At 49.9% G+C, this 68625-nt stretch overlaps 8 protein-coding genes across 8 annotated transcripts; all 8 read left to right on the top strand.

The window, feature by feature from the left end:
* Window positions 1-26078: 26078 nt before the first annotated feature.
* LOC134803146 (histone H2B) lies at window positions 26079-26456 on the top strand. Its single transcript, XM_063775853.1, has one exon. The coding sequence runs from the start codon at window positions 26079-26081 to the stop codon at window positions 26454-26456; it is 378 nt and encodes a 125-aa protein (XP_063631923.1).
* Window positions 26457-33538: 7082 nt separating this feature from the next.
* LOC134803496 (histone H1C-like) lies at window positions 33539-34496 on the top strand. The gene has a single exon (XM_063776294.1). The coding sequence runs from the start codon at window positions 33630-33632 to the stop codon at window positions 34305-34307; it is 678 nt and encodes a 225-aa protein (XP_063632364.1). The 5' UTR covers window positions 33539-33629; the 3' UTR covers window positions 34308-34496.
* A 6601-nt stretch (window positions 34497-41097) lies between these two features.
* On the top strand, window positions 41098-41570 carry LOC134803499 (histone H2A). Its single transcript, XM_063776298.1, has one exon. It carries the CDS (start codon window positions 41157-41159, stop codon window positions 41529-41531), a length of 375 nt encoding a protein of 124 aa, XP_063632368.1. The 5' UTR covers window positions 41098-41156; the 3' UTR covers window positions 41532-41570.
* A 2984-nt stretch (window positions 41571-44554) lies between these two features.
* LOC134803497 (histone H3) lies at window positions 44555-49810 on the top strand. Its single transcript, XM_063776295.1, has 2 exons — window positions 44555-44563; window positions 49397-49810. The coding sequence occupies exon 2, from the start codon at window positions 49400-49402 to the stop codon at window positions 49808-49810; it is 411 nt and encodes a 136-aa protein (XP_063632365.1). The 5' UTR covers window positions 44555-44563; window positions 49397-49399.
* Window positions 47851-48346, top strand: LOC134803498 (histone H2B). The gene has a single exon (XM_063776297.1). The coding sequence runs from the start codon at window positions 47851-47853 to the stop codon at window positions 48226-48228; it is 378 nt and encodes a 125-aa protein (XP_063632367.1). The 3' UTR covers window positions 48229-48346.
* Window positions 49811-50694: 884 nt separating the features above from the next.
* On the top strand, window positions 50695-51176 carry LOC134803500 (histone H4). Its single transcript, XM_063776299.1, has one exon. The coding sequence runs from the start codon at window positions 50734-50736 to the stop codon at window positions 51043-51045; it is 312 nt and encodes a 103-aa protein (XP_063632369.1). The 5' UTR covers window positions 50695-50733; the 3' UTR covers window positions 51046-51176.
* A 7613-nt stretch (window positions 51177-58789) lies between these two features.
* On the top strand, window positions 58790-59747 carry LOC134803126 (histone H1C-like). The gene has a single exon (XM_063775834.1). It carries the CDS (start codon window positions 58881-58883, stop codon window positions 59556-59558), a length of 678 nt encoding a protein of 225 aa, XP_063631904.1. The 5' UTR covers window positions 58790-58880; the 3' UTR covers window positions 59559-59747.
* Window positions 59748-60392: 645 nt separating this feature from the next.
* On the top strand, window positions 60393-60865 carry LOC134803121 (histone H2A). The gene has a single exon (XM_063775830.1). It carries the CDS (start codon window positions 60452-60454, stop codon window positions 60824-60826), a length of 375 nt encoding a protein of 124 aa, XP_063631900.1. The 5' UTR covers window positions 60393-60451; the 3' UTR covers window positions 60827-60865.
* Window positions 60866-68625: the final 7760 nt, after the last annotated feature.

Genomic DNA, 68625 nt, shown 5'->3' with positions numbered 1-68625 from the left:
ATGGTGATTTCTTGGTGGCCATGGGGGGAAATTCTGCAAATCGAGGCTTGTATGTTTTGGAGGGGGGGGGGGGGGGGGGGGTCGAGAGGGATGTAGTGTAGGTTACGTTTATAATAGATCATCGTGCCTCCAAGGTTGCGGTCCGTTCTGTCATTACGGGACAATGCGTAACCTGGAAGCACGAATGATCTATTAGCGGGTTTATGAACGATTCTTGGATGAGTATGATGTCTATGTCGTGTTTGGCGAGGAATGTTTCTATTTCGTCCTTGCCCTTAATGCCGTTAGCGTTAAAGGTGGCTATGCATAACAATTTTGGTATAATTTTTAAATTTGTACTGTCCAATAAGGGCAAGAGGGACGTTGGCCGTTGAATGCTGCCATCTCTCTCTCATACTCCTCCAGTGTGAGTAGTGTCTGCTGGCTGTCAGCGACAGCGAGCCTGGCCTCGATCTCAACTATGCGCGCGCGGAATGCGCGCGCTCTGTCGAGCATCGGGCTGCTGCTGCCACTGCCGACCGGCATTTGGTGGTGGGTTTTGGGGGTCGTGGGGCTTGGTAAGGGTGCCCAGACTGGTTGATGCCGGGGCGTTAGGGTGGAGTGGGTCGTTGGGGTAGGCAGGAGTGTGGTCCTTGCTGCCGCCTGAGAATTTTCTTTCTTTCTTGCTGTCATTTATTTTTTCAGTGCCCCCGTCACTGTCACTGAGGGTCCTAATAGGTGAACGGGTACAACTTATCTCCCTTGTTGCTCGGTCCTTGTTTCTACGGGGTCCAATCGTCACCGGGGTCCTCTTTGAGGGCGGGTCTACCCGCGCCACCGCGCCCGCCGCCAATCCTGACTCAGGCAAGATGGCGGTTTGCGCGGCGGACCCGGGCACACTCACTGTGGGCGGGGGTTTTTGTTGGTTATTGAGATACCATTGCGGGAGGAGGTGCCTGGAAAAGAACCCTGGTTCTTTGGATTTTTTGGGCAGCGTGGTTTACTCTGATCGAGGAGACAAGGTAGGCAGCATTGTCCGCATAGAGCGCTAGAGTTACGTCTTCTTCCACTGGTATGTCATCTGTGTATTTAGAATATAGGATTAGCGAAATGCAGCTACCTTGTGGCACCCCCGCCTCTATTTGCCTTAGGGTGGAAATTTTTTGGTCCACTCGGACCTGGATACCTACTTCTTTTAGAGAGGAAGGAGGCTATGGTTTTGACTGCACGTCTAGCACCGTTATCCAATCCACGACCCCTACCCTGGTTTGAGCGGGGCCAGGCGGCTTAGCACGGTCGCGTTTTTATCCCTTGTCACCATGCCTGTCACGTTCTAACAAGTACGTAAGTGCGAAAGGGACGCGCATAGTGATAGACGATAAAAATGGAACCGTGCTGCGCCCACAGGTTTCGGGGCAGTGAAGACAACTGGCAGCTTAAGCTGGCGTGTTCGTCGTGCCTATATTGGCGTCATCCAAGTGTGTGTTTGCGGTGAACATGTGTACTGCGACGCGATCCCTCATGATGGTCGTGGCTGCAGTTGTCCGCGCGGTCATACATGACCCGCGCGAGACTCTCGAGGAACTCCTCCAAGCCGCGGCACTTCAGGTGCTCGGCGATGGCTGCGTTGTTGACGAACCGGATTGCTGCGACGATGTTCGGATCCGTACCGAGAGGGTCTCCTGACACCTCATCTTCTTATTGTTCCTGCAACAGAAAGAATACCAGGCTGGTGAAGCGTAAGTTAGTCGCGAGCGGACGTACGCTTTGTACCTACAGACCGAGTTTGCGTACAGGGAGCTTACTGTGTCTGTGACGTGTTTCTGCATGTTGAGCCTCCTGTCTATTAGTTATGAATGCGACGCCGAATTAAAATCGTTTGCTTGTCAGGACCAGTTTTTTGAGGAAGGCAGAAACCTGCCCAACTCTGTTGATGTTTCTCTTCCTATGCCTATGTGATTCAATTATTTTATTTACTGTAACAACTATGTACTTAAGTAGGTACCATGGTTCTCAATAAACAATTTCTGATTTCTTAGTAATACTGTAAATTAGTGATCCAAAAGACTCGAGCCTTTTAGCTCTTTTTTTAGCGCTCGCCTCATCTCTTGACGCCTAAAAGGCTAAAAGCCTATTTCGATTTAATTAGTAAAATGTGCTGTAAATATAGCTTAGCTTAGCGTTTGGAGTGCTAGCAAACGTTGTATATTTATTTAATTAGGAAGGAAACATTGTAAATATAGTATAGATTTACTTTAGGAGTGCTGGCACAATTTGTATACCTACTAGGGTAAAGAGTAATAGGGCCGGATTTGTCCTGTCGACTCTGATTTCCATGTTAAAAAAAACTAAAATATCCTAATGATTGACTAGCACTACACACAGAAATTAACAAAATGAGTAAAAGTTAAGACATGATTAGACCGCAAAATAGAAGTCTTAACTATATACATACGTGATTAGATTTATATGCCACAAATAGTCTTTAAGTTTTGTTTTCAAAGTCTTTAACTTAAATGCGATGGTTATTTTGTCTCTGAATTTGTAGGAATTGTGAACCTATTTTTGTATAAAATTACATATCAAGTTAGCGTTTCGATTTGTTACTATAGCCAGCACTATCCTATAAGCAACCATCCGACAAACATACTAATAGTTTTCAATCTTTAATGAATTTTACTAACTTCTGTAATAAATCTCCACATTCTTGTAATAAAAATGTAATATAATATTAAATGTATTGCAATTCAGCGAGGTAATGCTGCCCTTTGGTCCGTTTTCATAACTATGGTTTTCGTAACTGGCTGCCAAAGAAGATGAATTTTTCCTATTTCATAATTAATTATCAAACAAGAATTTACTTTCTGGTTTCATAACTGGTTATGAAATAAGATTTTTTTATTACTCCTTTAGTAATCGAGACTCCTTTAGTAAACAAGAATTTATTACTCCTTTAGTAATCGAGTTTCGTTATTAACTTCGATATATTTTTTGGAAGTTAAGTTCCCCTTTTGTTGCCAATTTACCCTGTGAGTGACTGACTGGGTAAATTGACTACAAAAGAGAAGAGAGCAACATCAGCTCTTTCTGTACCAATTTTGATTAAAAAAAAACTTAGATACAATAAAAGTACCTACCTACATAGATATCCCTACAGTAAATTAGAGAAAATAAAAATACGAATATTGTAAATCATCTACTTTAATTTTCTAGATTTGTATAGATACAAAAGCTTGTTAAAACAGAGTACCCTAAGTAACAGTAAAATAAAAGAAAAATATGACCTAACTTCCTTTAACAAAAAATATAATTTTCACTTCGTAATCATTCTTCTTAGTCTAATCTAATACATAAATGGAGCAATAATCTCAACGCAGTGCCCGGTAGTTATTTTGTGTCGTTTTACACGAAAATGTCCAATTATGAAAAAAGAAAAAGTAATAAGTTTTGATAATTAATTACGAACGAAGAAAAAATACTCGATTACGAAAGCAGAAAGTGAATTCTTGTTTGATAATTAATTATGAAACAGGAAAAATAAATCTTCTTTGGCAGCCAGTTACGAAAACCATAGTTATGAAAACGGACCAAAGGAATGCTGCCAGCGTTTACGGGACCTTGCCGAGGGGTGATTTTTTATTGTAGTTTTGGTTTAGGGATGTTTTATTTTTATTAATTTAGAATAGTTAGATACTTTTAGTTTATAAGTTTTTATACAATATTTATATTTATCTGTTTAGTGTTTTAATAAAGATTTAAATATAATAATAAAATAAAAATGTAAGTAACTACCTATAGTGATTACAAACAGTGAAAAAAAAACCTTGTTCGTGTTCATCAGTCATATTAAAAAAAATTGATGTTACTCATGTTTTGTTTGCAATCATTAATCCACCTAGTTAATCTAAAACTGTATACAAGATACAAGTGAATATATTTCGGAAATAAACGATTTTTTTTACTAAACATTAACCCTTTGACTGCCACATAATTGCACTGCAAAATAAACCATAATACGTTCTTATAAAGTTTACTATTGCATTTATATAAAAAAAAAAAAATAGTCATTGTGATCAAAAGGTTGCAATTTATAAACTTGTTAAATAGTGGGTTTAGGGATGTCTGTAATAAATAAAATTAACTCAAAGTATCAAAGTAAAATTATTATTTATTCTCAAAAATTTGCGTGCATACAAAGAGATCAATGAGTTTAACTCAACAGTTTAAAGTTTTATTTATTATAAAAAGTTACAAACTATTCAAGGCAACAAAGAAATGTCTTATGAATTGGTGCATTCATTTATAATTACTTAATTACTTTCATACAATTGTAGGCAGATTCTCCAAAGCGTTCATGGTACCAGCAGTTGCAACCTTCATAATAATAGTCCTTGGCTGTGTACTCAGACCCCTCTATTGGTGTACAGAAAATTGTGCAGCTATCTATGGACTCGGATGGATTATTTTTATAATAAGTTCTGTACATGAAGTCACTGTACTTCATCCCAAATGCAATCTTCTGTTGAAATGAATTGGCAGAATGCAGCTCCGTCTTGAATGCTAGAGTATCAACCTCCTTGTTGTTAAGTTTTGTAGCTGGCAAGTTTCCGAGTACAGAAGAGAAGGGCTTATCAGTGCCTGCGCCGCTGTCCGCCACCAGAGCCAAGGCCTCAATATCTAAATCCTGCAATGTTTCTCGAGAAGTAGTCCACAACTGAAACAGTACAGTTTGTGTCTTCATAGGCAGCAGCATTATCCAGAATGTCCTTATTAAGAGCTGGGATATAACTCTGTTAGATTTAAAAGCCATATCATTTAACAATTTAAACAAAGGATATGGTGTTAACATTGTAACACGGAAGACAAAGCTGTAGACTTCATCATTTTTTATAACATCAAATGTTTTGATAATTCTTTCCTTCAAGTTGGCATACTTGATTTTTCTTGGCTGGTTTGGCAAATCAGTTAAAAACAAGGCTGCAGTCAGAAGCTCATCTGACTGCAGCAAGTCCATAGTATATTCAAACTTGAGTTGATCTTCTCTGACACCATTTGCAGAAAAGGCTTCATCCAACGAATAAAACCAGCGCTCTGGATCGTTGGGTATAAAACCAGGTAATCTTATCTTACGTTTGTTTGTTTTTGGGTGAGAATGGTATTTCTCGTAAGCTACTATGGCGTCGGCGACGGCCGCCAGGTCTTCTAGTGTTCTGTCTTCTAAAGGCCGTGGGTCCAAGAGAATCGCTGCAAATAATACCTTCTGGACATTCCGCGGTAGCCGAGCCAACCAAAATGTTCGCCTTAGATACATAGGACCTCTAAATACCGTATCCAAGGTCTCAAGGAAAGCTGAAGGCCTCAATTCTCTAGAACTGAGGAGTCCTACGTGTTTAATCCGGTTTTCCAATTTATAATCTTCAACATCATCACACGTATCGGCTAAGAAATGTTTTTTTAGACCAAGATATTTTCGTCCCGGCGGGAACTCGGGTATCGGGTCAAGGACAAACTCTCCAATATTGTCATCCCAAGTCTTCGATAATAATTCTTTATCCAACAGATAATTCTTAAGACAATCGTGCATCTCATCATCGGTGTATGATGCGGCGGTAAGTATCAGCTCCACAGATTTAAACCAGAAGTCCACATTCCAACAAAACTTCGGCAACTCACAAGTCTTGCGTGCCTGTTTAGACATTGTCACTATATTTTATATCGTTTATATCACAAAGTTCACAAAAACTCGTCAAACTAAGTAGATTAGATTAGTTTACAACTATTCGGTTACCTATTTTCAAACAGCGCTGGCGCGTGAATTGTTTTTATTGTCAAAGCTGTAAAGTAAAGCCTCCTCCACACGCCAAACATAAACCTGCGTTCAGAAACTATAGTTGGTCAAGCAGATCTTGTCAGTAGAAAAAGGCGGCAAATTTGAGGCGCGAAGGGTTACGTTTCATAGAGAATTCGAATTTCGCGCCTTTTTGTTACTGACAAGATTTGCTTGACCGCACCGCAGTTAGTTAAGACTCTAGAGCGAGAGAGATATTTTGACCGCACCAAGGTCACAAGGTCAAGGTACGGCGGCTCCGATCAGCGGACTCCTGTGCCCTGTTTATCAAAAGCTAAAAGCTTGTAAACTTGTAATACAAGCAGAAGTCCCTCTTTGACAGCTTTTGTTAGAAAGGGACTTCCACTTGTATTACAAGTTACTTAAGCTTTTGATACACATGGCACTGACCTCTTCATTTCTGCTGGTTGCTGAAATGGAGGACGCTGCCAGCGTACCGGCGCAGGTACACTCACCTGCAATAATATGTTACATAACGAAAGCCGCAAAATTATCTGACACAGTCGCAAGCCCCCTCCAGACTATGCGCGTGAATCGCGGGCGAAGCCGCGAACGTGAGTGTGGAGTCGATTTCGCTGTCTGCGAAAATCGTCGCCACACTCGCGTTCGCGGCTTCGCGCCGCGATTCGCGCATGAGTGAGGAGGGGGCTTTATTCGTAGAGCCAAAAAGCGTGTCACTCACTCACTGTCACATATTTTGCGGCCTTCGAAGAGTAATACATTATTGCAGGCTGTACATTTTAATAAAATTTTACTATTGAGCCCCCTCCACGCTCGTGCGCGAATCGCGACGCGAAACCGCGAACGCGAGTGTGGAGTCGATTTCGCAGATCTGCTACATATTTCGAGCAACACCGGCTTCCGACACGAAGACTACATAGCAAAGAATATAATACTACATAGGCCCGCTCCTCACTAGTGCGCGATTCGCGGCGCGAAGCCGCGAACGCGAGTGTGGATTCGAGTTCGCAGCAGATCTGCGAAATAGACTATAGCAGCCATACTCTAAGTGTGTTCCGCGGAACCCTAGGGTTCCGCGACACCACTGCAGGGGTTCCGCAAGAATTTAGAACACTATGCTTTAGTCGCCTCGAAAAATTTGACTATGCAAAAAACACACTTCCAAAAACTATTCTTTTATTGTAGGGTTCCATCAAGTATTTCGCTTTCCAAAAGGGTTCCGTCAAAAAAAAGATTGAGAACCGCTGGACTATAGCTATAGACTCCACACTCGCGGTCGCGGCTTCGCACCACGATTCGCGCACAAGCGTGGAGGGGGCTTAATATAAAATACTTGCGGCGGTTAAAAGGTTGCCATTACAAACCTGATAAAAATAGGTACTTATAGGGAAGTTTGTAATCAATAAAATAAACTCAAAGTATATCATGATTATCAACAATTATCAATTAGCAAAAACTACAAGGATGGAAATACAGAAACCAAGGAGTACAACTCAAATCTAAACTTTAATTAATTAAAAAAAAAACACAAACTATTCAAGCAAACAAAGAATTGTGTTATTCTTATGATATAGCTGGTCAAGCAAATCTTGTCAGTAAAAAAAGGCGCGAAATTCAAATTTTCTATGGGACGATATCCCTTCGCACCTACATTTTTCAAATTTGCCGCCTTTTTCTACTGACAAGATCTGCTTGACCAAGTATATGATTTAGTAAGTTATAATTATTTATACAATTCCACTTCCATACAATTATTGGCAGATTCTCCAAAGCGATCATGGTACCAGCAGTCGCAACCTTCATAATAAAAGTCCTTGGCCGTGAACTTGGACTTCTCTAAAGGCACACGGAAAGTTGTGCATTTCTCTATGGACTCGGATGGATTATTTTTGTAATAAGTTATGTACATGAAGTCACAGTACTTCATCCCAAATTCAATCTTTTTTTGAAATGAAATAGCAGAATGCAGCTCCGTCTTGAACACTAGATTATCTACCTCCTCATCATCAAGTTTTTTTGCTGATATGCTTCCACGAATAGTAACGAAGGGCTCATCAGTGCCTGCATCACTGTTAGCCACCAGAGCCAAGGCTTCAATATCTAAATCTTGCAATGTTTCCCGAGATGCAGTCCACAGTTGAAACAGTACAGTTTGTGTCTTCATAGGTAGCAGCATTATCCAGAATGTCCTTATTAAGAGCTGGGATATAACTCTGTTAGATTTAGCTGCCACATCATTTAACAATTTAAACAAAGCATATGGTGTTAACATCGTAACGCGAAAGACAAAGCTGTAGACTTCATCATTTTTTATAAGATCGAATGTTTTTATAATTCGTTCCTTCAAGTTGGCGTATTTGTTTTTTCTTGGCTGGTTTGGCAAATCAGTTAAAAACAAGGCTGCGGTCAGCAGCTCCTCTGACTGCAGCAAGTCCATAGTATATTCAAACTTGAGTTGATCGTCTCTGACACCATTTGCAGAAAAGGCATCACCCAAGGAATAAAACCAGAGCTCTGGATCATTAGCGATAAAACCAGGTAGTTTTATCTTCTGTTTGTTTGTTCTTGGGTGAGAGTGGTATTTCTCGTAAGCTCCTATGGCGTCGGCAACGGTTGCCAGGTCTTCTAGAGATCTATCTTCTAAAGGTTTTGGGTCCAAGAGGATCGCTGCAAACAATACTTTCTGGACATTCCGCGGTAGCCGTGCTAACCAAAACGTTCGCCGTATATACTTAGGAACACAACTGTTCAATACTGTATTCAATACCTCAAGAAAAGCTGAAGGTCTTATTTCTCTAGAACATAAGAACCCTACATTTTTTATCGCGTATTCCAAACTATTTAAACAATCATTGTCTTCATGATTCCTATCGGCTAAGTAATGATTTTTTAAGCCGAGATACCTTTGTCCCGGTAGGAACTCAGGAATCGGCGATTGAAGAACAAACTCTTTGTCATTCCAAGTCCTCGTTAATAATTCGTTGTCCAGTAGATACTTCTTCAGACAATCGTGCATCTCATCATCGCTGTATGATGCGGCGGTAAGTATCAGCTCCAGAGATTTAAACCAAAAGTCAACATTACTCGGCGAAAACTCCGGCAATTCACAAATCTTGGCCGATTGTTCAGACATTGTCACGAATTATATCACAGAATCTCGTCACAAAAAGTAAATACTTTAGATTACAAGGTTTAGGTTATTTTCATTGAATTTATTTATTTGTACTGGAATATTTTATTTGACATGAAGACTGATGACTACTGATCGACTACCCACACTTTTAAGACGGTTCAAAACATTCAAAAACATAAACTTGCGTTCAGAAAGTTGCGAAATTTATAAACAGCCTGCCGTCGGGCGATCGTTTTCGCCAACCTGATTAAATTGTCCGATAGAATCAGGCCGTCCGATAGAATCAGGACGCAAACGCCAATTTGGCTCGCCGATTATGACCGATATTAACAAAATCTATACAAATTTGATACAAATCTTCCGATCAAGATCAATTTGTCAATTTGATTATCCCTCTCGTCTGGTCCGACCTTAATATGTATAGACCATAGTTGTAAAAAAATTGTAACTGTCAAATAAATACTCAATACCCGCAATTCCCGATTTCCCGCCAACCGCCAAGTGCACCAGCATCAGTCAGTTTAATCTACGCGTACCATGCCACAAAACCCACAATTTGACCATAGAATCCATAACTACAACAGGAAAATCGAACAGCCGCAGTTGCATAAAGAGTGATAATGTCGTCGAAACATTTGAAAACGTGGTTTGAACTGCCGACGATAAAGATTTGTGATTTCGAATTTTGGCTAAACTCGGTGGAACTAATACTGTCTACGGGACTCTACTGTGATAACCATAAGTACGATTATGTGAAGCATTATCTAGAGGAAGTTAATTATGGGTTTTTAGTTAAAGATTTACCGGAAAGTGCGGATGGAGAGAAATATGAAGGATTACGAGAGCATGTTTTAAGTGAGATTAACGACAAATTCGCTTTTGATCCTACTATTAAAGGAATAGCGTTTTTTCGTTGTCGTGATCTTAAACCTTCGGCTTTTCTTGACGTACTGATCAGTATATACTCTTGTAGTCATGCTATTCCTAAGTTTATCACACGAACGTTCTTTCTGGCCCGACTGCCTCGTCACATCCAGAAAGTTATGTTTACTGCCATCTTGTTGGATTCTAAGCCACTGGACGACAAAAGCCCCAAAGAGCTAGCCGCTACAGCTGATGGGATTTCTGCATATGTGAAGTATCACTCTCACCCAAGAACTAATAAACCAAAGATAACTTTACCCAAGTTTGTTGCAAGTGACCCAGAACTGTGGTTTTATTCATTAGAGGCAGCTTTCTCAGAGAACTTTGTCAGAGATGATCAACTCAAGTTCGAATACACCATAGACGCCCTGCAGTCTGAGGAGACCTTAACAACAGCCTTGTTTTTGACTGACTTACCGAACCAACCAACTGAAAACAAGTATGCTAATTTAAAGGAAAGAATTGTTAGAACATTTACGCTGATACAAAATGATAAAACTTACAGCTTCATCTTCCGTAACATGAAAGGCCTAAGACCGAAGTCTCTGCTGCAGTTTATCAACAACTTGGTAGCTAAAACTGACAAAATTGTTCCCCAGGCCTTGATTAGAACATTCTGGATAATGCTGCTGCCGATACAGACTCAAGCTGTCTTATTTCAACTGTTAATAAAGTCCCGGGAACCGTTGCAAGATTTGGACATGAATGCCATGGTTTTAGTTGCAGAAGGAAGGTGGAGAGAGGAAGAATCTAATGAGACCATGACCTGTCTTTTGAGAAGTCAGTCAACTCCCAACCTTGATGATAACTGTATTGATGAACAGGCATTTGAATCTGAATTACAAGCTGCAAATACATTGCAAGAGAAAATTGCCCTAGGGATGAAATACTGTGATTTCATGTACAGGACTCATTACAAGAACAATCATTTGGAGTCCATAAAGAAGTGTACAGTGTTCAAGCCTCAGGCAAATGAGGTGACAGAGGCTGAGCACCACTGGTTTGAGGGGTGCTCCTGCCGGTACCATGAGAGCTACGGGAAACTTGCCAGGAATTGTATGCGCATAATAAATAGTTATAATGAAGATGAATGAAGTGATGAAAACAATGAACAAACTGACTAAGTGCCATGTTGATTAAGAAATACTATACCTAATTACTATGTAAACATTTATTTTTCTTTTATACCTACTTGGAATAAAACAAGCAAATTTTGTTTAATTTTTATGAATTTCAACTACTTCCTACCTTGGATTATAATAATTTTTCACATAGCATGGGTATGGTGACAGCTGTCATACAATTGATAACCTTAAAACTCGACTCGAAATTGTATTAACCCATTCATGGCCACGAACCGCTGAGCGTACACAATACGCCGGGCCACCATACAAACCGTTTTTAGCTAAAACGTATGACTCAGCTTATGGGTCTCGAGCCTGGCGCGTACGGTAAATAAATCGCCGCTTATGAAGCCGGCCAGTTGAACAGCATTATGCAACATTTTTACTAACCACCGTTTTTCTGTGCCTATCAAAAATAAACTTATTACTTATTGCAGTTTGGTTAGGCGGGTTCAAATTCCGGTAATCCATAGCCATGGTCACAAAATACGAAATCACTAAACAGCACAGGAGGAGTATAAAGTCGCCCACGAATAAATCGTGACTAAATAATAATTCCCATGTTACTCCAAAATACATCTCTAATAGGGGGGATGGGATGAATCACTTCTTGAACTCTTGTGACAAATACCACATGAAAGATAATACCGCCGCCGCCGCTCGGATGCATGCATTCCTTGTTTATTGTCCAAGTGTGTCCGATAAGCTTACACATGTTCGGTCATTTATCTTTGTTTTGGTAAACGCCATTATATTAGTAACAATAGAGAACTTAAAATGTATTATAGTACTTACTTTCTAATCTGCCGTAGAAACCACGATATTTTAAAGAATTTGTAAATATTTGTCACAAACTATTTGTAATACAATACATATTAGTTAGTGATGACTGTTTCAACCGCCTTGTTTTATATTGTAACGAAAAAAAATGAACCTTAACATCATTGTTAGTAGGTAATTGCCTAAGATACAATACAACGATCACCAAATATTATGACATAAAAGTACAGTGGGAGAAAATCCTAGTTGCCTTACCCCTCATACAAAACAAAATAGTATTATACTACGGTTTGGTTCCTACAAAATGTGGCTTACCATCATCCAAACAGTAATCGGTTGTAAAATGGTACAATATCAAACAACTTCAACATGAAATAAGCTTTAAAACCAGCCAATAAAGTTTATTTTACCCTGCTACGGAAACATTAGTAGTTTTTACAAGTAGCGCCAGGCCACGGTGACCCATACCTTGAGCCATGTCAATAACTTCTGAAATATATATACAGTAGAGTCCGGTTATAACGACGCCCAAGGGACCGCTGATATTACATCGTACTAACCGGACGTCGTACTAAACGAACTGCGAATTTTAATATATTTATTTAAACAAAATAATTAAATCATTTGATTAGACTTGATCCAGAGGCCGTGAGTTCAAGTCTCACCCAAGACAGTAATTTTTCCACTTTTAAATTTATTCTAAACATATGCGATAATCAAAGAAAACAACCATTTCAATTAAAATATTTATTTACGTTAGTATTACAACACTTCAATGGCGAGATTGTGTGTTTAGAGGAAGCAACTTTTGTAGGTACGCACTCATCATTTAAATTACTCGAATCCCGTAAAATAAAAAAATGGTAATTCTTAGGGATCTCATCAAGATGACAATCGTACATTGACAATCAAAAAATAAATACGTTTTTTGTCAAACATTTCAATTTTCACTCAAGCCGTTATCGCTGACTGTGTACTTTTGTTTCAACAAGCAACTTATACTCAATTGAGACAATTCTTACAAACCCAAACTCAGTTATGCGTGGTTTTATCACACAGTTCCTATGGCCACCTCCTGTGTCCATCATCAGATCAGCTCGAAGGTACCTACCAAAATATTGCATTGTCACCCAACTTACATAATTATGTATGTAAAGTTCAAGCTCAGAATTGGGTTTCTATTTAAATTGCAAGATTACGAAAAGTCACATGACTATTTCATTATGCTGCGTATAGGCAAAGGGGGGAGGGGAGCTGGGTGCGCGGGACGGAGTAGGTAACCTTCTTCCTTCTTACCAACAATTTATTTGTAAAAATTACGTCGCTCGTCGTTGTAACCGGACTTGACGGACGGATTTTGTGTCAATTTCCGTCGTTAAAAACGGTCGGTCGTTATAAGCGGAGTCGTACTAAACGGTTGTACTTTCATAGTAGCTCGTACTAAAACCAAACAAGTGCCCATACTTACGTCGCTATAAGCGGTTGGTTGTTATATGCGAAGTCGTACTAACCGGACTCTACTGTATTTTATGTATTTTTTAAATATGGATTTTTCTGTTTGCTTGCATCGCATATGTATCTAGAATTTCAGTATATTTACTATATTGCACTGATAGTAAACCAAACTTGAATATTCTAGACCCTGTTTTCATTAAAAAATACGTGTTTATAATTTTTTAACCTAATATACCTTATAGAAATGGTTGTTAGCTTATATGATACTTACGTTATTACATCAAATTACGTTTCGTTTAAGTTTAAATCAGAATTTATTCAAGACTCACATGTGAGTCACTGGCCCTGCGGAACTGTTTGAGCATGACCCATACGCTGAGTCGCTGGCCCTGAATGGGTTAAGATGACGGTTGTCACCATACCCAAGCTGTTCATGTCAAGTATGGAGCAGGATATGCATCAAATAATACAATACTCACTGAGAGTACTAGGAGTTATGCATCAAATACATGCATGCATTCCGACTGCCAAGTTTGTGCAAAGTTAGTAAGTCTGGCACGCACAATTTGTCAGTAACAAAAAAAAACTACACTTACCTTTTCATTTGAATGCTAGTACTAGTGTAAGACAAAGACAGTATGTGTCGTAAATAGCTATTAGGGTTCATGCATGTGTTAAATTAGTCTTTACGTTTAGGTTGCTATTTTTACTTTTGTATATCATGTTTTACTTTGTGCTCGTATATTATGTTAAATGAATTGCGTGGAATGTTTTATATCTAGTTATAAGTCTAGGATCCAGATTCAGATTCATATTTTTTTCAGATTCATATTTATTTGCAGAAAAAGGGTTACTTACAGGTCTTAACTTTAGGTTAGTAATGATCCACCTTAATCCGCTATCTCATGACAGCATGCAAATTATTCTTAAAACTATATTCTACAGCATTCATATATATAGGTATTTACAAAGTATTACATTAATTAGCTATATACACTTATACACAATACATTTACACTAATTTATAAACAATGTCAAGTTAAAATTATGCCAAATAATAAGAAAACCTAAAATTAAAAATCAATACATATTTCATGTCATCATGTTTTTATAATTCAAAAATTCTTTCATGTTGTAAAAACAATGATCTTGGAGCCAAATTCTAAGGGTACAATTGAAATCCTTGCCTTCAAGATTCCTAATTTCTGATGGTAGATTGTTGTAAATGACAATACACATATAATACGCATTCCGTTTGTAAATTTCAGTCCTACAGCGTGGCTGGTCTAAAAGATCTCTGTAAGGTTCCCTCAAGATACCGGTAAATACCTCAGACCTTTTCTTAAAATAATTTGGAAATTTGTTAATAAACAAACATATTTTGTAAATGTACATACAAGTTAATGGAAGAATGTTAAGTACTTTAAAGATAGGCTTACAGCTACATCTTGTCCAGGCATTTGCAATTGCGCGTATACATCGTTTTTGTATCTTGAATACTCTATCGACATCCACAGAATTGCCCCATAGGATGAGGCCATAATTGAGGACGGATGAAACATAGCCATGGTAGGCCGTGAGTGCTGCTTCAACGGATACACTATGCCTTAACCTTCTCAATGCGAAGACAAACCGGTCAAGTCTACTACAAATAGAGCCAATATGATTCTTCCAGTCAAGAAAGGAATCGATCCATGTTCTTTTCATACGTGTTAATTATTAATGAGATTGGCAAAAATATACATTACTGACTCTGCATGATACACCCACTAGTTGAAAAAGGTACCAAACGGCCTTGTGTTTTACTATATAAGCCGAAGCCGTCCAACCGATTGATTGGAAAAAGAGTCGCAACTGTGACGTTGACGGGACCGCACGCGCTTGAGCTAGCTCTCGAGACTTACGCGCCCTAACCAACTCACTAGTTGACGTGTGTTAACGCCAGTGTTTGTGCAGGCTAAGTATTGTTGTTAGTGTGCCCCAGTGTCGAAAAGACCACTTTCGCAGTGATCGTTTGCTGGCGGATACCTAACGGTGACAACCCAAGCCCAAGCGTTAGCAGTGGCCGTTTGTTAGGCGGATACCTTACGGTGACAACCCAAGCCGCAAACGGGGCGAAAGCCCGGACACATCCGGCGCTAGCCATACCAGCTTGTACTCACATCTGTCGTTTTCCAGGTCAACCGACGCCGACGCCGCACACACACGCCATCGCCATGGTCATCAACAGGACGCCTACCAAGACGACGGAGGCCGTTCAGGAGGAGGACTCAGCGGCTGCACCGGCTCCGGTGCATGTGGTGGAGCTCCCGGACGTTGACCTGCTCCTGCTCGCCGGATTCACGGGCGAACCAGACAACGATGGCCCAAAGCGTCTGCCCGCGTTTGGAAGTTTCACGGGGTCAACAATGTCAAGTCGCGGCTCGGAAGAGTTCCTTGACGTTGTAAGCTCCGTGGAGGATTCCAACGAGGGCTCAGACGCTGAGGACCAGCGAAACTCTGAGTCACCCGTGACCGGAGAGCCGGAGCGGTCAGCCGACTACGGGGACCAAGCACGTGGTGATTTATCACGTGGCGATTTATCGCCGCTTGATTTATCACCACGTGTTAGGCATTCACCACGTGCCGAGAGCCCGCTGCCGCCCCAGCCGGCCGACAAGTCTCGACCTGTCACGCCACAACCGGCTGACAGGTCTCGACTTGTCACGCCGGCCAACTCACCGCAACGCCGCCGCCAGTCGCCTTGCCGGCCGCAGGCCGGCCTCGAGATAACCGAGGGCGCCTGGATAGCGATTTTCGGGAAACTCGACAGAGTAGCTCGGGGGTCGCTAGACAGTTGCGTCCTCGGGCCGCTCGAGGCGGCCCTACTCTCAACCCTGTTGGCGCACTCTGGGGCGCGCCAACAGAAGAGACGGCGGGAAGAGGACAGCCCGCCGGCACAGGAGGAGAAGCGGGAATGTAACCGCATCACTCCTATGTCGCGCGGTCTTAATCAACCCGTCGTCTGCCCACAGGACTCGCAGCAGCAGCAGCCGATGGACACAGCCGTGCCATCCACACCCGCCGCCGGCGGCTCGCACCAGGCCCCGCCACGCAAGGTGTTGCTACCTGCCCCGGTAGCAAGCACCGACACGTACGCGGCCACAGCAAAAGCCCCACCTAAAGCTTCTTCACTGCCCACAGATACCGCAGCCAGCAAGAAGAAGAAGCAGCAGCCGCAGCAGCCGGCCAAAAGGGCCAAACCGCCCCAGATTCTGGTCGAGGTCCTCCCAGACTCGGCCCGCCACCTGACGGCCATCAACGAGCGTCTCGGTTTTGAGGCCAAAACCGAGAACGTCGAACCGACCGGGATACGGTTCTACCCCAGGACCGCAGAGGAATACCGTGTGGTATTCGCCTACCTCGACAAGGAGCAGGCACTCGACCCCCGGATCCAGTTCGTCAAGCACCCGGAGAAGTCGACCCTGCCGATGAAGGCCGCTATCCGCGGCCTGCCGTCATCTATGTCGGTGCAGGACGTGAAGGACGCCTGTGCCAGAGAGGGGTATTCAGTATCACACGCCCGACTTATCTCCACAGGTAGAGGACGAGGAGGCACCATCTTCTTCGTCCAACTCAACGGGACGGAGCGAGAAAACCCAGGTTTTCTCGACCTCACCAGCATTGCGGACATCAACACCAAGGTTCGTGTCGAACCTTGGCGAGGTAAACCCGGGCCACCGCAATGTTATCGGTGCCAGGGATTTAGGCATTCCTCACAGGGATGTCACCGACCGGTGCGCTGCGTCAAGTGCGCGCTGCCGCACCTGTCGCACCAGTGCACGCGACCCAGGGACGAGCCAGCAACGTGCGCAAACTGCCTGATGGACCACCCAGGCAACCACAAACAGTGTGCAATTTACTTGCAGGAGCTGCGCAACTGGAGGGGGGGCACCCGCTCCTACACACGCCGACCGCCGACCCGCCGCCCGCAGCGAGGCCCCGACACTAGGGCCTCGGACACACCAAACCTGGTGGAGGATTACTCAACAGGTTCCCTCATGGCACCCGCCAACCAGCCGAGGCAGCGGACAACAGGACACCGAGGACGGACGCAGCCACAACACAAACCGCAGAGGATGTCGCAAGCGGAGCCCCGAGCGACGCCGCCTGCAGCACCCCCAGCGCTCGACACCGTAGCGCTGCACAGGGACATAGTTGCCGCAGTGCAAACTGCGGTAACTGTGTCTCTGAGACCAACGCTAGACGAGTTTGTACTAGCGATTAAGTCTCTGTCTAAGCCTGGCCAAAACCAGGCTTAGCTCGCCCTCTCAGCAATAACGCAAGTTATTAGCCAGCTGCACTATCTCTTACGGCCTAAAAGAGAAAGAGCTAAGAATTGTGTATTGGAACGCGCAGTCATTAACTGGTAAAATTAATGATCTCCGTACTTTTCTCCACAGCCAGGACATCGACATCATGCTGATCTGCGAGACGTGGCTAAAAGCGTCACTGACGCTCAAAGCCAGCGGATACATCGTGTACCGCCTCGACCAGGCGAACCCCGAAAACGGGCGCCCATACCGAGGCCTCGCAATCATCGTCAAGATGACAATCATCCACCAACCGGTGGATATCGAGCAGCAGCCGACATCGCTATCCGCACTGGGGATAGATATCAAACTACAAAGGCATAACCTGCGTTTGTTTGCTATCTACAGGCCCTGCGGAAACTGCCGGCCGGCAGAGATGCGCGACGACCTCAGGCGGCTGCTGCTGGACTCCCCCGTGCCGACCATCCTGGCCGGGGACTTCAACGCCGAGCACCCCGCTTGGAACTCGTCCGCGCATTCCCAGCCGGGAAACACCATCTACCAGATCGTGGAGGACCTCGATCTGGTAGTGGACGGGCCATACGAGCCCACACACTACCACGACGCCGACCCGCTCTGTCGCGGCACCACAATCGACTTTGCGATTTCTCGCGGAGTCGACTCAGTCATGAGGCACCAGGTATTTTACGACCTCACCTCCGACCACAGGCCGGTGCTCCTGACCATCGCAGACGAGGCGACAACGAGACTCAACAGGGGACCAGGACGCCGCTACGACTGGACGGCTTTCACAGAAGCCATGGTAAAATCTCCCCGTACAGGTCCCATATCGACCGCAGAAGAGGTCGATGCAGCAGCAGCCACAATCACCGGGGACATCAAAGCGGCCCTCGACGACGCCACCCACATCATCCCGCCTTCGGACCGGCGCAAGCCGCTCCCCAGGCCGCTTCAAGCGCTTTTGGAGAAAAAGCGCTGGTACAGGAAACAGTGGCAAAGGACTAGGGCTCAGTCGGTCAAGGCTGAGCTCAATAGTCTCGAGCGACTGTTAAGGGTAAAACTCAGCGAGCACAGAGCTGCAAGCTGGGAATCGCACATCGAGAGTCTAACTGATCACGTTCCTTCCATCCACAGGTTATGCCGACAACTCAGCGCGACACCCGAGCCGATACGGCCCCTAGTGGACGACACCGACGGGGAACTGAAGTACGCGGCCAAGGACAGAGCGGAAATACTCGCTCGCAGCCTTGAGCAGCAATTCAGGCCATTCCCTGACACCGACCCGCAACACACAGCGGACATCGTGCGACACGTTCGAGACTACCTCAGCGTGCCCGTAGAGACCCACGATGATCCAATCTACTTTTCTCCTTCACAGGTCCAGGCGACAATCAGACGTCACTGCAAGCCGAAGAAGGCGTCGGGCCCCGACGAGATCCCAAACATGGCGCTCCGCCAACTGCCGCTAAACACCTTAGCGGCAGTGGCGCGCCTGTTCAACGGGATCTTGCGGTCGGGGCACTTCCCCACCATCTGGAAGTCCGGACGGGTCATAGTCCTTCCCAAGCCCGGGAAGGACAGAAGAAAGCCGGAGAACTACCGGCCCATCACGTTGCTATGCAACCTATCAAAGGTGTTCGAGAGGTTGCTGCTCCGGCACCTCTCGCCACACCTGACACCCAGGCCGGAGCAATTTGGTTTCAGGTCTCAACACTCCACCACGTTGCAGCTCACCCGAGTGCTACACCACATGGGCATGGCGCTCAACAAAAAGGAGTACACAGTCGCTGTCCTCCTAGACATGGAGAAAGCGTTCGATCGAGTTTGGCACGAAGGTCTAATATATAAACTTTCTCTGTCCACAGCCCCCCGCCGCATCGTGAGAGTCATCGCTTCATTCCTGGCAGACCGACGCTTCCACGTTCAAGTGGAAGGCGCACTGTCACAGGAACGCCCGATACAGGCAGGCGTCCCTCAGGGGAGCTGCCTATCGCCCGCATGCTACGTGCGCTACACCGACGACATTCCAGTTGTAGGACAAGCGCAACTAGCCTTATTCGCAGATGACGCCGCTTACTTTGCTTCCTCATTCCAGATGCCGCACGCAGTCTCCAAGATCCAGCCGACGCTTGACGCCCTCCCTGACTGGCTCTCCAAATGGAGACTATCAGTCAATGTGGGCAAGACGCAAGCACTTATCACAGGGGCAGCCAGGGTCCTGCCCCCACCTCCCTCTCTTCTAGGACAGCCGCTGTCATGGTCACCCACAGTGAAATACCTGGGGGTGACCATAGACAGGAGGCTCAACATGAAGAAGCACGCCGCGGAGACGGTCATACGAGCGAAAACCGCTCGTATGAACCTCCGCCCGGTCTTCCGCAGTAAGCTCCCTGTACGGACCAAACTCGGTCTGTACAAAGCTTACGTCCGATCGCGACTAACTTACGCTTCACCAGCCTGGTATTCTTTCTGTTGCAGGACCACCAGGACCAACTTGAGGCGTCAGGAGACCCTCTCGCTGCGGACCATCGTCGGAGCAACGCAGTACGTCAGCAACGCAGCCATCGCCGAGCACCTGAAGTGGAGCAGCAGCCTGGAAGACTTCATCATCGAGCGCCTCGCGCGGGGCATGTTCGACCGCGCGGACAACACCGACCACGATCACCTGCGCGGGATTGCGCCTCACTACACGCGCCCGCCGGACCAACACGGGGCTCGGCATCTCCCCCGAGCCCTCCTACACACCACACAAGAAGAAGACGAAGAAGAAGACACGCACACACCACACCGGATGTCGCCTACATAGGCACGATGCACACGCCAGCCTAAGCTGCCGGTCGCCTTCTCTGCGTCCCCGATGCCTGGCCCCGCTCAAACGGTATCACCAGGCTAGGGGTCGCGGGGTTGGATAAACGGCCGGTGGCGAGAAAGCTGGCCCTCACGGATACACAGCCGTCCCCAAAATGACGAGCGACCGACCGCCCCACAAGGTGGGGCGCGACCCGAGACAGCCTCCGCAGCCGGAAGGCGGAAGAGGCCACTCGCACCCCTTAAAAAGGGTGCCGAAGGATTTCACAGCAGCGATTGATTATAGTCGCAACTGTGACGTTGACGGGACCGCACGCGCTTGAGCTAGCTCTCGAGACCTACGCACCCTAACCAACTCACTAGTTGACGTGTGTTAACGCCAGTGTTTGTGCAGGCTAAGTATTGTTGTTAGTGTGCCCCAGTGTCGAAAAGACCACTTTCGCAGTGATCGTTTGCTGGCGGATACCTAACGGTGACAACCCAAGCCCAAGCGTTAGCAGTGGCCGTTTGTTTGGCGGATACCTTACGGTGACAACCCAAGCCGCAAACGGGGCGAAAGCCCGGACACATCCGGCGCTAGCCATACCAGCTTGTACTCACATCTGTCGTTTTCCAGGTCAACCTACGCCGACGCCGCACACCCACGCCTCCGCCATGGTCATCAAGGACGCCTACCAAGACGACGGAGGCCGTTCAGGAGGAGGACGCAGCGGCAGCACCGGCTCCGGTGCATGTGGTGGAGCTCCCGGACGTTGACCTGCTCCTGCTCGCCGGATTCGCGGGCGAACCAGACAACGATGGTCCAAAGCGTCTGCCCGCGTTTGGAAGCTTCACGGGGTCAACAATGTCAAGCCGCGGCTCGGAAGAGTTCCTTGACGTTGTAAGCTCCGTGGAGGATTCTAACGAGGGCTCAGACGCTGAGGACCAGCGAAACTCTGAGTCACCCGTGACCGGAGAGCCGGAGCGGTCAGCCGACTACGGGGACCAAGCACGTGGTGATTTGTCACGTGGCGATTTATCGCCGCTTGATTTATCACCACGTGTTAGGCATTCACCACGTGCCGAGAGCCCGCTGCCGCCCCAGCCGGCCGACAAGTCTCGACCTGTCACGCCGCACCCGGCTGACAAGTCTCGACTTGTCACGCCGACCAACTCACCGCACCGCCGCCGCCAGTCGCCTTGCCGGCCGCAGGCCGGCCTCGAGATAACCGAGGGCGCCTGGATAGCGATTTTCGGCAAACTCGACAGAGTAGCTCGGGGGTCGCTAGACAGTTGCGTCCTCGGACCGCTCGAGGCGGCCCTACTCTCAACCCTGTTGGCGCACTCTGGGGCGCGCCATCAGAAGAGACGGCGGGATGAGGACAGCCCGCCGGCACAGGAGGAGAAGCGGGAATGTAACCGCATCACTCCTGTGTCGCGCGGTCTTAATCAACCCGTCGTCTGCCCACAGGACTCGCAACAGCAGCAGCCGATGGACACAGCCGTGCCATCCACACCAGCCGCCGGAGGCGCCCACCAGCCGCCGCCACGCAAGGTGTTGCTACCTACACAGGTAGCAACACCTTGCGAACTCTCTGCCCACAGGTCCCAAGAAGCAGCCAGCCAACCACAAGCCGCCCCAGATCCTGGTCGAGGACTTCCCAGACTGGCGCCAGCACCTGGCCATCATCAACAAGCGCCTAGGGTTCCCGGCCACAACCGAGGCCGCGGCCCCAAACGGCGTCCGATTCTACCCCAGGTCCGGGGTAGAATACATCAGGGTCACCAAGTACCTGAAGGAGCAGCGCAAGCAGCACAAGCTCGAATTTGTCGAGCATCCAGACAAGGCCTCTCTCCCAATGAAGGCCGCTGTCCGCGGCCTCCCCTCGTCAACAACGGTGCAAGAGGTCAAAGACGCTTGCGCCGTCAAAGGATACAATGTTTCTCACGCGAAACTTATATCTACAGGTCGAGGACGCGGAGGCAGCCTGTTCTTCGTGCAGCTCGCCGGGACGGAACGGGATAACCCAGGATTCCTGGACCTCACCGACCTGGCAGACATCAACACCAAGGTCCGGGTTGAGCCTTGGAGAGGCAAACCCGGCCCACCGCAGTGCCACCGGTGCCAGGGCTTCAGGCACTCCTCGCACGGGTGCCACCGGGCAGTCCGGTGCGTCAAGTGCGCACTGGACCACCACTCGAGCGAGTGCACACGGCCCAGGGACCAGCCGGCCACCTGCTGCAACTGCTGGGGGGACCACCCAGCAAACCACAAGCAGTGCCCCGAGTACCTCAGGGAACTGAGGAACTGGCGCGCAGGAACGCGCTCCCACACACGCCGCCCGCCCACACGCCGCGGCCCTAACACTAGGGCTGCGGACACCCCCAATCTGGTAGAGGAATCTTCCGCAGGTTCCCTAATGGCGCCAGCCAACCAGCCGAGGACCAGAGGACAGCAGCAGCGGAGGCAGCCACAACATGAACCGCAGAGGAAGTCGCAACCACAGCCCGCAGCGCCCCCCGCGCTCAACACCGAAGCGTTGCACAAGGACGTAGTCGCCGCGGTGCAATCCGCGGTAACTACGGCCTTGAAGCCCACGCTAGACGAGTTGGTACTAGCGATTAAGTCTCTGTCTAAGTCTGGTTAAAAACCAGACTTAGCCCACCCCCTCTCACCAGCTGCACACTCTTACGGCCTTTCAGAGAAAGAATTAAGAGTTGTATACTGGAATGCGCAGTCATTAAATGGTAAAACTAATGATCTCCGCACTTTTCTCCACAGCCAGGACATCGACGTCATGCTGATCTGCGAGACGCTGCTGAGGCCGTCAACGACTCTCACAGCCAGCGGGTACATTGTGTACCGGCTGGACCAGTCCAACCCCGACACTGGAGTCATCTGGCGAGGCCTCGCCATCCTCATAAAGAGGACCATCATCCACCAACCGGTGGACATCGACCAACCCACGGCACTATCCGCGCTGGGGGTAGATATCAAACTGCAAAGACATAATCTGCGCCTGTTTGCTATCTACAGGCCCTGCGGACACTGCCGGCCGGCAGAGATGCGCGACGACCTCAAGCGGCTGCTGGTGGACTCCCCCGTGCCGACCATCCTGGCCGGGGACTTCAACGCCGAGCACCCCGCTTGGAACTCGTCCGCCCACTCCCTGCCGGGCAACACCATCTACCAGATCGTGGAGGACCTCGATCTGGTAGTGGGCGGGCCATACGAGCCCACTCACTACCACGACGCCAATGTGTACAACAGAGGCACCACCATCGACTTTGCGATTTCTCGCGGAGTCAATGCCCTTATGCGGCACCAGGTATTTTACGATCTCACCTCCGACCACAGGCCGGTGCTCCTGACCATCGCAGACCAGCCGACGACGAGATACAGCAAGGGACCCGGACGCCGCTACGACTGGAAGGCTTTTTCGGAAGCCATGGTAAATACTCCCCGCACAGGTCCCATCTCGACCGCAGAAGAGGTCGACGCAGCAGCAACAACGATCACGGAGGACATCAAGGCGGCCCTCACCGAGGCCGGCCGCACGATCCCGCAATCGGACCGGCGCGCGCCACTCCCGAGGCCGCTTCAAGCGCTTTTGGAGAAAAAGCGCTGGTACAGGAAACAGTGGCAAAGGACTAGGGCTCAGTCTGTCAAGACTGAGCTCAATCGTCTTGAGCGACTGTTGAGGGACAAACTCAGCGAACACAGAGCTGTAAGCTGGGAAACCCACATCGACAGCATAACTGACAGTGTTCCCTCTATCCACAGGTTATGCAGACAACTCAGCGCGACGCCCGAGCCGATCCGGCCCCTACAGGACGACACAGACGGGGAGCTGAAGTTCGCGGCCAAGGACAGAGCGGAAATACTCGCTCGCAGCCTTGAGCAGCAATTCAGGCCCAACCCCGTCACCGACCCGCAACACACAGCGGACATCGTACAACACGTTCGAGATTATCTCAACGTGCCAGTCGAGCCACACGATGATCCACTCTACTTTTCTCCTTCACAGGTCCAGGCGTCCATCAAACGCTACTGCAACCCGAGGAAGGCGCCGGGCCCCGACGAGATCCCGAACATGGCGCTCCGCCACCTGCCGCTAAACACCTTAGCGGCGGTGGCGCGCCTGTTCAACGGGATCCTGCGGTCGGGCCACTTCCCCGCCATCTGGAAGACCGGGCGCGTTATAGTCCTTCCCAAGCCGGGAAAGGACAGAAGAAGGCCGGAGAACTACCGGCCCATCACGTTGCTATGCAACCTATCAAAGGTGTTCGAGAGGTTGCTGCTCCGGCACCTCTCGCCACACCTGTCACCCAGGCCGGAGCAATTTGGTTTCAGGTCTCAACACTCCACGACGCTGCAGCTCACCCGTGTACTACACCACATGGGCATGTCGCTCAACAAGAAGGAGTACACAGTCGCGGTCCTCCTAGACATGGAGAAAGCTTTTGATCGAGTTTGGCACGAAGGTCTAATATATAAACTTTCTCTGTCCACAGCCCCCCGCCGCATCGTGAGAGTCATCGCGTCATTCCTGGCAGACCGGCGCTTCCACGTTCAAGTGGAAGGCGTACAGTCACAGGAACGCCCGATACAGGCAGGCGTCCCCCAGGGGAGCTGCCTGTCGCCCGCATGCTATGTGCGCTACACCGACGACATCCCAGTCGTCGGGCAAGCGCAACTAGCTCTATTCGCAGATGACGCCGCTTACTTTGCTTCCTCTTTTCAGATGCCGCACGCAGTCGCCAAGATCCAGCCGACGCTTGACGCCCTCCCTGACTGGCTCTCCAAATGGAGACTATCGGTCAATGTGGGCAAGACGCAAGCGCTCATCACAGGGCAAGCCATCAAACTGCCTAATCCTCCTTCCCTTCTAGGTCAGCCGCTCACATGGTCGCCCACAGTGAAATACCTGGGGGTGACCATAGACAGGAGACTCAACATGGATCGCCACACCAGAGACACAGTAAGCCGAGCGAAAGTCGCTCGCATGTGTCTACGCCCAGTCTTTAGTAGTAAGCTTCCTGTACGGACCAAACTCGGTCTGTACAAAGCTTACGTACGCTCTAGACTAACATACGCTTCACCTGCCTGGCATTCTTTCTGTTGCAGGTCCAACAAGGAGAAGATGGGGCGTCAGGAGACCCTCACACTGCGGAGCATCGTCAAGTGTCCACGCTACGTCAGCAACGCATCCCTCGCCGAGACACTGAAGTGGCGCGGCCTGGAGGAGTTCATCGAGCATCTCGCGCGGTCCATGTACGACCGCGCGGACAACAGCGGGCACGAGCACCTCAAGAACATCGCGCCACACCACCCCACCAGACCACCGGAACGGTGGGCCCGGGACTTGCCCCGAGCTCTGCTACACCAGTAGCGGAGCCAAGCCAAGTCCCAACATTCTTCGGATACACCACGCCACACACGCCAGCCTAAGCTGCCGGTCGCCTTCCCTGCGTCCCCGATGCCCGGCCCCGCTCAAACGGTACCACCGGGCTAGGGGTCGCGGGGTTGGATAAACGATCGGTGGCGAAAAAGCTGGCCTACACCAGCAGCACCGACGTCCTAAAATTGACGTCCACTGACCTCCCCACGCGGTGGGGAGCGACCCGCCACAGCCGTCGCAGCCGGAAGGCGGGCACGGCCACTCATACCTCTCTATTAATAGAGAGGTATCGAATGATATCCATCCATCCAATTTTTACATTTCCAGTTCGACTCTCGTACTGTAAGCATCTAACTAACCAAGTATATCACAATGCCACCCAAGACTAGCGGTAAGGCCGCCAAGAAATCCGGCAAGGCCCAGAAGAACATCTCCAAGTCGGACTCTAAGAAAAAGAAGAAGCATAAGCGCAAGGAGAGCTACGCCATCTACATCTACAAGGTGCTCAAGCAGGTCCACCCCGACACCGGTATCTCCAGCAAGGCCATGTCGATCATGAACTCGTTCGTGAACGATATCTTCGAGCGCATCGCCGCCGAGGCCTCCCGCCTCGCTCACTACAACAAGAGGTCCACCATCACCAGCAGGGAGGTGCAGACCTCCGTGAGGCTCTTGCTGCCCGGTGAGCTCGCCAAGCACGCCGTCAGTGAAGGCACCAAGGCCGTCACCAAGTACACCAGCTCCAAGTAAGCGTACGTCGTTCCTCGTACGTATGCGGTCTGTCTTCTCAATACACTTTTAGTGTAATGGGTTTAGGTAGTTCGTATTGCGATCCGTCGCCATCCGTCGTCTCGCCCGCAGAGGTGGCGTCAAGCGTATCTCCGGTCTGATCTACGAGGAGACCCGCGGTGTTCTCAAGGTGTTCCTCGAGAACGTGATCCGTGACGCGGTCACCTACACCGAGCACGCCAAGAGGAAGACCGTCACCGCCATGGACGTCGTCTACGCTCTGAAGCGTCAGGGCCGCACCCTCTACGGTTTCGGTGGTTAAGCGCTCTGCTTGCGCTGTCCGCCGCGCGCGACATCGTGTAATATGTACTAACGCATGTATTACCGTATCGCGCCCGAGCGAGCGAGCGAGCGAGCGCGCGCGCCGCGTCCTCAGACGGACGCAAATACAAAAAGGCCCTTTTCAGGGCCGCAAATAATTCTATGATACCTACGCGATTACAATACAAAGTTTCAGTAGCGACACAGACGGACAAACAAACAAACAATCGATCGATCTATATCTCCAAAATATCTATCTATCACTGTCAGTACATTTATATATATAATGATATCTTACTTACCCCGCACCGCAAGTTCAATTTTCTAACTTGTAACAGCAAGCAGCCACCTCGTTCGCCGCTTCGGTGGTTTAACGCCAGCCCAGCTCTCTCTCTCTAAAACAACAATTATAATATGTACTTAATTTAAATAGTTATTTTTGTTTGTTTTACAAGAAAAGGGCTTTAAAGTAGTCGTTTAACCTCTTGTGTGCTAATAATAATATTGATACTAGAGCAAGCTAGATATATCTTTAAATCTTTAGATTCCGATCTCGCACATCATTGTGTGTACCTACGTCACAATTATTAATGTGCACCAAGCAAATTTAACTTAACTTAATTATTAGTAAGTAGACCTTGCCGAATACAGCTTGTAGAATATAGGTATGTACCTACCTAATGTACTCGTATAAATAAAATAGGCATAAGTATATAGATTAACCACCTCCCAGTACAGCATGCAATGCATACATTCAGATATTTCTCCCTCTCTTCAAGAATCATCCATCATCATCATCATCATCTTCGCCTAGCATCTCGACTAACTAGCATCGCCCTAACCCAAACCTAAATAAGTAGGTATTAAAGTACATATTTTATATCATTATGTATGTATTAAGTACTCACGTTTTTCAAATCCATCCAATGTATTTCTCACACTTAACTCGCTCAATTCTTAGTTAGTTTTACTAATAATAACACCATATTTTTTTTTTTTAAACAATCACATGCGACCTGCACACACAGACACACCACCTTTTACATCACTCTCACCTGACACCTGTGAGGCTGTGACCTACTCTACTGATAACGACGAATTACCAGGATGAACTGCCCAATTAGGTAAAGGATTCGCAAATAGTGCATAAAACAGACAGGGACATCCACCATCACCTCACCCACTCCCCCATGAAAGGTAGGTACTTAAATATAGAGAGACTGGACTAGAAAAAATATTAATATTAACTTAATTATATATATATATAAATAAATGGGTAGGTAACATACATGATAGTAACTCAGCAGCCTAAGACTTCTCGTGTTCCTATGATGAATATAATTAAGTAAGTACATATAAATATATTCTTAAGTTCAACAACACACACACTACTGTTTTTTTTTATTTAATATTAGACGTATTCAGATAATATCATACGTTAATGTATGTATTATAAATACTTACGCCGGACCAAAACTAAATAATAAAATACCTGACCTAAACGAGGAGATTCTACCTACCATGCCCGCACGCTCGCTCCGAGTGTCGCGCTGTGTATGATCCTCGGTAGAAGAGAGTTGAGTTTAACCATCAGAATTATAATAATATTCATGATAATGGTGATATCGTAATTTATAATAGAACATAATTATATAAACGTAATATAAAATACCTATCCCGTTTTACATCGGTGTACCAACAGAGAGCAAACCGCTGAACGTAGTAGGCAATCCAAGTCGCAGCGCGGTACGGCTGTTTTACGACAGTGAAGACAACAAGTCAAAATAACATTATAACTATAATTTTCTACTATTGTTATTGTGTCACATATATCTATGGTATCTTCGCTTTTAACCGGAAGACACATGATAGTGTTAAATGTGATTTTAATTAAGAAAAATCACTTTTTAAACAGACCCGAGGTGTCCGCAACCTATAATACCAAAACTAAAGTTACCTCATTCGTTTAACGCCGTTCCAAAACTTAAAACTTCTATTAAAATAGATATATCAATTCATAAAGAATATACATGTGCAATTTTATTATAATCATTATAATATTATTCACTATAAATTTAGTTTAATCATAAACGAGTAAGTGAAAAGTTGGAAGTGTTATTACGAGAAAACGTCCCGCGACATAAGGGTCTGCGTTACGGTTAAGCCGGAGTATATATATAATAGGTGGCGCCCCCAATAGGAGTGTTAAGACCCTGCAACAAGCCGACGCCACCGAGGGACCCAAGACTGCGCCGCCGATCTAGGTCCGCAGGAGGCGATGCACCGCGGACACCACCCGCACAGCCACAACACCAGCCCCCCCCAACGATCGCCCCCTGGAAGGCCCCGTCTCCCACCTCAATCCTGGTGAGATGCGGCCTGAAGGGGGTGGTCCAGAGGAGGCTAGAAGTCTTCCCGCTACAGGAGCAGGGCCCCCCGCAAGAGGAACCCCAACCACCACGACCCATGGCAGCAGAGGCCCCAGCCTCGCAAACGACGCCCCCTTCACCCAAGGAGCCACAACTGAAGCAGGCCCCCCCGCAAGAGGAGCCCCAACCACAGCGTCACAAACCTAAAAGGCAGCAGAGACAGGGCCCCACGCCACCGGTGCCCCTACCAGAACCTCAGCTACAACCATGCCCCCCACCGGAAGGGCCAGCCACCAAACTGGGCCCCCCCGCAATGGACCCCCCACCACAGAAGCCCATCTCTGCGGAGCTGCAACCACCAGCAGCCGGACCCAGCAAAGAGCCCCACACCAACCTGGGGCCCCCGCCACAAGCAGACCCGCAGACCTCATACGCTTCCAAAGCCGCCGCGGTAGATACAGCCGAGGTGTCCAAGAAGCAGAAGAAGGCACAGCAGCAACCCCAACCACCACAACAGCCGCGCAAAGAAAAGTACCCGCACATCGAGGCGGCGGTGTTGCCCCAATGGTACAAAGTTTGCGAAGACATCGCCAAGGAACTGGGAAGACCTGCGAACTCCAAAAACTTGGGGAAAGGAGTTCGCTTTGAACCCCAAACAGCGGACGAATATAGATGTGTATACAACCACCTAGAGAAACTGGAGCAAGCAGGGGTGCCGCTGGAGTGGCACGTATACCAGCTGGATAAGGAGAAGCGTATGAAGGTGGCACTGCGCGGTCTCCCATCCGACACACCACTATATACTTCATACAGCTCGCCGGACCCCCCCGAGACTTCACACACTTCTACCGGGTAACTGAGCTCCTCTATATGAACTCGGTGAGGATTGAAGCATGGAGGGGCAAAAGCGGGCCTGCACAGTGTCACAGGTGCCAGGGGTTCCGCCATCACTCCAAAGGCTGCCACAGACCGCAGAAGTGCGTCCGCTGTGCAGGCTCCCACCCAGCAGCCGAATGCCCAAGGCCCAAGGACCAGCTATGCACTTGCGCCAACTGCGCGGGCCCCCATCCCGCGAACTACCGAAGATGCCCTGTCTTCCTGAGGGAATTCAGACTCTGGAAAGCTGGGGCAAAATCCCGCCCAACACCCAAGAAGCCGGGGCCTGAGACGAGGGCCAGCGTCCCCAAACCCCATGTGGAGGAGTCAGCGCCAGCGTCCCTAATGGCGGCGGCAAACGCTCCTACACAGCGGGGCGGCCGGGACCAACCACCAGCCACGGCCCCCAACAAGAAGAAGGCGAACAAAAAGAAGAAGAAGAAGAAGACGGCGGAAGCTCCTCCTCCTTCCAAAGAAGAGGCACCAGCCGGAACACCAGCCCCACCGGCTGATGGCCAAGACCTGGCGGCTATGATAGCCGCCTTGCTCCAAGCTGCTGCAGCCCAGGGACCACAAGCGGTCGCCAAGGCCCTCAGGATCGCATTACCCTCAGCTAGCATTCAACCGTAAACTGAGGGTAGTTTTCTGGAATGCGCAGTCGCTGACCAGCAAGGAAGCCCTGCTCCGTCACTTCCTCAGAGAGCAGAATGTGGACATATTGCTGGTCAGCGAAACGTTCGCCAAGAGAGACCTCAAGATGGGGGGCTACGTAGTATACCAGCGGAACGAAACAAACCAGCAGGGATACCCGTTCCGCGGAGTCGCCGTGATGGTCCGCAGAACCATCATTCACCAGCCTGTCGACTTCGTGCCTTATGACTCCTTCACAGCGCTCGGAGTCGACATTAGGGTGGCCGATGGAGACCTCCGGCTCTACACCGTCTACAGACCCCCACAGCACCCGACCAGCCGCCTAAGAGCAGATCTCCGTGCACTGTTCCAGTCCTCAGGGCCGACCATCCTGGCAGGGGACTGGAACGCAAAGCACACTGCCTGGAACTCATCAAGAATAAACGCTGCCGGCAGAACGCTGTACAGCGTGATAATGGACGCAAACTACGATGTCACAGGACCAGGGGAGCCTACACGACACTCAGATGGCCAAGGAACCTGCGACATCATTGACTTCGCAGTCCACAACGACTGCAATGCCACGTTGAACATGGAAGTACTGCCAGACCTTCCGTCGGACCACCGACCAGTACTCATGACTATAGAAGCGGCCCCATATTCCGTCCCGAGGAGGAAGTCGAGGCGGAAGACCAACTGGGGGGCTTTCACAGAAGCACTGCAGAACCCTCAAGTCGGACCAGTCTCCACCGCTGAGGAAGTTGAAGCCGCAGCCAAAGCCATCACCGACAACATACAGCTGGCGTTAGAATCCTCCTCGCACACCATCCCCGAGGGCGAGAGGTACAAGCCCCTCCCCGCGGAGATCCAGGCACTCATCCTGCGGAAACGCCAGCTGAGAAGGAGATGGCAACAAACTCGCTGCCCCACCCTGAAGACCGAGCTCAACAACCTAGTGGAGAAGGTGAAGATTGAGCTGCGGAACAATGCAGCAGCTGATTGGGAGACCCACATTGCCAGCATAGACGAAGACATGCCCTCCATTCACCGTCTATGCAGGCAATTGGGAACAACCAAAGAGGCAGTAAGGCCACTCGTGGACGAGAGGGGAGCGCTCCACTACAAGGCCGAAGAGAGGGCAGAGCTGTTCGCGGACGTCCTGGAGCGAACGTTCCAACCGAACCCTGCTACAAATGCGGACCACGCGAGGGAGGTGGAGGAGCAACTGGCAGGGTACTTAGAGCAACCGCCGAATGCAGAGGAGGACCCGGTCTTCTTCTCACCCGGCCAAGTTAGACGCGCAACCAGAAGAACCAACCCGAAGAAGGCCCCGGGCGCCGATTCGATCCCGAACATGGCGCTTCGTCACCTGCCGCAGCACACCATCGTGGCGGTGACACGCTTGTTCAATGGGATCATGCGCTCGGGCCACTTTCCGAAGACCTGGAAACTTGGCCGGGTCATCATGCTGCCGAAACCGGGGAAGGACAGAGGAAGACCGGAGAGTTACCGGCCGATCACTCTGCTCAGTACCCTGTCCAAAGTCTTCGAGAGGCTCCTGCTAGGAAGACTGCAGCCACACATCGTGCCGAGGCCGGAGCAATTCGGATTTCGGTCAGAACACTCCACAACTCTGCAGCTGACGAGAGTCCTCTCCTTCATGGGCGAGAGGATGAATCAGAAGGAGCATATCGTCGCGGTGTTCCTGGATATGGAGAAGGCGTTTGACAGAGTCTGGCACGAGGGCCTGCTAGCTAAGCTGTCAACGTCTTCGGCCCCACGTCGAGTAGTACGCGTCATCAGCTCCTTCCTCACGGACAGAAGCTTCCAAGTGGCAGTTGAGGACGCCCTATCCTCAGCACGCCCGATCCTCGCGGGAGTTCCACAAGGAAGCTGCCTCTCACCATCTTGCTACGCCTGGTTCACTGATGACATCCCGGTGGTCGGCGACGTCAAGCTGGGCCTGTTCGCGGACGACGCGGCGTACTACGCGTCGTCCATCTCACCGACCCACGCCGCACGCAAGATCCAGCGCCAGCTTGACGCCCTACCAGAGTGGCTGACCAAATGGCGGCTCTCAGTGAACGTCGGCAAGACCCAAGCGCTCCTCACGGGAGCAGCACATCATCCACCGCCACTGAAGCTCCTAGGCGAGGAGATCCAGTGGCAGCACACAGCAAAGTACCTAGGGGTCACCATAGACAGGGGCCTCACTATGAAGCAGCACACCGAGGAGGTAGTGAGGCGAGCGAAAACTGCGCGCACCCTACTTCGTCCAGTGCTCCACAGCAGCCTCCCCATTCGCACGAAGCTGGGGATCTACAAGACTTACATCCGATCGAGGCTGACGTACGCGGCTCCTGCCTGGTATGCCAGGACGGCGGAGTCAAACAGGCGGAGACTCAGAGCGCAGGAGACGCTCAGCCTCAGAGCGATCGTTAGAGCCCCACGCGGAGTGCGAAACGCAACGCTCTATAGGGACATGAAGCACCCGAGCCTGGACGAATTCATCGGACAACTTGCGCGCAGGATGTTCGACCGTGCCGACTCATCGCAACACCCGCTGCTGCAGGGGATCGCCCCCCTCCACGCCCGCCCTCCAGAAGCCCACCGTGCACGAGCCCAACCGCGCGAGCTCGTGCCACCAACACCAGACCCCTAGGAACCACAATGCCGCAGATTGGCCAACATGACCACCATGCCATGATGGCCAACAGAAGAAGAAAGAAGAAGAAGGAAGAAAGAGAAAACCCGACAACCTAAACGTCGGCAAAACAGACCGGGCTGTCGCCACAGCCCGCGATAGAAACCGCCAAAAAGGGCCTCGCCCTGACATGGCCTCCCCACGCCCCCCAAGGGGGAGTGTGAGATGATCCTGCGCAATAGGAGTGTTTAGTACTCGCCAGCGCAGCGCTCCGCTTACACGCGTCCGCTGTTCTCTCTCTTTGCGCAGTTCGTTCGTTCGTGCGATTTACTAATTTTATTTACTTTTTTAAATATGGCCGATACCGCAGTTGCTGCCGACGCTCCCGCCCCGGCGACGCCCGCGAAGAAACCTAAGGCGTCCGCCTCCGCAGGCGCTAAGAAGCCTAAGGCGAAGCCCACCCACCCTAAGACGTCCGAGATGGTTAACAGCGCCATCAAGGAGTTGAAGGAGAGGAGCGGTTCGTCCCTGCAGGCTATCAAGAAATACATCGCCGCCCAGTACAAGGTCGACGCCGAGAAACTGGCACCTTTCATCAGAAAATATCTGAAGAGCGCAGTCGAATCCGGCGCACTCATACAGACCAAAGGCAAGGGCGCGTCCGGCTCGTTCAAACTGGAGTCGAAGACATCATCCGCCGGCAAGAAGCCCGCCGCGGCCAAGAAATCAAGCGCTAAATCATCAGCCGCCGCTAAGAAGCCCGCCGCAGCAAAGCCCGCTAAGGCTAAGAAGGCCGCCGCGTCCCCGGCCAAGCCTAAGGCCGCCACGAAGGACAAGAAGGCCGCCGCCGCCAAAAAGAAGCCCGCAGCGAAGAAACCTTCCACCCCCGCCAAGGGCAAGAGCGCCGCCGCGCCTAAGGCCAAGAAGACCGCGAAGCCGCCGACCAAGAAGCCTAAAGCTCCCAAGCCGAAGAAGGCTGCGGCCGCTCCCAAAGCGAAGCCCGCCGCTAAGAAGGCTGCCTCGAAGAAGTAAGAAGACTGCGCCATATTGTCGTCGTCGTCGTCCTTACATCGGTCGCGGCGGTAGTGGTCGTGATGGTAGAGGAGATGTCGATTGTCGTTGCTATAAATATTATACGACGACGTGTCGCCTCTTCTCGACTCACGTCATACGCCTGTGCGCGTTATACGCACATCAAAAAGCCCTTTTCAGGGCTAACATATGTATTCAAAGGTCGTTCATATCGCCTCTGTTTCATTGCAATGAGCACATATACACGAGTCGATCGATCGATTGATCAACAAACATCTAAGTTATAAACATACAAATAGGTGTTCGGATCGGAGTAAAAAGTCGAATCTCAATGCACAAAAGCCTCAATATGATGATGATGATGGTGATCTCACTGATAGATTAAATTAGGTTATGTTAGATTTTCATGAATTTACATATAATTTTTACATTTCGACATGACAGTTGGAACGTGAATATACATGATATGAAGTCTTAGATTTCAAACAATAGTTAGTTATCTATATACATACGTACGTACGTACACGTACGTACGTACGTACGGCCTATAGATATAGGCCAAATTATAAATAAATTAGGTAGAGTTATATGAATTTACTTACAGAATATTTTGTTAATTTTGTTATTATTTATTTATTCAGTTATATTTTGAGATGTATTAATTTATATTGATTTTCTTTTATTTTATCTCTATCTCTCTCTAATTCGCGCTCTCGCACGCGGGATGTTGATTGGTCGATCGGGCTCGTTTTATGTCGGCTCGTTATATCCCCACTATTAGCGCACTCCTTGTAGCTATAAAATAAACGGTTATACTAAATCCGACACTCAAAAATGAAAAAATGAAAAATGACTGATTCCCGCTCCGGACGCCGCGCCGAGCGCACGCGTGCATTGACGTAATTACCGAATACCGCTCGCTTACCGCCGCGTCGAGCCTGGCTCCGCGTGCTGGTTCTCTTACGCCCTGCCACGTCGAGCATTGCTCCGTGTGCCTGTGTGTGTCATAAAGGATTGCAGTGCTATTATAAAAACCACCTGAGACAGTGACTCTTTCCAGTGCCAAGTGCCACCTTGCCGTGCGTGAGTGTAAATATTAGAGACAGAGACTCCTTTTAAAAATCTCTCAAAATGCCCTCTTTCGAAGATTTCATTAACTTCTATTACCCCCATTTGATTGAACAGTGGAGGGACCATCAATCAAAAAACCAGGCGGCCGCCGGTGCGGACCCCTCCAAACCACCCGCCGCTATCGCGGAGCAGTCACCATCATCGAAACAACCTGAACAGGATAAGGCAGGTAAGACAGCACCCTTAAAAGACAATAACATCAATAGTGACGAAATAATTCGCATAAAAGCGCTTAGGCGGAATAAAACTAAAAGAACAACGGGCAACCCGGACATTCCTTCCGGTGACGGCGCGCGCGCGCTGTCCCCCTCTGACGCGCCTCGGCGCGCGAGCGTGTCATCCCGCTCGCACCCATATGCCCGCTCGCAAGAGCGCTCCCGCTCAAATACGAGCGCACGTAGCGCCCCAGCTCCGCGTTCACGATCACGTTCTCGCTCACCTCCTTCTGAGGCAGATACAGACCACACCCAGGAAACAACCAACACACATGGTAATTACCCTAACACCCTATCCAATGACCATAACATATTTGTGTCCCCCGCCCCTCCAACCCCCTTCACGCCCCAAGTACTGACAAATACTCAGTCCCAACCGCAATGTGATTTAACACAAATCTCTCAATCAAGCACCACACAAATAGACGCATTTTCTGACAACACCAAATACTATTCTGACATGGATTACGAATCTCTTAACTCTGATGATGACTTCACCTTAGTTGAAGGCAAAAAAGTGAGACGTAAGCGCAAAGCAGGTCTAAATTCAAAATCAGGTCCCGCTACGAGTATGACCCAAACAAACCACAGTAAACATATTAAGAACAGTAAATCAACTAGCCACAGTGTATACCTTAATAACAATATCACCAAAACACAGAACAGCTTTGAATCACTACCTCAAGACCAATTCCCTATTGCTAGTAAAGTCAACACCGACGGAAGTGACCCCCGCCAGCCCAACTCGGCTACCGAGACCCAACCAAAAGAAATTCCTACAAAAATCAAAAAACCGCCGCTCATAGGGGTTGAGGACCCCAGTAGATGGAAGAGACTCTCCCAAGAGGCCCAGAGACTTAAATTAGGTTACCTTTATGCCAACATAGGTATTGACAAAGACACAGAAGAAACCTTTCTTTTTATTCAAACACAAACCCCGGCTCAATACTGGTCCTGGAGACGTCTGCTCGTCGACGGCTTCTTCTCCTACCCGCCAGAGGAGGAGAAGAAGTTGCAAACTGTTATACTGGGTCTCCCCGTTTCTATGGAGCTCAATGACATCATGGAAGACCTGAGGAGTCAGGGCCTTCCAGTACTCGAAGTACATCGTATGCTAAAAGGCCCTAAGCGCGAGCCGTTTAACGCAGTCAGAGTAGTCTCAGAACGAACTCCAGAGGGTAGAAAAGCATTCAACGTAAAGGCAATTTGCGGACTCAGCGGGCTCAAGGTAGAACCCCCCCATAGAAGTCTCCGCCCTCCGCAATGTTATAATTGCCAAAGATGGGGCCACACTCATAAACACTGCTTACTCTCCCCGAGGTGTGTCAAATGCGGAAAATCCCATTCTACCGATCAATGTGACCGCATTAGGGACCCAAATACAGGCCTCTATCCTACACATTGCTGCAATTGTAAACAAGATCACGTGGCTAGTTTTACACAATGCCCTAAAGCCCCTCCTCCCAAACAATCTAAATCCAGAAGGGAATTTACCTCCAACTCAAACCCTGTAGAAGCTGTAAACGCTTGGCAACGCCCTACTCCAAACACGCAATCAGTCATGAACTTCTCGCAAAGTCAACCTCACCCGCTTCCCCCCCAGCCCCTTCAAACCCTAAATCAAAAGGGTCACCAGCCTCTCTCCGATTCACGCATTAGCCCTCACCAAGCTCATTCGCAACCACAATTTCAACATGGATCTCTTCACCAATCCAATCGGCAATTGAACAACAACTACCCCCCCCTCAGAACTCCTAGATCAACCTTATCTGATCAAAAGCAGGGTAATCACACCGCTAATACCCCTAGCTCAAACCAGGGAGTGACTCAGACCCCTAACCTGCATAATCCATCAAGAGCGAGAGGCTCATCCTCTCAACATATGAATCCCTACCCCAACCAACCCCAAATACCCATAAACCACAACCACCTTACCACAACCACGCCTTATCCAACAAACCCTCCCATGGGCGATCCCACTGCGGATCTTCAATTGGTTATGGATTTGGCCAACGCTTTGGACATTGACGAAGTCTGCCTATTAGCATCACGGCTGAGAAGCGCGGCCTCCCCTGGCCAACAACTTTTAATAATGGCGCAACATGCCAATATAATAAGGACTGTAAGGAAGTTATGCTCGCCTGTCACCCATAATGTATAATACACCAAACCAAAGATTGAAACCTAAATCGCTTAACCTAAGCTTCCTAAATATAAATGGCATACTTGGCAAAAAAGAACAGATAGCCTGCCTTCTAAATGAATATAAGTTAGACCTGCTACTAATACAAGAAACTTTCCTTAAACCCAGTCGTAGTACCCCCAAAATAGCTAACTACTCTTCCACCAGAGTTGACAGGGAAGGCTCTAGAGGTGGAGGCACCCTCATTTACTACCGGCGTGTTTTGCACTGCAGTCCAATTGACCTCCCATCCCTTACCAATTTAGAGGCTACAGCTTGCAGGATTTCTCTAAATGGTCACACTCCAATATCAATTATCTCCGCTTACCTTCCACCTGATAAAGCTATAATAAAATCCGACCTTGAGGCGGTGTTTGGCATTGATGAGGCTGTCATACTGGCAGGCGACCTCAATGCCAAGCACAGCCAATGGGGCTGCAATTCTACCAATTCAAATGGCAGAAACTTACATAAATTCTTGCTTTCCACTCCTATCGTAGATATGTTGGCCCCACTAGAGCCTACCCACTTCCCGCATAACCCTCAACACAGACCTGACGTCCTCGATGTGGCTTGCCTGAAGGGTATCGCCCTGAGGGTGAGTTCCATTCAAGTCATCCATGAAATGGACTCGGATCACCGTCCTGTCATCCTCCGCCTGGGGTCTCCTGCTAGTCATACACCGGTACTCAAAAAAGTCACAAACTGGGTCAACGTAGGGATCGAATTACACAAGGAAGACTGCCCTCTGAATGAAATTTCTCAGCTCCCATTAACCACTAAAAGTAACGTAGAGTCTGCCATTACTTCCCTCACTAACGGTATCCGTAAAATCATAGACAATTGCTCAAAGGAAATACCAGCTGAAGATGACCACAAATGGCGTCTCCCAGATGACATTAGGGATCTAATAAAAAACAAAAACTTTGCCACCAGGGAATACGACAGGTTTCCTTCGCCTGAAAATAAAAACACGCTCAACAGACTCCGAAGACAGGTGAAGGACAGGGTGAGGGAGTTTAGAGAAGATAGATGGAGCGGTTTCCTTGAGGAGTTGTCTCCCAGCCACCAGGCGTACTGGAGGCTGGCGAGGTCCTTCAAGGCAGACTGTGTGGTTTCTATGCCACCATTGATCCGACCTGACCTCCCGACCCCAGCCTTCACTGACGATGAAAAAGCGGAAACGTTAGCGACCAGCTTAGAATCTCAATGCTCTCCAGGCAAGGAACCCACAGACCCTGACCATATTCCGCTGGTGGAAGAGATGGTAGACGATAGACTCTCAACTGCACCTAAAGATCCCCCCCTTAGATTAACTTCCTTTACAGAGGTCAAATTCCTAATAAAGAAATTAAAACCGAAAAAAGCCCCGGGTGAAGACACCATCACTAATAGGCTGCTACGTTTACTCCCGGACAATCTGGTCAACATTCTAGTAAACATATACAATGCTGCCCTGACTAACTGTCACTTTCCGGCAGCCTGGAAGGTGGCAGTAGTTATAGGGATACCTAAAATTGGAAAACCGAGAAATGAGCCAGCAAATTACCGACCTATCTCCCTCCTAAATACGTTAGGCAAACTGTATGAAAAAATTATTCATATTCGGTTATTGGAGGAGATGAACTCCAGAGATCTACTAATTCAAGAACAATTCGGATTCAGAGCCCAGCACTCGTGTATTCACCAAGTACATCGCTTAACAGAACATATTCTCTACTGGCTGACGAACTGGAAGGGGGTTCCAACAGGAGCCATATTCCTAGACGTAGCTAAAGCATTTGACAAAGTCTGGCACAGTGGCTTGCTCTACAAGCTGCTTGAGTTCCAAATGCCAGACAGCCTCGTACATATCCTGCGAGACTTCTTGTCAGAACGATGCTTTAGCTACAGAGTCGAAGGAACCCTTTCGGTTCGTCACCCAGTAAGAGCGGGTGTCCCGCAGGGCTCGGTTCTGTCTCCCACTCTCTTTGCCCTCTATATAAATGACCTCCCCAAGATCCCAGGAGTTCACTACTCCCTTTTTGCCGACGACACCGCAATCTACGCCTCCTCCCACATCCCCTCAAGATTGACCTCGCTTCTCCAGCGGGCTACCGACTCCCTTGGGAGTTGGTTCGACCGATGGAGAATTGAGGTCAATCCAGACAAAAGCGCGGCTGTTCTCTTCTCTAGAAAGAGACAAAATTACAGTAAACAATTGGAATTGCACCCACCCATCCAACTCTACGGCAGGCCCATAAACTGGACTGACAAAACTAAATATTTAGGGGTCACCCTTGACAGACAACTAAATTTCAAATCCCATATCAAGACCGTTCGTGACAGGGCCGCCTTCGTCATGGGTCGGCTCCATCCAATGGTTAACCCTCGTAGCAAAATGGCCACAAGAAACAAATTAACTATATATAAAACATGTGTAAGACCTATCCTAACCTACGCTAGTGTTGTATTCGCACACACATCGAAGCATCGTCTCGAAAAGTTTCAGATACTGCAGAATAGATTTCTGAGGAGTGCAGTCGGCGCTCCGATTTATATCAGAGTGGCCGACCTCCACCGAGATCTACGTATAACATCTATAGTTCACTTCATAAACATGACTTCGAGACGATACTTCGACAAAGCACCCCACAACCCCAATCCCCTCATCAGGGAGATGGTAAAATACACCCCACATCCAGTTTCTGCCACAAGATATAGACGCCCTAAGCATGTCCTCAAGGACCCTGAGGATAAGCTCACGATAGCCATAAACAAAGGTTCTTTTAATCCGCCTAGGCGCTTTCCCGTAGGTCCGTCAATTGACGTGACAAACGCGTCAGAAGAAGAATTTGACTCTTTATTGTCTAAACTTAAAGAAATGGGTGCTGTCTTGCGTGCTCCTTCATGCAGGTATCGCCCTAACATTACTAAAAGGAGAGTGGCTGAGAGCCCGGGACCCGTCAGTCGGTCATCCCCGGCTCCGCCCTACGATCCGGGTTGATATCCTCTCTCCACAGTTCAATTTCATGTTACTAACTTACCTACAGACTACTGACATTCACTTCCCAAAGCAGTTTTTTTATTTCTGACTGACTCACTGACTCATTTAGACATCATCATAACAAAGACCTGAGTCCCTTCTGGACTCTGGCACCCTCTTTTTCCCCGGTGCGTCCCTCCGGGACGCCCCGGCGTCATTGCGATAGTGAAAGGAGAAACCTCCTAACTTAGTTGAACACCCAAAAAAAAAAAAAAAAAAAAAAAAAATCCGACACTCAAAAGCATTCGTGCTGTCGTTTTGTGAGTAATCTAAACTTAAATAAATAATCTTTAAACATGTCTGGACGCGGTAAAGGTGGCAAGGTTAAGGGAAAGGCAAAGTCCCGTTCTAACCGTGCCGGACTCCAGTTCCCCGTCGGCCGTATCCATAGGCTTCTACGCAAGGGCAACTACGCCGAGCGCGTCGGTGCCGGTGCCCCGGTGTACCTAGCCGCCGTCATGGAATACCTGGCCGCCGAGGTTCTCGAGCTGGCAGGCAACGCCGCTCGCGACAACAAGAAGACCAGGATCATCCCTAGGCATCTCCAGCTGGCGATCCGCAACGACGAGGAGTTGAACAAGCTCCTCTCCGGTGTGACCATCGCCCAGGGTGGTGTGCTGCCTAACATTCAGGCCGTGCTCCTGCCCAAGAAGACCGAGAAGAAGGCTTAAGTGTCCTCGCTTCTCATCTGGCTACATCTCTAGCGGTAACACCCGGCGATTTGTGAATGTGTGCATTTGTCTCGTGCGTACGTTTATCGCACGCACGGGGCCTCTGTTACCTTCCCGCCCGCCCGAGTGACCGTTACAAAAGGCCCTTTTCAGGGCCACAATATGATTCTGTGTAAACGTGTAAAAGTTTCATGGCATAACGCATACGCATATGATGTCATTCGATCGATTAAAAGAAAGTAATAATAATAACGAATATATAGATAAGGTTTCGTGAGGAGTTAGGTTCCGCGCGGAGTTAGGTTAGGTTAGGTCGGTCATATATATTTACATATTCTAAATGAGATACTTAGTCGTAGAGAGAAGTATTTGGGGAAAGGAAAGTCTTAAATCTTTTATATTATTGATGTGTCCGACTCACTAGACTCTTTTATTTAATTATTTTGTGATGGATGACTCACAGATATTAATTGCTCAGCTACAGCAGTGGTGTCACTGTAACAACAACAATAATAATCAAATAAGGTATATAATTAAATATACATATAATTGTTGTGCGCAATAAAAAAAAAAAAAAAAAAAAAAAAAACAAACAACAAACACTTATATGTATTAATAATACGATAATTAATATGTAAGTAATATCAACACGCGCTCGCACTCCCCACCATGCCGATCGACGATGCTAATGATGCACGAACGCTATTGGTCGAGATACCGCGGGCGCGACGCTCGATCCTTAATCCCCTATTTCCCATTCTCCGCTTTAACAAAATGCGCGCCGTTTAACAGTCCCAATATTAGTCGCAACTGTGACGTTGACGGGACCGCACGCGCTTGAGCTAGCTCTCGAGACTTACGCACCCTAACCAACTCACTAGTTGACGTGTGTTAACGCCAGTGTTTGTGCAGGCTAAGTATTGTTGTTAGTGTGCCCCAGTGTCGAAAAGACCACTTTCGCAGTGATCGTTTGCTGGCGGATACCTAACGGTGACAACCCAAGCCCAAGCGTTAGCAGTGGCCGTTTGTTTGGCGGATACCTTACGGTGACAACCCAAGCCGCAAACGGGGCGAAAGCCCGGACACATCCGGCGCTAGCCATACCAGCTTGTACTCACATCTGTCGTTTTCCAGGTCAACCTACGCCGACGCCGCACACCCACGCCCTCGCCATGGTCATCAATAGGACGCCTACCAAGACGACGGAGGCCGTCCAGGAGGAGGACACAGCGGCAGCACCGGCTCCGATGCATGTGGTGGAGCTCCCGGACGTTGACCTGCTCCTGCTCGCCGGATTCGCGGGCGAACCAGACAACAATGGTCCAAAGCGTCTGCCCGCGTTTGGAAGCTTCACGGGGTCAACAATGTCAAGCCGCGGCTCGGAAGAGTTCCTTGACGTTGTAAGCTCCGTGGAGGATTCTAACGAGGGCTCAGACGCTGAGGACCAGCGAAACTCTGAGTCACCCGTGACCGGAGAGCCGGAGCGGTCAGCCGACTACGGGGACCAAACACATGGTGATTTGTCACGTGGCGATTTATCGCCGCTTGATTTATCACCACGTGTTAGGCATTCACCACGTGCCGAGAGCCCGCTGCCGCCCCAGCCGGCCGACAAGTCTCGACCTGTCACGCCGCAGCCAGCTGACAAGTCTCGACTTGTCACGCCGGCCAACTCACCGCAACGCCGCCGCCAGTCGCCTTGCCGGCCGCAGGCCGGCCTCGAGATAACCGAGGGCGCCTGGATAGCGATTTACGGGAAACTCGACAGAGTAGCTCGGGGGTCGCTAGACAGTTGCGTCCTCGGGCCGCTCGAGGCGGCCCTACTCTCAACCCTGTTGGCGCACTCTGGGGCGCGCCAACAGAAGAGACGGCGGGATGAGGACAGCCCGCCGGCACAGGAGGAGAAGCGGGAATGTAACCGCATCACTCCTGTGTCGCGCGGTCTTAATCAACCCGTCGTCTGCCCACAGGACTCGCAGCAGCAGCAGCCGATGGACACAGCCGTGCCATCCACACCAGCCGCCGGAGGCGCCCACCAGCCGCCGCCACGCAAGGTGTTGCTACCTACACAGGTAGCAAGCACCGACACGTACGCGGCCACAACAAAAGCCGCACCTAATCCCTCCACCTCTCTGCCCACAGGTCCCAAGAAGCAGCCAGCCAACCACAAACCGCCCCAGATCCTGGTCGAGGACTTCCCAGACTGGCGCCAGCACCTGGCCATCATCAACAAGCGCCTAGGGTTCCCGGCCACAACCGAGGCCGCGGCCCCAAACGGCGTCCGATTCTACCCCAGGTCCGGGGTAGAATACATCAGGGTCACCAAGTACCTGAAGGAGCAGCGCAAGCAGCACAAGCTCGAATTTGTCGAGCATCCAGACAAGGCCTCTCTCCCAATGAAGGCCGCTATCCGCGGCCTTCCCTCGTCAACAACGGTGCAAGAGGTCAAAGACGCTTGCGCCGTCAAAGGATACAATGTTTCTCACGCGAAACTTATATCTACAGGTCGAGGACGCGGAGGCAGCCTGTTCTTCGTGCAGCTCGCCGGGACGGAACGGGATAACCCAGGTTTCCTGGACCTCACCGACCTGGCAGACATCAACACCAAGGTCCGGGTTGAGCCTTGGAGAGGCAAACCCGGCCCACCGCAGTGCCACCGGTGCCAGGGCTTCAGGCACTCCTCGCACGGGTGCCACCGGGCAGTCCGGTGCGTCAAGTGCGCACTGGACCACCACTCGAGCGAGTGCACACGGCCCAGGGACCAGCCGGCCACCTGCTGCAACTGCTGGGGGGACCACCCAGCAAACCACAAGCAGTGCCCCGAGTACCTCAGGGAACTGAGGAACTGGCGCGCAGGAACGCGCTCCCACACACGCCGCCCGCCCACACGCCGCGGCCCTAACACTAGGGCTGCGGACACCCCCAATCTGGTAGAGGAATCTTCCGCAGGTTCCCTAATGGCGCCAGCCAACCAGCCGAGGACCAGAGGACAGCAGCAGCGGAAGCAGCCACAACATGAACCGCAGAGGAAGTCGCAACCACAGCCCGCAGCGCCCCCCGCGCTCAACACCGAAGCGTTGCACAAGGACGTAGTCGCCGCGGTGCAATCCGCGGTAACTACGGCCTTGAAGCCCACGCTAGACGAGTTGGTACTAGCGATTAAGTCTCTGTCTAAGTCTGGTTAAAAACCAGACTTAGCCCACCCCCTCTCACCAGCTGCACACTCTTACGGCCTTTCAGAGAAAGAATTAAGAGTTTTATACTGGAATGCGCAGTCATTAAATGGTAAAACTAATGATCTCCGCACTTTTCTCCACAGCCAGGACATCGACGTCATGCTGATCTGCGAGACGCTGCTGAGGCCGTCAACGACTCTCACAGCCAGCGGGTACATTGTGTACCGGCTGGACCAGTCCAACCCCGACACTGGAGTCATCTGGCGAGGCCTCGCCATCCTCATAAAGAGGACCATCATCCACCAACTGGTGGACATCGACCAACCCACGGCACTATCCGCGCTGGGGGTAGATATCAAACTGCAAAGACATAATCTGCGCCTGTTTGCTATCTACAGGCCCTGCGGACACTGCCGGCCGGCAGAGATGCGCGACGACCTCAAGCGGCTGCTGGTGGACTCCCCCGTGCCGACCATCCTGGCCGGGGACTTCAACGCCGAGCACCCCGCTTGGAACTCGTCCGCCCACTCCCTGCCGGGCAACACCATCTACCAGATCGTGGAGGACCTCGATCTAGTAGTGGGCGGGCCATACGAGCCCACACACTACCACGACGCCAATGTGTACAACAGAGGCACCACCATCGACTTTGCGATTTCTCGCGGAGTCAATGCCCTTATGCGGCACCAGGTATTTTACGATCTCACCTCCGACCACAGGCCGGTGCTCCTGACCATCGCAGACCAGCCGACGACGAGATACAGCAAGGGACCCGGACGCCGCTACGACTGGAAGGCTTTTTCGGAAGCCATGGTAAATACTCCCCGCACAGGTCCCATCTCGACCGCAGAAGAGGTCGACGCAGCAGCAACAACGATCACGGAGGACATCAAGGCGGCCCTCACCGAGGCCGGCCGCACGATCCCGCAATCGGACCGGCGCGCGCCACTCCCGAGGCCGCTTCAAGCGCTTTTGGAGAAAAAGCGCTGGTACAGGAAACAGTGGCAAAGGACTAGGGCTCAGTCTGTCAAGACTGAGCTCAATCGTCTTGAGCGACTGTTGAGGGACAAACTCAGCGAACACAGAGCTGTAAGCTGGGAAAACCACATCGACAGCATAACTGATAGTGTTCCCTCTATCCACAGGTTATGCAGACAACTCAGCGCGACGCCCGAGCCGATCCGGCCCCTACAGGACGACACGGACGGGGAGCTGAAATACGCGGCCAAGGACAGAGCGGAAATACTCGCTCGCAGCCTTGAGCAGCAATTCAGGCCCAACCCCGTCACCAACCCGCAACACACAGCGGACATCGTACAACACGTTCGAGATTATCTCAACGTGCCAGTCGAGCCACACGATGATCCACTTTACTTTTCTCCTTCACAGGTCCAGGCGTCCATCAGACGCTACTGCAACCCGAGGAAAGCGCCGGGCCCCGACGAGATCCCGAACATGGCGCTCCGCCACCTGCCGCTAAACACCTTAGCGGCGGTGGCGCGCCTGTTCAACGGGATCCTGCGGTCGGGCCACTTCCCCGCCATCTGGAAGACCGGGCGGGTCATAGTCCTTCCCAAGCCGGGAAAGGACAGAAGAAAGCCGGAGAACTACCGGCCCATCACGTTGCTATGCAACCTATCAAAGGTGTTCGAGAGGTTGCTGCTCCGGCACCTCTCGCCACACCTGTCACCCAGGCCGGAGCAATTTGGTTTCAGGTCTCAACACTCCACGACGCTGCAGCTCACCCGTGTCCTACACCACATGGGCATGTCGCTCAACAAGAAGGAGTACACAGTCGCGGTCCTCCTAGACATGGAGAAAGCTTTTGATCGAGTTTGGCACGAAGGTCTAATATATAAACTTTCTCTGTCCACAGCCCCCCGCCGCATCGTGAGAGTCATCGCGTCATTCCTGGCAGACCGGCGCTTCCACGTTCAAGTGGAAGGCGTACAGTCACAGGAACGCCCGATACAGGCAGGCGTCCCCCAGGGGAGCTGCCTGTCGCCCGCATGCTATGTACGCTACACCGACGACATCCCAGTCGTCGGGCAAGCGCAACTAGCTCTATTCGCAGACGACGCCGCTTACTTTGCTTCCTCTTTCCAGATGCCGCACGCAGTCGCCAAGATCCAGCCGACGCTTGACGCCCTCCCTGACTGGCTCTCCAAATGGAGGCTATCGGTCAATGTGGGCAAGACGCAAGCGCTCATCACAGGGCAAGCCATCAAATTGCCTAATCCTCCTTCCCTTCTAGGTCAGCCGCTCACATGGTCGCCCACAGTGAAATACCTGGGGGTGACCATAGACAGGAGACTCAACATGGATCGCCACACCAAAGACACAGTAAGCCGAGCGAAAGTCGCTCGCATGTGCCTACGCCCAGTCTTTAGTAGTAAGCTTCCTGTACGGACCAAACTCGGTCTGTACAAAGCTTACGTACGCTCTAGACTAACATACGCTTCACCTGCCTGGCATTCTTTCTGTTGCAGGTCCAACAAGGAGAAGATGAGGCGTCAGGAGACCCTCACACTGCGGAGCATCGTCAAGTGTCCACGCTACGTCAGCAACGCATCCCTCGCCGAGACACTGAAGTGGCGCGGCCTGGAGGAGTTCATCGAGCGTCTCGCGCGGTCCATGTACGACCGCGCGGACAACAGCGGGCACGAGCACCTCAAGAACATCGCGCCACACCACCCCACCAGACCACCGGAACGGTGGGCCCGGGACTTGCCCCGAGCTCTGCTACACCAGTAGCGGAGCCAAGCCAAGTCCCAACTTACTTTCATCGGATGCACCACGCCACACACGCCAGCCTAAGCTGCCGGTCGCCTTCCCTGCGTCCCCGATGCCCCGCCCCGCTCAAACGGTATCACCGGGCTAGGGGTCGCGGGGTTGGATAAACGATCGGTGGCGAAAAAGCTGGCCTACATCAGCAGCACTGACGTCCTCAAATTGACGTCCACTGACCTCCCCACGCGGTGGGGAGCGACCCGCCACAGCCGTCGCAGCCGAAAGGCGGGCACGGCCTCCCATACCTCTCTATTAATAGAGAGGTATCGAATGATATCCAGTCAGTCCCAATATTATTCGCAGTCCGAATCTCGTACTGTAAGCATCTAACTACCTAACCTAACTAAATCGCAATGCCACCGAAGACCAGCGGTAAGGCCGCCAAGAAATCTGGCAAGGCCCAGAAGAACATCTCCAAGTCGGACTCTAAGAAAAAGAAGAAGCATAAGCGCAAGGAGAGCTACGCCATCTACATTTACAAGGTGCTCAAGCAGGTCCACCCCGACACCGGTATCTCCAGCAAGGCCATGTCGATCATGAACTCGTTCGTGAACGATATCTTCGAGCGCATCGCCGCCGAGGCCTCCCGCCTCGCTCACTACAACAAGAGGTCCACCATCACCAGCAGGGAGGTGCAGACCTCCGTGAGGCTCTTGCTGCCCGGTGAGCTCGCCAAGCACGCCGTCAGTGAAGGCACCAAGGCCGTCACCAAGTACACCAGCTCCAAGTAAGCGTACGTCGTTCCTCGTACGTATGCGGTCTGTCTTCTCAATACACTTTTAGTGTAATGGGTTTAGGTAGTTCGTATTGCGACGACACACGACACGCTTTGAGAGTGTGGTTTGTACATCAACCAAAAAGGCCCTTTTCAGGGCCACAAATACGTTCAGAAAATAATATAGGAAGTTTCTAACCGTGCATACATACGGTGTCAATCGGTCGATAAAAATCAATTAAATATAATTTGTTTACACATTATCAATCAACACGTATGTAATAATATAGGTTAGATTCAAGTTACAATTAAATATATTACTCATGTATCCTCCAAAAGCAAGTGGAAGCACCTGATGATACTCCTCGGTACGGCGGTGTTTCACATTTCGAGAGTTTTTTTTTTTTTTTTTTTTTTTTCCGACTTAAAATACGCGAGTGAACCGTTCTTAATATATGTAAGTATATATATTTAATATGTCCGTGTCTCTCACGGAAGTTTTGTTATATTAAAATTGCTAATCAAGTTACAATTACTAAATAAGTAGTTAGGTTAGGTTTCGCGAAGTTAGGTTACGTTTGAGTTATGTAATTAAAAAAAAAAAATATTATAATAAGTTAGGTTCGATCGAGTTAGGTCAGGTTAAGTTAGGTTCGATCGAGTTAGGTCAGGTTAAGTTAGGTTCGATCGAGTTAGGTCAGGTTAAGTTAGGTTCGATAGAGTTAGGTCAGATTAAGTTAGGTTCCGCGGAGTTAGGTTAGGTTAGCTAACCTAACTCTGTCAAATATTGTTATTTTGAACCAGACCTAACCTAACTCTGCCGAATCTAATAAGCTAACTCCTAGGTTAGGTTAGGTTGAGTTAGCTAACTTAAATCGGTCATATATTTGTTAAAAATAAATATATATAAAATGTAAGTAAGTATATAATAAAAAGTATTAATATTTCAACAATGTTATTGTAATCAGAAATCGTGTTTGTGAGAAAGGAAGAGGGGCATGGCATGGGGGACGGACGTGTATGTGAATTTTATAGACCTATCTCCCTCTCACACGGACACTAACTCCGTCCCTTTCCGACGACGAGCACATATAAAAGACGCTCGCGGGGAAATTTTTCGTTTATTCCCTCTCGTGACTCGTTAACGTAACGTACACGCGTATCGTAGTAACTTTTTTTTTTTCGAAATGGCCCGTACCAAGCAGACCGCTCGTAAATCCACCGGTGGTAAAGCGCCCCGTAAACAGCTCGCCACCAAGGCGGCCCGCAAGAGCGCGCCAGCCACCGGGGGCGTCAAGAAGCCCCATCGTTACAGGCCCGGCACCGTCGCCCTCCGTGAGATCCGTCGCTACCAGAAGAGCACCGAGCTTCTGATCCGCAAGCTGCCCTTCCAGCGTCTGGTGCGTGAGATCGCTCAGGACTTCAAGACCGACCTGCGCTTCCAGAGCTCTGCCGTTATGGCTCTCCAGGAGGCCAGCGAGGCTTACCTAGTAGGTCTCTTCGAGGACACCAACCTGTGCGCCATCCACGCCAAGCGTGTGACCATCATGCCCAAGGACATCCAGCTGGCTCGCAGGATCCGCGGTGAACGCGCCTAAACCGGCACGGAGCTACGTCACCGAATGCAGTCTGCGCGAACGCATACGGCGGTTACATAATATATCTATTAAGTATATATTTTGTACCACGCGTTTTGCGCCTGGACATGCGAACGTGACGCTTCCGTCATATATATATCAAAAGGCCCTTTTCAGGGCCACACATGATTCGAAAATTAACAAATGTTTCTTTGAACAAACACTGATAAACTAAGATAAATCGATCGATCACTATTAGTATACTATACTGATGGTGATATAGTATACATTCTCTCTATATATATATTATGTACATATATGAAATTAACCGCGAAACACGAGACAAATAATAATATTATTTATTTACGAACCTATTTCCAGTATAAGAATTTGTAGTGTAGTAAAATGGAAAGAAGGAAGGAAAGTGAATTAAATTCGTGATATGATATTACGCGCTAAGTATGTTAAGTAAGACATAATAATATAGATTTACCGAGATAGAAAAAAAAAAATTCAAATTTTATATACCTATCGACAAAATTATTACCACTAACTGAATGCTTACAAAAATATTAGAGGAGAATGAAATAGAGAGAGAGAGTTACACTCTTCCATGAGCCGGTCGCAGTTATTATAATAGTAATATGAAGTATATATATTTAAATCCCCAAAATGAATGTAAATAACCATATCATATGAAATTATTTATCAATATTATATTATGTATATTTCATGAATGAATGAATGAAAAGTAAATCAAAAAATATTAATGCTCCGATATCTCTAACCCCGTCCCCCGTCGCCCCGCAATAGGGTAAAGCGTATAAATATCGCACCAGGTCGTAGCTCGCCTGTTATTCCACTCGTGTCGACGCGCGCCGCAAGTCGTGTGTCGTGTTCCGTGTATTCTAATCTGAGAAGTCTAATCTCAACTAAAAGTCGCAATGACCGGTCGCGGTAAGGGAGGTAAAGGTCTGGGGAAAGGAGGAGCCAAGCGTCACAGGAAGGTGCTCCGTGATAACATCCAGGGTATCACCAAGCCCGCCATCCGTCGTCTCGCCCGCAGAGGTGGCGTCAAGCGTATCTCCGGTCTGATCTACGAGGAGACCCGCGGTGTTCTCAAGGTGTTCCTCGAGAACGTGATCCGTGACGCGGTCACCTACACCGAGCACGCCAAGAGGAAGACCGTCACCGCCATGGACGTCGTCTACGCTCTGAAGCGTCAGGGCCGCACCCTCTACGGTTTCGGTGGTTAAGCGCTCTGCTTGCGCTGTCCGCCGCGCGCGACATCGTGTAATATGTACTAACGCATGTATTACCGTATCGCGCCCGAGCGAGCGAGCGAGCGAGCGCGCGCGCCGCGTCCTCAGACGGACGCAAATACAAAAAGGCCCTTTTCAGGGCCGCAAATAATTCTATGATACCTACGCGATTACAATACAAAGTTTCAGTAGCGACACAGACGGACAAACAAACAATCGATCGATCTATATCTCCAAAATATCTATCTATCACTGTCAGTACATTTATATATATAATGATATCTTACTTACCCCGCACCGCAAGTTCAATTTTCTAACTTGTAACAGCAAGCAGCCACCTCGTTCGCCGCTTCGGTGGTTTAACGCCAGCCCAGCTCTCTCTCTCTCTAAAACAACAATTATAATATGTACTTAATTTAAATAGTTATTTTTGTTTGTTTTACAAGAAAAGGGCTTTAAAGTAGTCGTTTAACCTCTTGTGTGCTAATAATAATATTGATACTAGAGCAAGCTAGATATATCTTTAAATCTTTAGATTCCGATCTCGCACATCATTGTGTGTACCTACGTCACAATTATTAATGTGCACCAAGCAAATTTAACTTAACTTAATTATTAGTAAGTAGACCTTGCCGAATACAGCTTGTAGAATATAGGTATGTACCTACCTAATGTACTCGTATAAATAAAATAGGCATAAGTATATAGATTAACCACCTCCCAGTACAGCATGCAATGCATACATTCAGATATTTCTCCCTCTCTTCAAGAATCATCCATCATCATCATCATCATCTTCGCCTAGCATCTCGACTAACTAGCATCGCCCTAACCCAAACCTAAATAAGTAGGTATTAAAGTACATATTTTATATCATTATGTATGTATTAAGTACTCACGTTTTTCAAATCCATCCAATGTATTTCTCACACTTAACTCGCTCAATTCTTAGTTAGTTTTACTAATAATAACACCATATTTTTTTTTTTTTTTTAAACAATCACATGCGACCCGCACACACAGACACACCACCTTTTACATCACTCTCACCTGACACCTGTGAGGCTGTGACCTACTCTACTGATAACGACGAATTACCAGGATGAACTGCCCAATTAGGTAAAGGATTCGCAAATAGTGCATAAAACAGACAGGGACATCCACCATCACCTCACCCACTCCCCCATGAAAGGTAGGTACTTAAATATAGAGAGACTGGACTAGAAAAAATATTAATATTAACTTAATTATATATATATATAAATAAATGGGTAGGTAACATACATGATAGTAACTCAGCAGCCTAAGACTTCTCGTGTTCCTATGATGAATATAATTAAGTAAGTTCATATAAATATATTCTTAAGTTCAACAACACACACACTACTGTTTTTTTTTATTTAATATTAGACGTATTCAGATAATATCATACGTTAATGTATGTATTATAAATACTTACGCCGGACCAAAACTAAATAATAAAATACCTGACCTAAACGAGGAGATTCTACCTACCATGCCCGCACGCTCGCTCCGAGTGTCGCGCTGTGTATGATCCTCGGTAGAAGAGAGTTGAGTTTAACCATCAGAATTATAATAATATTCATGATAATGGTGATATCGTAATTTATAATAGAACATAATTATATAAACGTAATATAAAATACCTATCCCGTTTTACATCGGTGTACCAACAGAGAGCAAACCGCTGAACGTAGTAGGCAATCCAAGTCGCAGCGCGGTACGGCTGTTTTACGACAGTGAAGACAACAAGTCAAAATAACATTATAACTATAATTTTCTACTATTGTTATTGTGTCACATATATCTATGGTATCTTCGCTTTTAACCGGAAGACACATGATAGTGTTAAATGTGATTTTAATTAAGAAAAATCACTTTTTAAACAGACCCGAGGTGTCCGCAACCTATAATACCAAAACTAAAGTTACCTCATTCGTTTAACGCCGTTCCAAAACTTAAAACTTCTATTAAAATAGATATATCAATTCATAAAGAATATACATGTGCAATTTTATTATAATCATTATAATATTATTCACTATAAATTTAGTTTAATCATAAACGAGTAAGTGAAAAGTTGGAAGTGTTATTACGAGAAAACGTCCCGCGACATAAGGGTCTGCGTTACGGTTAAGCCGGAGTATATATATAATAGGTGGCGCCCCCAATAGGAGTGTTTTGGACAGCATTCGGAGTCACAGCGTTCGGACGTACAACTGCACTCGCAATTCGACATTTATTTATTATAAATAAATAGGCGAATAACGCGGCCCGGCATCCGCCGGAGGGGACAGCGTAGTCACCAGAGCCATCGTCGTTGGTGTGCCCTCGCCGCATCTCCCGATCCCGGTCCCGCTAAAACGGACGCCCCGGGAGAGGGAATGTGGGGACTGGCTTAGCCGGCGGCGACGAGCGTCGCGCGAACCCGAAAAGCCGCCTTCATATGGAGGAAGAAAAGAAGAAACGCGTGGGTAGACCGCGATCTCGGTCTCGCGGTCTACCCTCATCATCTAGATCGACATCGCGGAGGCGGGGAGCATCACCGCTGCCACCGGTGGACATGGAGGGTAGTTGGGGATCAGGGTTTTTCCAACTACCCCCCGGATTTGACCCCGGCTCACTGGAGGGCAGCGAGGACCCAGACCTCGCCGAGTTCACCGCCGGCGACGCCCCCGCCTCCCGCGCCCCTACCCCCGCCCTGGAGGGGCCTGAGGACACAGAAGCAACGGAAACAGCGGACCAGCTTTTGCCGGAACCGACGACGCGGCCCTTCTCGCCCGTGTCGCCCGCTGGCCCTCCCGAGTCCCCAATGGACCTACTACAATCTGACACGATTGTGGTGGCCCATATGATGGGGACCGAACTGGCATCGGCGGGCCTGAAGGCGTGGATGGCCGCCTACATCCGCATTTCATCCCATCTACTAGGGATGCATACAGAGCTCCAGCCCGAGGACCTCCCATTCCTGGAGTTCCTGAGGGCCAACCCGGCCGTACTGAGGCCGCCAAAGAGACCAGTCGAGAGCCCTGCGCAGGGGCAGGAACAGAAGAGACCCTGTAACAAGCCGACGCCACCGAGGGACCCAAGACTGCGCCGCCGATCTAGGTCCACAGGAGGCGATGCACCGCGGACACCACCCGCACAGCCACAACACCAGCCCCCCCCAACGATCGCCCCCTGGAAGGCCCCGTCTCCCACCTCAATCCTGGTGAGATGCGGCCTGAAGGGGGTGGTCCAGAGGAGGCTAGAAGTCTTCCCGCTACAGGAGCAGGGCCCCCCGCAAGAGGAACCCCAACCACCACGACCCATGGCAGCAGAGGCCCCAGCCTCGCAAACGACGCCCCCTTCACCCAAGGAGCCACAACTGAAGCAGGCCCCCCCGCAAGAGGAGCCCCAACCACAGCGTCACAAACCTAAAAGGCAGCAGAGACAGGGCCCCACGCCACCGGTGCCCCTACCAGAACCTCAGCTACAACCATGCCCCCCACCGGAAGGGCCAGCCACCAAACTGGGCCCCCCCGCAATGGACCCCCCACCACAGAAGCCCATCTCTGCGGAGCTGCAACCACCAGCAGCCGGACCCAGCAAAGAGCCCCACACCAACCTGGGGCCCCCGCCACAAGCAGACCCGCAGACCTCATACGCTTCCAAAGCCGCCGCGGTAGATACAGCCGAGGTGTCCAAGAAGCAGAAGAAGGCACAGCAGCAACCCCAACCACCACAACAGCCGCGCAAAGAAAAGTACCCGCACATCGAGGCGGCGGTGTTGCCCCAATGGTACAAAGTTTGCGAAGACATCGCCAAGGAACTGGGAAGACCTGCGAACTCCAAAAACTTGGGGAAAGGAGTTCGCTTTGAACCCCAAACAGCGGACGAATATAGATGCGTGTACAACCACCTAGAGAAACTGGAGCAAGCAGGGGTGCCGCTGGAGTGGCACGTATACCAGCTGGATAAGGAGAAGCGTATGAAGGTGGCACTGCGCGGTCTCCCATCCGACACACCAGTCGAAGAAATCAAAAAGGCGTGCGAGGGGCTCGGCTACCCGGTCGAGTACGCCAAACAGATAAACGCGAGAGGGGGAAAACCGGGCTGTATATACTTCATACAGCTCGCCGGACCCCCCCGAGACTTCACACACTTCTACCGGGTAACCGAGCTCCTCTATATGAACTCGGTGAGGATTGAAGCATGGAGGGGCAAAAGCGGGCCTGCACAGTGTCACAGGTGCCAGGGGTTCCGCCATCACTCCAAAGGCTGCCACAGACCGCAGAAGTGCGTCCGCTGTGCAGGCTCCCACCCAGCAGCCGAATGCCCAAGGCCCAAGGACCAGCTATGCACTTGCGCCAACTGCGCGGGCCCCCATCCCGCGAACTACCGAAGATGCCCTGTCTTCCTGAGGGAATTCAGACTCTGGAAAGCTGGGGCAAAATCCCGCCCAACACCCAAGAAGCCGGGGCCTGAGACGAGGGCCAGCGTCCCCAAGCCCCATGTGGAGGAGTCAGCGCCAGCGTCCCTAATGGCGGCGGCAAACGCTCCTACACAGCGGGGCGGCCGGGACCAACCACCAGCCACGGCCCCCAACAAGAAGAAGGCGAACAAAAAGAAGAAGAAGAAGAAGCCGGCGGACGCTCCTCCTCCGCCTTCCAAAGAAGAGGCACCAGCCGGAACACCAGCCCCACCGGCTGATGGCCAAGACCTGGCAGCTATGATTGCTGCCTTGCTCCAAGCTGCTGCAGCCCAGGGACCACAAGCGGTCGCCAAGGCTCTCAGGATTGCATTACCCTCAGCTAGCATTCAACCGTAAACTGAGGGTAGTTTTCTGGAATGCGCAGTCGCTGACCAGCAAGGAAGCCCTGCTCCGTCACTTCCTCAGAGAGCAGAATGTGGACATACTGCTGGTCAGCGAAACGTTCGCCAAGAGAGACCTCAAGATGGGGGGCTACGTAGTATACCAGCGGAACGAAACAAACCAGCAGGGATACCCGTTCCGCGGAGTCGCCGTGATGGTCCGCAGAACCATCATTCACCAGCCTGTCGACTTCGTGCCTTATGACTCCTTCACAGCGCTCGGAGTCGACATTAGGGTGGCCGATGGAGACCTCCGGCTCTACACCGTCTACAGACCCCCACAGCACCCGACCAGCCGCCTAAGAGCAGATCTCCGTGCACTGTTCCAGTCTTCAGGGCCGACCATCCTGGCAGGGGACTGGAACGCAAAGCACACTGCCTGGAATTCATCAAAAATAAACGCTGCCGGCAGAACGCTGTACAGCGCGATAATGGACGCAAACTACGATGTCACAGGACCAGGGGAGCCTACACGACACTCAGATGGCCAAGGAACCAGCGACATCATAGACTTCGCAGTCCATAACGACTGCAATGCCACGCTGAACATGGAAGTACTGCCAGACCTTCCGTCGGACCACCGACCAGTACTCATGACCATAGAAGCGGCCCCATATTCCGTCCCGAGGAGGAAGTCGAGGCGGAAGACCAACTGGGGGGCCTTCACAGAAGCACTGCAGAACCCCCAAATCGGACCAGTCTCCACCGCTGAGGAAGTTGAAGCCGCAGCCAAAGCCATCACCGACAACATACAGCTGGCGCTAGAATCCTCCTCGCACACCATCCCCGAGGGCGAGAGGTACAAGCCCCTCCCCGCGGAGATCCAGGCACTCATCCTGCGGAAACGCCAGCTGAGAAGGAGATGGCAACAAACTCGCTGCCCCACCCTGAAGACCGAGCTCAACAACCTAGTGGAGAAGGTGAAGATTGAGCTGCGGAACAATGCAGCAGCTGATTGGGAGACCCACATTGCCAGCATAGACGAAGACATGCCCTCCATTCACCGTCTGTGCAGGCAACTGGGAACAACCAAAGAGGCAGTAAGGCCACTCGTGGACGAGAGGGGAGCGCTCCACTACAAGGCCGAAGAGAGGGCAGAACTGTTCGCGGACGTCCTGGAGCGAACGTTCCAACCGAACCCTGCTACAAATGCGGACCACGCGAGGGAGGTGGAGGAGCAACTGGCAGGGTACTTAGAGCAGCCGCCGAATGCAGAGGAGGACCCGGTCTTCTTCTCACCCGGCCAAGTTAGACGCGCAACCAGAAGAACCAACCCGAAGAAGGCCCCGGGCGCCGATTCGATCCCGAACATGGCGCTTCGTCACCTGCCGCAGCACACCATCGTGGCGGTGACACGCTTGTTCAATGGGATCATGCGCTCGGGCCACTTTCCGAAGACCTGGAAACTTGGCCGGGTCATCATGCTGCCGAAACCGGGGAAGGACAGAGGAAGGCCGGAGAGCTACCGGCCGATCACTCTGCTCAGTACCCTGTCCAAAGTCTTCGAGAGGCTCCTGCTAGGAAGACTGCAGCCACACATCGTGCCGAGGCCGGAGCAATTCGGATTTCGGTCAGAACACTCCACAACTCTGCAGCTGACGAGAGTCCTCTCCTTCATGGGCGAGAGGATGAATCAGAAGGAGCATATCGTCGCGGTGTTCCTGGATATGGAGAAGGCGTTTGACAGAGTCTGGCATGAGGGCCTGCTAGCTAAGCTGTCAACGTCTTCGGCCCCACGTCGAGTAGTACGCGTCATCAGCTCCTTCCTCACGGACAGAAGCTTCCAAGTGGCAGTTGAGGACGCCCTATCCTCAGCACGCCCGATCCTCGCGGGAGTTCCACAAGGAAGCTGCCTCTCACCATCTTGCTACGCCTGGTTCACTGATGACATCCCGGTGGTCGGCGACGTCAAGCTGGGCCTGTTCGCGGACGACGCGGCGTACTACGCGTCGTCCATCTCACCGACCCACGCCGCACGCAAGATCCAGCGCCAGCTTGACGCCCTACCAGAGTGGCTGACCAAATGGCGGCTCTCAGTGAACGTCGGCAAGACCCAAGCGCTCCTCACGGGAGCAGCACATCATCCACCGCCACTGAAGCTCCTAGGCGAGGAGATCCAGTGGCAGCACACAGCAAAGTACCTAGGGGTCACCATAGACAGGGGCCTCACTATGAAGCAGCACACCGAGGAGGTAGTGAGGCGAGCGAAAACTGCGCGCACCCTACTTCGTCCAGTGCTCCACAGCAGCCTCCCCATTCGCACGAAGCTGGGGATCTACAAGACTTACATCCGATCGAGGCTGACGTACGCGGCTCCTGCCTGGTATGCCAGGACGGCGGAGTCAAACAGGCGGAGACTCAGAGCGCAGGAGACGCTCAGCCTCAGAGCGATCGTTAGAGCCCCACGCGGAGTGCGAAACGCAACGCTCTATAGGGACATGAAGCACCCGAGCCTGGACGAATTCATCGGACAACTTGCGCGCAGGATGTTCGACCGTGCCGACTCATCGCAACACCCGCTGCTGCAGGGGATCGCCCCCCTCCACGCCCGCCCTCCAGAAGCCCACCGTGCACGAGCCCAACCGCGCGAGCTCGTGCCACCAACACCAGACCCCTAGGAACCACAATGCCGCAGATTGGCCAACATGACCACCATGCCATGATGGCCAACAGAAGAAGAAAGAAGAAGAAGGAAGAAAGAGAAAACCCGACAACCTAAACGTCGGCAAAACAGACCGGGCTGTCGCCACAGCCCGCGATAGAAACCGCCAAAAAGGGCCTCGCCCTGACATGGCCTCCCCACGCCCCCCAAGGGGGAGTGTGAGATGATCCTGCGCAATAGGAGTGTTTAGTACTCGCCAGCGCAGCGCTCCGCTTACACGCGTCCGCTGTTCTCTCTCTTTGCGCAGTTCGTTCGTTCGTGCGATTTACTAATTTTATTTACTTTTTTAAATATGGCCGATACCGCAGTTGCTGCCGACGCTCCCGCCCCGGCGACGCCCGCGAAGAAACCTAAGGCGTCCGCCTCCGCAGGCGCTAAGAAGCCTAAGGCGAAGCCCACCCACCCTAAGACGTCCGAGATGGTTAACAGCGCCATCAAGGAGTTGAAGGAGAGGAGCGGTTCGTCCCTGCAGGCTATCAAGAAATACATCGCCGCCCAGTACAAGGTCGACGCCGAGAAACTGGCACCTTTCATCAGAAAATATCTGAAGAGCGCAGTCGAATCCGGCGCACTCATACAGACCAAAGGCAAGGGCGCGTCCGGCTCGTTCAAACTGGAGTCGAAGACATCATCCGCCGGCAAGAAGCCCGCCGCGGCCAAGAAATCAAGCGCTAAATCATCAGCCGCCGCTAAGAAGCCCGCCGCAGCAAAGCCCGCTAAGGCTAAGAAGGCCGCCGCGTCCCCGGCCAAGCCTAAGGCCGCCACGAAGGACAAGAAGGCCGCCGCCGCCAAAAAGAAGCCCGCAGCGAAGAAACCTTCCACCCCCGCCAAGGGCAAGAGCGCCGCCGCGCCTAAGGCCAAGAAGACCGCGAAGCCGCCGACCAAGAAGCCTAAAGCTCCCAAGCCGAAGAAGGCTGCGGCCGCTCCCAAAGCGAAGCCCGCCGCTAAGAAGGCTGCCTCGAAGAAGTAAGAAGACTGCGCCATATTGTCGTCGTCGTCGTCCTTACATCGGTCGCGGCGGTAGTGGTCGTGATGGTAGAGGAGATGTCGATTGTCGTTGCTATAAATATTATACGACGACGTGTCGCCTCTTCTCGACTCACGTCATACGCCTGTGCGCGTTATACGCACATCAAAAAGCCCTTTTCAGGGCTAACATATGTATTCAAAGGTCGTTCATATCGCCTCTGTTTCATTGCAATGAGCACATATACACGAGTCGATCGATCGATTGATCAACAAACATCTAAGTTATAAACATACAAATAGGTGTTCGGATCGGAGTAAAAAGTCGAATCTCAATGCACAAAAGCCTCAATATGATGATGATGATGGTGATCTCACTGATAGATTAAATTAGGTTATGTTAGATTTTCATGAATTTACATATAATTTTTACATTTCGACATGACAGTTGGAACGTGAATATACATGATATGAAGTCTTAGATTTCAAACAATAGTTAGTTATCTATATACATACGTACGTACGTACACGTACGTACGTACGTACGTACGGCCTATAGATATAGGCCAAATTATAAATAAATTAGGTAGAGTTATATGAATTTACTTACAGAATATTTTGTTAATTTTGTTATTATTTATTTATTCAGTTATATTTTGAGATGTATTAATTTATATTGATTTTCTTTTATTTTATCTCTATCTCTCTCTAATTCGCGCTCTCGCACGCGGGATGTTGATTGGTCGATCGGGCTCGTTTTATGTCGGCTCGTTATATCCCCACTATTAGCGCACTCCTTGTAGCTATAAAATAAACGGTTATACTAAATCCGACACTCAAAAGCATTCGTGCTGTCGTTTTGTGAGTAATCTAAACTTAAATAAATAATCTTTAAACATGTCTGGACGCGGTAAAGGTGGCAAGGTTAAGGGAAAGGCAAAGTCCCGTTCTAACCGTGCCGGACTCCAGTTCCCCGTCGGCCGTATCCATAGGCTTCTACGCAAGGGCAACTACGCCGAGCGCGTCGGTGCCGGTGCCCCGGTGTACCTAGCCGCCGTCATGGAATACCTGGCCGCCGAGGTTCTCGAGCTGGCAGGCAACGCCGCTCGCGACAACAAGAAGACCAGGATCATCCCTAGGCATCTCCAGCTGGCGATCCGCAACGACGAGGAGTTGAACAAGCTCCTCTCCGGTGTGACCATCGCCCAGGGTGGTGTGCTGCCTAACATTCAGGCCGTGCTCCTGCCCAAGAAGACCGAGAAGAAGGCTTAAGTGTCCTCGCTTCTCATCTGGCTACATCTCTAGCGGTAACACCCGGCGATTTGTGAATGTGTGCATTTGTCTCGTGCGTACGTTTATCGCACGCACGGGGCCTCTGTTACCTTCCCGCCCGCCCGAGTGACCGTTACAAAAGGCCCTTTTCAGGGCCACAATATGATTCTGTGTAAACGTGTAAAAGTTTCATGGCATAACGCATACGCATATGATGTCATTCGATCGATTAAAAGAAAGTAATAATAATAACGAATATATAGATAAGGTTTCGTGAGGAGTTAGGTTCCGCGCGGAGTTAGGTTAGGTTAGGTCGGTCATATATATTTACATATTCTAAATAGAATTAGTAGTAATAAAGCAGAAAGGTTATGGGGAGTGGGTAGGTTTGGAAAGGTGCCCCTGGCATCACCTGTCTCTGCCTGAGAGAGATCGAAGTTAGTCTGGTTTGAGGGTGAGATCGGTTGGGTACGGGTGTTATTGTTATTACCCCTTCTGCGGCGGGGTCTGGCATTTTTTGGAGGTGGGGCTGCCGGGCAAATTGAGGCGTTTGCAGAATGGTTTCCTCCGCACAACACACATGTGGTTACATATTTACCTGTTACCGGGTCAGTCTGTCTGTCGCAGTTGACTGTGAGATGGTTACCTGGGCATTTGACACACCTTGGTGGCATTTGACAGTATTTAGCGGTGTGGCCATATCGTTGGCATTTTTGACATTGAGCCACTCTGTTGCTCCTGTGAGGTGGTTCAATTTTGAGCCCACTAAGGCCACACACATGCTGGATATCGAATATTTTTTTACCTTTTTTAGTTAGGTCTAGAACGACCTTGACTGCGTTAAAAGGTTCGCGTTTATCTTTAGGGCCTTTTAACATTCTAGTAACTTCTAGTACCGGGAGGTCTTTGCTAATAAGGTCATTTTTAATATCATCGGTTTCGATGCTCACTGGCAAACCGAGGATAACCACCCTCAGTTTCCTCTGCTTGCCAGTAGGGTGGGAGTGGAAACCATCCTTTAACAGTTTACGCCAGCCTCTGTATTGATCTGGGGTCTGGGTGTCTATATATAGTATGGGTTCTTTTGTATATTTGCTTATACCTACATGTGACCTTAGGAACCCTAGTTTTTTGATGTTAGCTTGCTTGGAGAGAGTTGCCCACCTATTAGGGTCGTAAACTACTAAAGAAGGGGGGGATCTGGGCTTCCTTTTGGGCTGGTCCTCATCCTCTTCTTCTTCTGTATAATTGTTATAGTCATCGTCCTCAGCAAGTGAGTCGTTGTCCTCGTCATCGTATACCAACTCCATCTCTTGGGTGTTCTGAGATTTAATTTGCGAGTGGTGGTTTGGAGATTGTGAATGAGTATGAGCTGGTGACGCGTGGTGGCTAACTTGAGAAATGTTAGTATTACGACCTGGTTGAGAATTAGGCCATTCGTCTTGAGGTAGATGAGAGAACCGGTTCTGCGAGATCGGAATTGTTGGGTGGGATTGAATGGTGGGGGGGGTGGGAGTCTTGACTGAAGGCTTCCTCCTCCTACTTTTCCTTGCTTTGGCCTGTTCGTAGTCCTCGTCAGATTTTAAAGAAGTGAATTCGCCGTCAGAGCCGCTGTCCGTATTACTTAGCTGGTCTCTGACGCTTTTTGATTTGGACACGCTACCGCGATTTGCGCTCATTATTATATTATAAATTTCATCTGTTTGGGGGGAACGCGACCTAGACCGGGGGGTGCGCACTTCGTCTTGTGAGGGAGAGGTTAGTCTGTAAGGGTGTGAGCGAGAGGACGCGCTAACGCTGCGTTGCGAGAGTGACTGCGAACGTGCGCGATGGTTGCCTCGATGGCGCGCCTCTAAGTCACGTCGTCTATAATCATAATTGTCTGATTTTAATGTAGTCATGTCCGGTGAGTAATATCTGTCTATATTGCGAGTGGGTGAAACCCTACCTTTGCTAGCTGAGGTGTCCACATAGGTGTCGGCTGTCGGTTGCAGGGGCCGCCGCTCCTGCGAAGCCTCTGGGGGCTGGCTAGGAGCCGGCGTGGAAGTGCCGGTAAGGCCAGCGGCGCTGGTCGCAGCCGCTAGTTTTATTTTGTGTTCGAGCCATTGGCCGTGCAGGTGTGGACAATACGAGTCCACGAACATGTCCATAACTTCCATTTTCGTTGTCATGTTGATTTTTCGCTCTCCCCCAGTACCCTGTACCGGGGGGAATGATGTGAAGGGTGGAGAGGGGGGGGGCACTAAGTTATCAATGATTTGGGAACTAAAACTATCTCAGTAAACAAACCGAAACACGGCAGGGTGGCACTGTTTATGAGTCACTATCTCTATATTAACACTTCACAGCAATCCAGTAAAAAGGCACACGGAGCAGGGCTACAACGTGGCTTAGGCACTATTCGAAAATCCAGCACGCGGAGCCAGGCTCAACGCGGCGATGAAACGAACAAAAATCCAGCACGCGGAGCCAGGCTCAACGCGGCGGAGAAAAGATCGGCACTCAGTAGGTACGAGCTAAGCACGCGTGCGCGCGGCGCGGCGGTCGGAGCGGGAATCTTTTTTTTTTTCGAGTCAGTCTCTGAATAAGCCACGAAACGGCTCTGCCTTATATAGTAAAACACAAGGCCGTTTGGTACCTTCTTCAACTAGTGGGTGTATCATGCAGAGTCAGTAATGTATATTTTTGCCAATCTCGTTAATTATAAGCACGTATGAAAGGAGCACGAATCCTAGACTTATAAATAGGTACAATATTAAGCACGTATGAAAGGAGCATGAATTTCTAGACTTATAACTAGATATAAAACATTCCACGCAATTCATTTGACATAATATACGAGCACAAAGTAAAACATGATATACAAAAGTAAAAATAGTAACCTAAACGTAGAGACTAATTAAACACATACATGAACCCTAATAGCTATTTACGACAGTCTCCCCCACGTGTGTCAACACCGTCTTCATGCGCGGAGTAAATGGGGATAAGTCTAGAAACTGGGCGGCGGACGTCACCTGCGCGTGTGCGAACAATGGCCACTCTCACATGACCATCTGGGCCAGGAAATAGCTGGGCGATTACGCCTCTGGGCCACGTTCCTCGTGGCATGGAGCTATCCGCAATGATGACTACGTCACCTTCATGCAGTTTTCTCACGTTTTGGCGAGCACCAGGCCTGGGGAGGAGGCTGGGTCGGTATTCCCGCTGCCAGCGCCTCCAAAATTGGTCGGCTAGCGTTTGCGCTGTTTTCCACGAAGAGAGCGACATAATTGCGTCTGTGAAGACACCCAGTGGCGACATGGTACTTGATCGACCGATTAGAAAGTGATTCGGCGTCAGGGCTTCGATGTCTAAATCTGGATTCACTGGTGTCAACGGTCTGGAATTGACTATGTGCTCTGATTCTAGCAGTAAAGTATGTAGAACTTCTTCGTGGGGTGCTCTTTCTTTCAGTACTACTTTTAATGCGGTTTTAACGCTGCCCACGAGCCGTTCCCAGGCACCGCCAGCGGAGGGGTTGCCGGGTGGAATTTTCTTCCATTTTATGGCTCGCTCGGTCAAGAAGGGCTTGAGACTGTCGGGCAGCGTGTTTTTGGCCTCTGCCAGTTCTCTTTCCGCGCCGTGGAAGTTAGTGGCGTTGTCGGAATAGAGAACCGTAGGCGTGCCGCGTCGCGCTATCATTCGGCGTAGCGACAGTATCATGGAGGATGCCGAAAGTGAGGCGGCAAGCTCCAGATGTACAGCGCGAGTTGTGAGGCATGTGTATAATACACCCCACCTTTTCTCGCGGCGGCGGCCTATCGTTATGTGCATGGGGCCAAACAGGTCTACGGCTGCAGCGGTAAATGGCGGCTGATTCACTTTTAGCCTTTCTGGCGGCAAGTCACCTATGGGAACTTTGATTGGCGTTCCCCTATAGGTTCTGCACCATTGGCATTTATGCGTTATATAGCGAATGCTACCGCGCAGCCCGATAATGTAGTACCTTTGTTTCAACTCGTTGATGACGGTCGCGTGGTTGCCGTGATTGTAGAGTGCATGAAAATGCTGTACTAATAACTTGACGAAATCTTCTTTCGCATGTAAAACAGGCATATGCGTGTTTTTATCGATTCTAGCATTTAGTACGATGATTCCGTTTTTGTCAAGTTGTACAGCGATTTTGTATAGCGGAGATTTCTTCAGGAGTGGCCGCCCAGTTTCCAGAAGCTTCATTTCCTCCGGAAATGCAGCATGTTGACTCCGTCGGATTAGCAATATCTCTGCTAAATCTAAATGCCCCTTATTTATCTCTATATCTGTTTTCTTAGCGAACAATGCGGCTTTGAAAACCTCGGCGGCAACCAGAATACTAGCGGTGGCGCGAACTAATCGCACGAACTTTGAGAACCTACACACCTCCGGCAGGTACTCAAACCTATTCTCCGCGACGCCTACTGAGCATACGAGTTTATTAACGCGTTCCTCGCCCGTATCGGCGACGGGCGTAGGCACTTTTTCGGTCGGCCAATGCTCTTTGGATTTACGTATAAAATCGGGCCCTATGAACCATCGGTGGTTCACTCCAAATTGCGCAGGTACTCCACGAGTCGCGTCGTCAGCCACGTTAGCTGCACTAGGCACCCAGCGCCAGTTGGCGGGGGTGGTAGTGTTCTCGATTTCTGCTAACCTATGTGCTACGAACGTTTTATACCTACGTGGGTCCGAACGTATCCACGTGAGCGCCGTTTTAGAGTCAGACCAAAAATACTTGTCCTTTATTACGTAATCTGACTCCTTGACTATGGTTTCCGCTAATCTAGTAGCTAGTACGCAGCTCTGCAATTCCATCCTCGGAATGCTGACTACCCGGAGAGGTGAAACGCGGGCCTTAGCGGCCACTAACGCGGAGGTTCTAGTCCCCTCGGGGTTGATGCTAACTAAATACACGGCCGCGGCATATATTTTTTCGCTCGCGTCGCAAAAAACATGCATATATGCCTCCCTATTAAATGCGGGCACGTGTCGCGGAATCTCTAAGTCTCGTAATTGTTGTACGTTATCAATGAACGATCGCCAAACGGGTGCGAGTGAGACGGGTATAGGCGAGTCCCAATCGATTCCTGTCCTCCATATTTCCTGCATTAACGCCTTGCCTAAGACGGATATGGGGCTTACGTAACCGATCGGATCAAATATCGACATCGCGCTACTTGTTACCTGTCGTTTTGTAGGTAATTTCTGACCGTTAAGTACGTCTTCGGGCGTATTACGAAAGTTTACGTTGAAACCTAAGGTGTCACGTTTGTGATTCCATTTCAAACCTAAGGTACGTTCGCTCTCGTTCGCGCCTAACAGCGACGTTTCCTGATTGCTATTAACTACGTCAGCAATTACCGCAGGATGGTTCGATGCGAACCCGCGAAGCTCGAATGACGCGCGCATATTCAGCTCGTAAACTTCGTTTACTACGCGTCTCGCTTCCTCTTCAGACGTATCGAGGGCGATCAACATGTCGTCCATGTACGTATTCTTTATTGTTTTTTCCGCTGCGATCGGAAATTCTTTACTATGCGATTTTGCGTTTTCGTTTTTGACGTATAGCGCGGTTGTCGGCGACGCTGCCGAACCAAATATAAGCCGCTTCATCCTATATTCTTGCGGTTGGGAGGTACGGTCCTCTCCCCTCCAAACGAAACGTAACGCATCACGATCCTGCTCAATTATTTCGATCTGTAAAAACATCTCTTTGACGTCGGCTATTACCGCGATTTTACCCTCGCGGAAACGCACTAACACGCCGAAAAGTGATTCTAACAGGTCGGGGCCAGCTAACAGCGCGCTATTGAGCGAGCGTCCATAAGCTGTTGCGGCCGCGTCCCAAACTAATCGCATTTTCCCACGTTGCGGGTGAAAAGTTGGGAAGTGGGCTAGGTACCACGTCCGGGGTGCCTCGGGGGGCGGTCGCGAGCTCATTTTCTCCGCGTAACCTTTGTCGAGCAAGTTATTCATATGCTTTGCATATTCGGCTTTAAGTTTCGCATCGCGGTCTAGCTTTCGTTCTAGACTGTACAGCCGTTTCAGTGCTTGCGCTCGGTTATCGGGGAGTTTCTCGTCATCTGACCGCCAAAGTAAGCCCGAGCGATACCGTTGCTCCCCCGGTATCTTTTCGCAGGTGGCTTCTAACAAATCTAGCGCACGTTGGTCGGGGTCGGCCCGAGGTAATTTTTGTGAAACGCCTAATGACTCTATGTCAAAATGTCGTTTCATCAATTGTAAGGCCTCGTCATCCGCGGTATTAGGCCTTGCGTGCCCAACAAATTGTACCGCGGCGCGACGCGTACGGTCTGGTCCATGCAAAACCCATCCTAGCCTGGTTAAACTCGCGACTGGGAGGTTAGGCGGACCGTCTATAATTTGCCGACTAATGATGAGATGCCAGTTATCTTGGCCTATCACGATAGTAGGTACTGCGGGGGGGTAACTTAATTCGTCCGCGATTTTAGATAAATGATCGCATTTATCTACCAAGTCTCGCGGCACGCCCTGCGCTCCTAAACCTATATCGCAAACCGTGTAAGTCTCCATCATTTCCATATGTCGACTACAAAAACCCCGTATTGCGACTCGTAACGCATACGAATCTGGGTCCCGTACTACACCGCCTATGCCTTCTATCTCTAATGTTTCACCGCGCACACGAGGTGCGATTCTATCCGCAGTTTCATGTAACATCAACGTCATTGCCGCGCCTTCATCGAGTAGCGCGAGGGTTTGGACGGTACCTAACGGTCCCGACACCTCTACTGGCATGATTTTGAGATACGTCTGCGGCAGTTTAACATTGAGTACTGCTTTGCGTGCTGCCGGCGCACTATTACCGTTCGCGGACCTGGCCGCGCTTAAACCGTGTAATAGTCTACTATGTCCGGCTTCGCACTGATTCATGCCACACGCGACATATTTACATCCAAAAAGTTTACGGTGATTCGCGCCTAGACATCTAAAGCACAATTTAGCTCCCTTTGCCAAGTCCCAGCGCTCAGGTATGGTCGCGGCTAGAAATTTCGAACACTCCTTAACTTCGTGTTCTTTGCCGTTGTTACATATGGCGCACGCTTCGTGCGAGACAGAGACAGACGCTATCTGTCGCTTGGGCTTAGCTCCGGTTGACGCTGGCTTTTTCTTTAAATTGCCATCGCGGTGCTTTACTTGAGCTACGGTCGATTTATTAGTACGCGATCTATTTCCCGTATCACGTGTGTATGACTCGCGGAAATCTGACTCCGAATCCGAACTATAGTCGCGAATGGACGCGGGGGCGCGGGGCCCAGCGAGAGCGCGGCTCGACCTGCTGGGCTCGCGCACAGAAGAAACCGCGTTTCGTTCATTTCGCGATCTATCATACGCATCACGGTAGAACGCGGGGTCGCGAGACCTAGAGAGAGCTTGGCTCGATCTTCTGGGTTCGCGCGCAGAGGAAACCGCGTTCACTGCATTCCGTGATTTGTTGGACGGCTTATATCGGTTTATGCGCTTGGCCGCAGTACTAATTTCGTTAAGAAACTCGGAAATTGCTACTAACCCGGGTGTTTCTACGTTAGACTGCCAGTATTTGGCCCATTCATAGCGCACTATCAGATTTAATTTATCCACGATTTTATTCACGAGCTCAGGCGCGTGCAAGTATTTCTCTTGACGCAAGGATCTAATGGTGGCGACGGCATTCGCTACATGCGCGGCGAATGAGGCTATATTCGAATTGTCTTCGGATAAACGCGGCATGCGTTTAATATTATGAATTTCCGTAAGAACAA

The sequence above is a fragment of the Cydia splendana genome, chromosome 26 (assembly GCF_910591565.1).
Source record: "Cydia splendana chromosome 26, ilCydSple1.2, whole genome shotgun sequence".
Classification (NCBI taxonomy): domain Eukaryota; kingdom Metazoa; phylum Arthropoda; class Insecta; order Lepidoptera; family Tortricidae; genus Cydia; species Cydia splendana.
The sequence above is the reverse complement of the archived record's forward strand: the minus strand, read 5'-3'. Positions and strand labels throughout refer to the sequence as shown.

What these genes read in the sequence shown, in the direction of transcription:
- LOC134803498 (XM_063776297.1), top strand. Translation starts at nt 47,851, where the DNA reads ATGCCACCGAAGACCAGCGGTAAGGCCGCCAAGAAATCTGGCAAGGCC.
- LOC134803121 (XM_063775830.1), top strand. Translation starts at nt 60,452, where the DNA reads ATGTCTGGACGCGGTAAAGGTGGCAAGGTTAAGGGAAAGGCAAAGTCC.
- LOC134803500 (XM_063776299.1), top strand. Translation starts at nt 50,734, where the DNA reads ATGACCGGTCGCGGTAAGGGAGGTAAAGGTCTGGGGAAAGGAGGAGCC.
- LOC134803499 (XM_063776298.1), top strand. Translation starts at nt 41,157, where the DNA reads ATGTCTGGACGCGGTAAAGGTGGCAAGGTTAAGGGAAAGGCAAAGTCC.
- LOC134803496 (XM_063776294.1), top strand. Translation starts at nt 33,630, where the DNA reads ATGGCCGATACCGCAGTTGCTGCCGACGCTCCCGCCCCGGCGACGCCC.
- LOC134803146 (XM_063775853.1), top strand. Translation starts at nt 26,079, where the DNA reads ATGCCACCCAAGACTAGCGGTAAGGCCGCCAAGAAATCCGGCAAGGCC.
- LOC134803126 (XM_063775834.1), top strand. Translation starts at nt 58,881, where the DNA reads ATGGCCGATACCGCAGTTGCTGCCGACGCTCCCGCCCCGGCGACGCCC.
- LOC134803497 (XM_063776295.1), top strand. Translation starts at nt 49,400, where the DNA reads ATGGCCCGTACCAAGCAGACCGCTCGTAAATCCACCGGTGGTAAAGCG.